At 39.3% G+C, this 72,089-nt stretch overlaps 3 protein-coding genes across 3 annotated transcripts; 1 reads left to right on the forward strand and 2 right to left on the reverse strand.

Annotated features, from left to right (window-relative positions):
* Positions 1-35,691: 35,691 nt before the first annotated feature.
* LOC114821927 (uncharacterized) lies at positions 35,692-38,937 on the forward strand. The gene is made up of 4 exons (XM_029095403.2): positions 35,692-35,858; positions 35,948-36,028; positions 37,091-37,648; positions 37,742-38,937. Exons 1-4 carry the CDS (start codon positions 35,823-35,825, stop codon positions 38,765-38,767), a joined length of 1,701 nt encoding a protein of 566 aa, XP_028951236.1. The 5' UTR covers positions 35,692-35,822; the 3' UTR covers positions 38,768-38,937.
* Positions 38,938-39,564: 627 nt separating this feature from the next.
* On the reverse strand, positions 39,565-42,210 carry LOC114821928 (methyl-CpG-binding domain-containing protein 2-like). The gene is made up of 5 exons (XM_029095404.2): positions 41,964-42,210; positions 41,215-41,895; positions 41,077-41,130; positions 40,801-40,985; positions 39,565-40,128 (listed from the first exon to the last, which is right to left on the reverse strand). The coding sequence occupies exons 2-5, from the start codon at positions 41,862-41,864 to the stop codon at positions 39,917-39,919; spliced, it is 1,101 nt and encodes a 366-aa protein (XP_028951237.1). The 5' UTR covers positions 41,865-41,895; positions 41,964-42,210; the 3' UTR covers positions 39,565-39,916.
* A 10,658-nt stretch (positions 42,211-52,868) lies between these two features.
* Positions 52,869-53,530, reverse strand: LOC103404073 (mitochondrial import receptor subunit TOM7-2-like). The gene has a single exon (XM_008342927.4). The coding sequence runs from the start codon at positions 53,408-53,410 to the stop codon at positions 53,189-53,191; it is 222 nt and encodes a 73-aa protein (XP_008341149.1). The 5' UTR covers positions 53,411-53,530; the 3' UTR covers positions 52,869-53,188.
* Positions 53,531-72,089: the final 18,559 nt, after the last annotated feature.

Consider the following 72,089-nt stretch of genomic DNA (forward strand, 5'->3'; position numbering starts at 1 on the left):
CTGTTCTACGAAGGGTGGCATGAGGTAGGGCATAGGTGTTGGCGCGGTTGAAATTTGGGGGGTTATGGTGTTGTTGGGGTTTTGGAGGTTTGAATTTTTTTTGCAGCGAGTGGCGAGAGTTATGTCTTTGAAGGTCAATCTTTAGAACACAACCCTCAAGCCAACAAAAACAATAAGGGAGCGAGCAAAGTAATTCTCACTGCAAATGTACCAAAGTGTAGCAATGCATTCACATACTTATATTTCTTGCCCATAGTCTGATATTCAATCTTTAATTGGCACTCTGACTTGGTTTTTATGATGATATATATGTACCAGTACATCTTTTGCCATCTTCGTCCTTCTTCGAGCTTGACCCAGAAAAGAGGTGACCATGGACCTTCCATGTCTGCCTTGATGGATTCTTGTTTGTTTGAATTACTGTGTCCCATGATTGGTTTTTTTTCTTGAGATAAATATATTTACATGTATATATACGTATATAGATTTATATATACATATTACAGAAAATAAAATTTAAAGAACTTGAAGATATTTAATAGGTTATAATTGGAATAATGGTGGGTGGGAAAAGAGTGCGATGTGAGCTTTTACACGCGACGTCAGAGCATAAGTAAAGTACAGTAGTGTGGGTAAGGATCATACCCTTAGAGGTAGTCACCTATATTGAGATTCGCCAAGAATCCTCGTCGATACGAACTTTCAGTAGCTAAAACCTGGAGGGGTGAAAAACAAAAAACGTGAGTGGGCAAAAACAAAGCTTTTTTGAAATAAATATATAAGCCAGGTGAAATAAAACAATATAAATGATATGTCAGTCGGAGTCACCTAACGTGACCTGTACGGCTGAATCTATAGCTCATCAAATATGCCTGCACATGAGTCGGAACCACATATTATGGTCTGTACGACAAGGCTGGGTGTAAATAAGTACGCTCAAGTGCTACGATCACGTGAAGGCTGTGCGATAAATCACGGGTCACCTACGAGTCGGAACCACCTATTGTGGTCTATATGATAGGGTTGTGCACCAAACTTGGATCCAAGGTGAGTGTGCAATGTGGGAGGTGAATTTCACGTGAAGGACTGTACCCTGGCCACGGGTGGGAGCACTAACATCGGGGTGCAGGATAATGAGCTTTAAATGCATCTACGTATAATCATAAACAATGCATCCACTATCATCAATATATACTCAACTAAAGCTTACCTAGGTGTCTGCAACATCAAGCAACAATATACATATCTATAATTATGCATACTCTAAAACATAATGCAATTGACATGGCATTTAAAACGTAAATCCATTTAAAACAATTTCTGGAAAAATGTAAAGTATATATACGAGGTTCTTGTTGTTCCTAGCGAGTTTCTCTTGGCCGTTGTCGTTGGTATACAGATTGCCATGAGCTAATGTGCCAAGGAAAATTTAGGAGTAGCTTGCTGCAAATTGTTTTCGCCTAGTTATGTTTGTACTCGGCGAGCAACTCCATTGAATCATGCCATCTTGATCTTTATAATTGTTTGTGATTTGCTTCTCTTGGTGGGATCTTTGAGCATTTTGCACCAAACGACAAAAATGGAGTGTTTTGCAGTTATAACAAGTTAGTCGAGAGTGCATTGCTTCGAATGTAGGTCGTGATCGAATGCAGTTGTTTGGTCTACCAGTTTTCGACATGTGTTCCTCAAAAGTTTTTGGGTTTAGACTTCAAAGAGTATCAGGGGTATTAAATTTTTGACCATGACTGTATTTCGGCCATTAACACATCCTAAAAGGTCGAGGTTAATGTCTCTCGGTTTCATGAATGCTTGGATACGGTGGATCTGTGGAGTGTTCAAAAAGTATAATTTCCTTAACCATTCGGCTTTCGGGCCGAAGCTCAAGGAAACTGGGGGGCTATATTTAGACCCAAATTTACATCATCGGCCTATGCAATCAAGGCCGTTGCGTGAGCATAACACACAATCGTCGGATGGATGGTGAAGATAATTTTGTTATTGTTAAAAGATAATATTATGGTTTTATCATAATAATTATCTTTTAATATGAATTATCTTGACATATTCTTAAGCGGGATGGATGCAGATTATATCCCCAAGCAAGCGGCACAGTTCAAATTGATTTGGGGTGTTTGGCGTGTGGTGGTGGTGACAGATTTACAAGTAATCAGAAATGAATTTAAAATGAATTTGAAATTCATTAAATGGGGATCAGGATGCATGGATATATCATGAAGAAGCCTAGATAAGCCTGGCTCCTGGTGATGATGTGATAAGCCTAGGTTTTTATTCTGAAAAGTCATGAATAATCATGAAAGACAAATGGCACATGCTCCTATCTTGTCATGAGGTCTGTTAGATGGTTTTTTGATAAAAAAAAATGGTCTCTTAAGTGATCAGGTTATGTTGCAAATAAAATGCAATTTATTATGCATGCATGGTTGCACCTGGACCAACATGGTGGAGAAATAGAAGTTTCAGTTGGAATAGGATGCATTCATTTGGTCAGGTCACGCATGTGGAAAGATATATTTATCTTTTCAAGGAGAATTTCTTGGAGATATTGGACAGCTAAGGTGATTGGACACAAGTTTTGAGTCAACGTAGCAAGTGATGTTCTACAAAGTTAGAGTGGCAATTGGACTCTACAAAGCTATTAGGCCATGCCAAGCGAAAGACAGCCACTATAAATATAGAGTCACATGTAACATTTCAAAGGCCCATCCAATTCAACACACAAACTGCCCTGCGCAAACTCTCGCTCTACGTGAAACCTCTGAACAACCTTGAGATTTTTATTTTCTTTTTCCCGCCGACACATCTTCAGTTTGGATAAACAACACTATGAAGGCAACCGGCGATATCTTTAGTTTGGATAAACAGCACTGGAGCCGTAGAATCAGTCGATCAAGGAGCACCTTCAGTTTAGATAAATAGCACTGGAGCCGTAGAATCAGTCGATCAAGGAGCACCTTTAGTTTAGATAAATAGCACTGCTTCTCGGCTGACTGATTACCTATCCAAGTCTCAGTCGACAAGGATTTTCGAGTCCTTGTTGGTAGAGGTCATCTCATCAGCCTTCTCGGCGAAGTGAGACGTTACCAGGTTACTACATTGGGCACATTGAAAGCTGAATTTGAAATTAAACTTCATAAAATTAGCAATCTTGTCTTCAGGCTCTAGAACCCGAAGGCCGAGACGTGTTTCTTCCTCAGCCGTAGTCGCAAGATTAAGAAGTCAGTAGCACGCTTAACGCAACATCAACACATTTTACTCCCCGACCGAGCTCGGCGGACGAGTTGGCACGCCCGGTACATAACCGAAGGACGTAGTTAGCTTATTAATTACTAGGCATGCGCGCCACATAGGTTTGGTAGATTTTAGGGTCAACAAGTAGCTTCCCAATCAATCATCCATTCTCTGCCACTAGCCCTAGCTTAGGCCAGGGACGGTGGCTATCATTTTTCCCTTGCTTTCTTTTCCTTTTCCGGTTGTTAATTTTTGTGTGTTTTTTTTCGCTGATCGTCTTCGATTTGTCCACTCTTCCATCTTCCTCCTCCATGGTTTTCTTCCTTCATCTTCCTGCCTTCCCAATATGGCTCCAGATTACCTCAACCCCATATATTTTTGGATCTGTAGCCATAATCTATGATCGCGTTTTGATGAGACTTTCCCAGGAAGTGCGTAGAGCTTTGGCTTGAGTGTTCATACCACCACCTTCCATGGATTTCTGTTCGGTGGCTTTGTTGCTACTGGGTCAGCTCTCACTAGCTTCCTTTGGTTTGTGGTTGTGGCTTCGAATTGTGTGGTGCTTTGTGAAGGATGTTGGAGTCAAGTTTTCCATCAATTATGCGAAGTTGGGCGGTTGGATCTACGGAGTCTGTTTGGAGATCTGGTTTCCGGTGAGATCTCGGTGATGCTTCAACAGCTGCGGTTCATGCAGGACTGGGGTTTGTTGCTTGGTTTATTTGTTTCTGAGCTCAAAATCTTTGTTTGAGATTTGTTTTGGGGGTCCATATCTTATTTTGGTGCTTTAATTGTAATTAGGCTTTTCCTTTGTAATTATGATGTGATGTTGGCAACAAAATTACCTTTCTACCAAAAAAAGAAAAAAAAGAAAAAAAAAGGTCTAATGTTATCATATTATCACATATATAAAAAAGCTAAAATGAAGAAAGAAGAATTTCTAAATTTAGTTTAAAAATTTATTCTCCGTAGCATTATCCTTTAAACAAATCTTGTATCTCGTTTAGCAATTTTCCTACTAAAATCATATACCTCGGTTGAATACTTTTTGGCTTGATTAATTTAAGGATCCACAAAAGAGAATCGTCAATGTTACAATGTATGCTATTTTTTTAATTGCTAAAAAAAAAATATGACCATATTTATATATGATTTTGAGCTGAATTTACAAGCTGTTAAAAAAAATTAAAATTTTAATCCGATCACATTTTTCATACTGTATTCGTACTATTTCTCTAGTAGAGATAAGATCCACATGTGTTAGTGGGTCTTACTTATATTAGGGAAATGATGCAAATATAGTATAAAAAATGTAATAAGTGTAGCATTACTCTAGAAATATTGTTTTTCTAAGTACGGTTAATTATGCTTCATGTGTATGTCAACCTAGCCAATCCATCTTTCTTTTGTTTACACCGGGTAATTTTTTGCAATGCATCTGAAAATATTAAAATAGCTAGCTAGAGAATCTGGGAAATGAGATGTCTTGGCCAAAGAAAGAAAGAAAAAGGAGATGTGTGGATCGATATCAATGAAATTTGGAAAGTTTCCGTTTACACGGGGTAATTTTTTGTATGACTTGACAATTTTTTACATAATTCATTAATTTGATAAATACGACACAAAAATAACGGATTCCGGATCAATATGTTAACTAATTAGGTCGTTATCGGGTCACTTGTTAAGAACTCGTTAATAATGAGTATTTAACAGATTTACTTGTGGGTAACTCATTTCAATCCATTAAGAAAAATATTAGTTGGTTATTTTCAACCACTAACAAAACCTTACAACAATAGCCATATGATTTAATCTCACTTATGGGATATTAAATCATTACTGTTGGTTAACGACGGTCAAGGTCAACACCGGACCGCCAATCAATAATAGTCAACGGTGTTCAACGCTAAAGGGTGGTCAACTTTGATTTTTCTTACAAAATACCCAAGCACATTAAAATATTCATACTAGTGAAATTACAAGTGTGAAAAATATGAAAAAAAAAAAATATGCAAACGTTCGTGATCGCATCCTCTAGGAAAAATCGTTTGGATTTTTAAAATCCTCAAAATCCTTGTGAACAGTGTTTTTAGGTGAAGTTAAAAACGTGCAATAATTCAAAGTAATTAATTTACAAGTGTATAAAATTATGTCAATACTTGTGGTCACATCCTCTACGCTTTGACGATGGTTGCATCGCCGTTTTAATTTTTACAGTTTAGAGTTTAGGGTATATAGATAATAATGTAGTCAAAATGTGGTATGTAGATACAAATTTAGTATAATGTTTTTCATTTGGTTATTTATTGAAGTAAAATATATTTTCTCTAACGGGTAGTGAGTCAGGTCATATTACCAGTTAATTTTAACGGGTCGAGTTCGAATCCAGTCTTATTACCCGTTCATTCTAATAGATTTGATACGATATGATTCGTTAAGATATTGAATTATTACGAAAATGATAGAAAACAATAAGATCGCTACAACTTTCACTCATTGTCGTTGAGCTTTGTGTTTATTCCATTGCGACTTCAAATGATTCATAAATGTGTTTCGATTCTGCACTAATCTTATTTTTCGCTTGACTTTTAGACTATATCTCCTTAGATTTGTTTATTTTTGAATTTTGTTAGTAAACGCTGAGGAGAATCTTCTGAAAGTGGAGGAAAAACAAGACGAGTACCCAATCAATTTTCTTCACAAATATTACACATAAAATAACCATACCCGACGGTAACAATTTCCTCATTGATTAATGGATTACATATTTCATCAATAATAAAATTATATTTTCTCATGATTAATGAAAAAAACGTTAATCACATAATGTCAAAAACATACAAACATATGACTAGATAAACTATCAACTCAAGAACCCAACCATATGACATCGATCCACATCTAAGAACTATTAATTTTAGAGAAAAAGATATGATTAATTGTGTGTGTATATATAATGTAGAATCCTAGAAATATAAAAAGGTGGAGATTCAAAGACGGCTACGCAATGACAAAGTTAGAAAATTTTCTCCGGGTGGGCTAGCTTAAAGATTTAAATATTTATAAACAAAGAAACTTGATACTATATTTTTTACAATATCAACTAGCTTAAGAAAATTTTCACAAGGTGAGTATAAAACTTTTGTTACTCAAACAAATTCAAACTTGTACATGTACAAGAAGCGATGAGAAAAAAGATGTGAGAAAAAAAAAAATGGTTTGTAAACTATATTATATAATTACACCGAAAGAATTCGAATCAGTGACTAAATATATGGTGTGCTACATTCAAAAATCACTAAAAATTACATGTAAAATTTTATTTTCTATCAAAAGCTACCTAGGCTATAGCCCAGGGTAGCCCTTAATATGGCTCCGCCGGTGCGGCTACGGATAAGTACACCTTTTTCATAACCATATTTAAAACCACTTCAAAAAGTTTCGATTTCACACATTTGTCTCTGTACCTGATTAAAAATAACAGGAAAACTAATGAAAAGTACTTGAAAACTTTGAGTTTTAATGATAAGGACAAAATAAAAGGTAAAGTGAATAGTACCAATGACACACCCCGACCTAAATTGAGGCATGCTGGCCGTCACGTGAGGGTGACGTAGCCATGTGCACAGTGCGGAAGCAATAATGATATAAGAAATGTGAATAAATAAAAACCAACTGACTAAAACACTAGATGAGATAAGGTGAAAGTGTGATATTAAAAGTGACTACACATACTCAGAGCGTAGGTAGCCTAAGTGCAGTCCAGCAGGACGAATATGATGTGAAAATTAACTAGCACACAAATTAAACCCTCTTTTTGTCAAATTGTAGCAAAGATGTAAGTAGGGATCGTTCTAGACCGGGGATTAGGAGGGATTGCTAAACGCTTGGAAACTGACTTAAACACTAAAAAACAAAGTTAAAAACACTAAACTAGACTCAAAGAATGCAAAACTAAAAGTTAAAACACTTAAACAAACCTAAAAACCAAAACAGCAACTAGAAGACTCAAAACTGCCTAAAAACCACTTTCTGGGCAGTTTTGAGCACTTACACTAATCTGGACGAAATTGGTTGAAAACTTGAATCAAAACACCTAGAAACACAAATCAAAACACTTTCTAACTAATCTAAGACTTCAAATTAAAGGGGGAATAGTTTTGGACAGAAATTGAAAACAAAACAGAAACTTTAATTAACACAGATTGTAAAAACGATTTTGGTGAAAGAATGGATAAAAGGCTAGTTAGGAGGTTCTTCTCCACACATGTCACACTTGCAAACAAAACGATTTTCAGTTGTTCTTCCGATAAACTATGAATACTCAACGCCCCAAGTTAACCGTGAATTGCACTAATTAACCCTCAGTTTTTCCAGAATTTATCAAGTTGGATGATTGCATACGACAACTCAAAACATTCCCTACAAGTTCCCTACATGAATTGCATAATAGAGATACAAGCAAGAATCATTACGTTTTATGAAAAACATAAGCATTGACGAAGCATTTGTTACTATGAATTGCATGAAACTTATGCTAAGAATTCATTCAACGCGATCGTTTTCAAGCGATCTTCACTACTTGTGATTATAAGATTATAACTATTAGGTGAAACTCCCTCATAATCTAGCATCATATTCATGCATGAAAACTAAGCGTGCACTCTCAATCAACATACATAAATAAGTATCAATCAAATAGATGAACGAATTGAATCCACAACTTATGAAATAACAACTGAATGTAATCGAATCAAATTGCAAGCATGTACATGGTTTCGAATCACCCCCCAACTAAGGGGGTTTAGTTCCTCATACTCACAACACAAAGTTTATTGAATTGAAACATCGAAGACATAAGAAAGATTACACCTAAAATGCCAAAGAAGTCCACTTTGAATTCTGCACAGAAAGCTCCTCTTTCTTCTTCTCCTTGTTGCGGCAGAGTTGGTTTAGGGGGTTTTTGGATGGGTTTGGATGACTTTGGATGAGGGAGAATGGTGGAAAACTATCTAGGATAGGTGTAGGGCACGGCTAGGAAGGTTTGGGGTCAGAGAATATGGATTTGGGTGTAGGTTGGGCTCGGCAAAGGTGAGGGACAGGTTCTGGCGTGAATGGAGTTTCTGGATGTGTTTTTGGTTTTTTAGAAGGGAGTTAGGATGGTAGGGTGGTGCGGCAAGGTGTGGGAAAGAGTTATGGAGGTGTGGAATGGTGTCTAAAGGTGGAGGATGGTGGCTGGAATGGATGAATGGCTGCGGCAAGGAAGGGATTTGGGTGATGGTGGCTGCGGCAAGGTGGGGAAAGGGATATGGTTTTCTGATTTTTATGGAGAGGGAAGAAGATGTGCGGCTAGGGTGTAGAAATATATATATATAGGCACTTAAAAACCCTAGCAATTCAGATTAGAACAATGGGCTAGGGTTAAGGTTTGTAAAATAGGTCCAAGAGTTAAGGATGGGTCATCCAAAAGCCCAAAACCGAGAATAGAAACTCACGAAAATGGAAACCTCCAAGAATAGAAACTTCCAACTTTAGAAACTTTGGTTGCCAATTCCGATTTAGGAAAGATCAACCCAAAATGGAAACTTTTAGGCTTAGCTTTCCTACTTCAAGTAGGAAACCTCAAATCTTCAACTCTTCAATTTCATCCCAACCTTGCGTTCCAAGCATGTCCTTTTTACTTCAAGCTCACTTTCTGCTCCAAAAGCTCCAAACTGCATCATTTCATGTAATACGTCCACTAAACCTGAAAACACAAGAAAGTAGCTTAAAAGACTACTTTAACGAAGAAAACATAACAAAGATGCATAAGAACTAGCTAACTAAGGCGCATAAATATGCTCCTATCAAATTCCCCCACACTTAGCTTTTGCTAGTCCTCGAGCAAAACAAACAAAAGAAAGAAAACAAAATGAAACAAACTAACCAAAACAAAACCTAAACCTTCCAACAATTGCCTCAGGGATTTCCAATGCACATGACATGTTAAAGATTGTTATCCCCACAAATTTGAGTCATCTTTACACAAGCACATACTTAATTAAAGCCACCACTTACTAATTCACAAGTAATCAATCAAAACAATGCTTTGAATGTAGTAACATGCCTTAGAGAATTCCCTCAATTCCTTACAAGATATACACTCTATTTTCACTCAGATTTTCTAACTCCACACCCTACACTAGTCATATGTGAGAAGATTGATGTAGAAATGAAAACGAATGCTCACATAAATGTATCACAAAGAACGCAATTTCTAGAGTTATGAAGCATGTTTAGATATGATCTCATGAATGGAATGCTACTACTTAGATGCGAGAACCAGTGACACCATATGCTCATACCAAATTCAAACTCCACAAATTGAAACACATAACACTCAAGATATAAGTTAAGGGTTGTAATGGGGCTTGGGGTGTTGGTTAACAAGGAAAGGATAAGGAAAACAAACGTTCTTCAAGCGATAGTAAACAAAGTAATGAAATTGAGACTTAGAATTCACTTAGATTGCAGAAATTAACTTTAAAACACAAGGGGAAGACTTAAACAACTCCTTAGGGCCGAATTCAATGTTTTGGACCCTTACTTCAACAAACAATACTTTGGAACTCTTTTTCACACTTTTCATATTTTTTTCTTCATTTTCTTCTTTTTCCACGAATTTTTTCTTTTCTTTTTTTTTTCTTTTCTTTCCACACGTGCCTATGGCACACAAAATCACAAAAGAAATACTTCCCCCACACTAGTTTTCTGCCAACATAAATCAAAAGGAATTCAATTTGAATCATGCTTTACTATGCTTTAAGAGCAAGGGTTTGGATGGTCCTAAACTAGGCTAGGTGAGGAAAACATGGGTTAACAAATAACGAAGGCTAACAAGGCTCAATGGGGTTAAAACCTACAAATCACAATGACATAGGGCACACGGCTTTTTGGCTAAGGTGGTGGTCACTACACAACTTCCTCTTGAATATGTGTTATGCAAATCAATAACATGCTTTGAATGAAATGGGCATGAGTTCTAGCATTTGGAACTAAATGATGAAACGCCTTCTAAGTAGCAACCAAGCAAAGAATAATGAGATCATGCAACGACTTTAGAAAACAAAGAATGCACAGATTTTAACTCTCCAAATAAACGTTTAGGCTCAAGTCTTACAAGGTTGTAGCGTTAGTTTGAGTTTCTTCCTTCAAGCATGTTACAAAAACTAATTTTTTTTTTCTTTTATGATTGCATGTGAATTCATAAGTTATAACCACAACTAAGCATAACAAAGAGTAAATCAAACTTTCATCCATGTTAATCACTCTCTTTAACAGCCACGTAATTACAAACCGAATCCTCATCATTGTGTTGGAAGGTACCCTAAGACACAAACAAACACACAAAAACAACTCTTTTTGGGTTTTTAAAACAAATTTTTCAAATTTTTATGTAATTTTCGGATTTTTACTTCAAAACACACTAAAACACCTCAAAACTTCTCAAAAACACTTAAAAACAGCAAGGAACAAGTCTTCAAGTTTAGGGTGATAAAATCCCACGAATTTGCATCTAAAACACTTAGTTACCCCCCCACACTTAAATCAAACATTGTCCTCAATGTTTCAAGCATAAAATCGCACTAAACAACAAGAAACACACAAACAGCAACTAAAACAACTAAATAGGCAGATTAGAAATAAACAACAAAGGGAAGGGTTTAGGAACGCAAATCTGGAATTGAAGTAATTCCTTGGTCTTCCTTTGTTGAATTGCATGGGTTGCCTCCCAAGTAGCGCTTTCTTTAACGTCGTACAGCCGGACGAAAAACCCATTCATTCTCCATTTGTGCCCACGGCACCCAAAGAAATATCATCCACGGTTTGTTCGACAAAGTTCTCAAAATATGGCTTCAAACGATGTCCGTTCACTTGGAATTCATGACCTGTTTTGAGACTTTGAATCTGGATGGCACCATAAGAAGATATGTTAGTAATAACAAACGGTCCAATCCACTTAGAACGTAACTTACCGGGAAACAACCGTAAACGGGAATTGAACAATAGCACTTTCTGCCCAATTGAGAATGATTTCCCACGGATCATGTTGTCATGGAAAGCTTTGGTCTTTTGCTTGTAAATGCTTGCATTATCGTACGCCTCAAGCCGTATCTCATCAAGCTCATTCAATTGCAATCTCCTTTGACTTCCTGCTTCCTCGAGGTTCATGTTAAACTTCTTAATGGCCCAAAGTGCTTTGTGCTCCAATTCAACAGGAAGATGGCACGCCTTGCCATAGACAAGTCGGAAGGGGGACATCCCAATGGGGGTTTTGTACGCCGTACGATACGCCCAAAGTGCATCATCTAACCGTAAGCTCCAATCCTTCCTTGTTGGCCCCACGGTCTTCTCTAGGATTTGCTTGATCTCACGGTTAGAAACCTCGGCTTGCCCATTAGTTTGAGGATGGTAAGGTGTAGAAACCTTATGGGTGACACTGTATTTCCTCAATAACGCTTCAATAGTCCGATTGCAAAAGTGTGACCCTCCGTCACTAATGATCACTCGTGGCATTCCGAACCTTGCAAAAATGTTAGTTCTAATAAAATCTGCAACCACCTTAGAATCATTAGTCCGGGTGGCCTTGGCTTCCACCCACTTTGACACATAATCAACCGCAAGCAAAATATATGTAAAGCCATACGAAGAAGGAAAAGGACCCATAAAATCAATACCCCAAACATCAAAAATTTCAACATTTAGGATAGAAACCTGCGGCATTTGGTCCTTTGCACTAATACCACCCATTCGTTGGCATTTATCACATGTTAAGCAAAAAGTTTTAGCATCTTTAAAAATACTCGGCCAATAAAATCCACATTGTAACACCTTAAGGGCTGTGCGTTGTGTACCAAAGTGCCCTCCACATGCATATGTGTGACAAAAACTCAAAATTGAATGACATTCAGAATCGTGCACACAACGACGTATAATCTGATCGGGGCAAAATTTCCATAAGTACGGATCATCCCACACATAAAACCGTGCATCATGCCTAAGTTTATCACGTTGGTGCCTAGTGAACTCACTTGGAATACGTTTTGACACCAAAAAATTAACAATATCGGCATACCAAGGTGCACTAACCTTAATGGACAACAATTGTTCATCGGGGAATGTCTCCAAAATCGGCACCAACTCCTCATTATGCACCATTCGGCTTAGGTGGTCAGCCACCACGTTCTCACTTCCCTTCTTGTCCCGAATCTCTATGTCGAACTCTTGAAGTAATAATATCCATCGAATTAGCCGTGGCTTGGCTTCCTTTTTGGTGAGCAAGTACTTCAGAGCTGCATGATCAGTGAAAACAATTACTTTAGTTCCGATTAAATATGATCGAAATTTATCTAAAGCAAAGACAACGGCAAGAAGTTCTTTTTCCGTAGTGGAGTAGTTCAATTGTGCATCGTTCAACGTCCGAGAGGCGTAGTAAATGACATGCGGCCTCTTGTCCTTTCTTTGTCCTAAAACAGCTCCTAAAGCATAGTCGGACGCATCACACATGAGCTCGAAAGGTAGACTCCAATCCGGTGGAACAATGATGGGTGCCGTGGTCAACAATTCCTTGAGTTGGTTGAATGATGCCATGCACTCTTTGGTGAATTCAAACGCCACTTCTTTTTGTAGGAGTCGGCAAAGAGGTTGTGCTATCTTCGAGAAATCTTTGATAAACCTACGATAAAATCCTGCATGGCCAAGAAACGAACGAACCTCTCTAACCGAAGTCGGAGAGGGTAAGTGACGTACAAGATCTATTTTCGCCTTATCAACCTCAATACCCTTTTCAGAGATTATATGACCTAAAACGATACCTTGTTTAACCATAAAATGACACTTTTCCCAATTAAGTACAAGGTTCGTTTCAACACAACGTTTTAGGATCACACTTAGATTATGCAAGCAACTATCAAACGAATCACCAAATACGCTAAAATCATCCATAAACACTTCAATTATCTTTTCTACATGATCAGAAAATATGCTCATCATACATCTTTGAAATGTAGCAGGTGCATTACATAAACCAAAAGGCATGCGACGATATGCAAAGGTACCAAACGGGCATGTAAAAGTGGTTTTTTCTTGGTCCTCGGGTGAAATGACAATTTGATTATAACCAGAATAACCATCAAGAAAACAATAAAAAGCATACCCCGCTAACCTCTCAAGCATTTGGTCAATGAACGGCAATGGGAAGTGGTCCTTCCTCGTTGTGGTGTTTAGCTTCCTATAGTCAATGCACACCCTCCAACCGGTTTGAATCCGTTGAGGGACAAGCTCATTCTCAGCATTAGCTACCACCGTCACTCCTGATTTCTTTGGTACGCACTGAACCGGCGAAACCCACCTACTATCCGAGATTGGATAGATAACCCCACAATCTAGAAGCTTTATGATCTCCTTTTTCACTACTTCCATCATCGGAGGGTTGAGACGGCGTTGAGCCTCTCTAGTTGGTTTGGCCCCCTCCTCAAGAAATATGTGATGCATACAAGTCGTAGGGCTTATACCTTTGATGTCGGCCAATGTCCAACCTAGAGCAGATTTGAACTCCTTCAAAACGCGACGCAACTTCTCCTCCTCTTGTGCCGTGAGGGAAGAGGAAATGATGGCAGGTAGTGTTTCCTTTTCTCCCAAGAAAATGTACTTCAGATGGCTTGGCAAAGGCTTGAGTTCAAGTATAGGTGCCTGAATTATAGATGGAAGCAATTTGTTAGTCGAAATGGGAATGGACTCACGGTTAGTATACTTACCATCAAGCTTAGGTAAGGACTCAAGGGCAGCCACAACTTCAAGTAATTCCTCACTAGAGGGCACGGCATGGGATGAACCATGTATGCCGTGAGCATGCATGCAATCAGCCCCCTTTGTTTTGAGTTCCATGCCTCGTGTAATGACTTTTTCAAGCACATCGTCATTTAAATCGTCGAGATATCCCTGCGCCAAAGAGTCAATTATATCAATAGAAAAGCATGAATGGTCCTCACTAGGGTATTTAATGGAATCAGAAAGATTAAAATTAACAACTTCCCCATCGAATTCCATGGACAAAGTTCCACTATACACGTCAATCTTTGTCCGGGCCGTCTTCATGAATGGCCTTCCAAGTAGAATGGGCAACGAAGGAGCATGGTCCGACTCATCCATTTCGAGGACATAGAAATCCGCTGGGAAGACTAAATGATTAACCTGCACAAGAACATCTTCCAAAACTCCCTTTGGATAGGCGTTAGATCTATCGGCCAATTGTATTATTACCCCATCATTTTTCAACGCTCCTAAGTTCATAGATGCATAAATGGAATATGGCATAACATTTATAGAAGCACCTAAATCAAGCATGGCAGATTCAAACCTATTGTTCCCAATAACACAAGGAATGGTAAAGCTACCTGGATCTTTACATTTGGGAGGTAATTTGCGTTGCAAGATGGCGGACACATTCTCACCTACCTTGACCACTTCCTTGGTCGCCATCCTCTTCCTCGTGGTACACAACTCCTTCAAGAACTTAGCATACCTCGGAACTTGCTTGATTGCATCTAACAAAGGTATGTTAACTTGAACTTTCCTAAAGGTTTCAAGGATATCCTTTTCTGCCTCTTCTTTCTTCGTTTGCATGAACCTACTAGGAAAAGGCACATTTGAAGGGAAAACATTAGTATGAACTGAATTGGACACATTCTTACCTTTGTGGGACGAATTGGGCAGATTTGGGACATTAGGGATTTGCGGCAAAGGTGGAACCACCTTTGCCGTGGGCTGCTTTGATGCCTCCTCTTCCAATTCCAAAAGTTCATCCTCATTATGACCTGTTTTTGGTGTAGAACCTGCCCCAACTTCCTTACCACTTCTTAGGGTGATAGCTTTGGCACTTTCGAAACCTCCCTTCGGATTTGGAATGGTGGAACTAGGGAGTTGTCCGGGATCTCGAAACTTACCTACAAACTCGGCAATCTGCCCAATTTGTTTCTCAAGTTGATCCACCCTTTTATCTTGGTTTTGCATAGCCTTAGCTTGATCTTCCTGCCCATTAGACAACTTAGTTAGTATCTTAAGAAGTGCATCATTGTCAAGAGACGTACCTGAGGCACTTGGGCCGGATTGGGCTTGATTTTGGGGTGGGCCGTAGGTTTTGGGAAAGAACCCAGGGGGTTGTTGCCTAAAGCCTCCTTGGTTCTGAGGTTGCTGGGGATCCCTCCACTTGAAGTTTGGATGGTCTCGCCACCCCGGATTATATGTGTTGGAGTATGGATCGTGTCTTGACTGATTTTGGCTTTGAAACCCAATGGCATTCGCACTCTCCCATCCGCCATTCTCAATCAACTGTGGACATTTTTCAGAGACATGTCCTTGGATGGAACATACGCCACATACAGTTGTTCCTTGCATCTTCATGCCCTCGGCCATCTGAGACACAAGAGAAGTAAGATTAGCCAATTGTGAATGAAGATCGGAAGTCGAACTTACCTCATGTACTTGGTGCCGTGGGGGTCCTCTTTGGCCTACACCTTCGTACTGTTGAGCGTTCAACGCTCTATTAGCAATCAAGACCTTGGCAGCCATGGGTGTCTTGTCCACCAATGCTCCCCCCGCCGAAGCATCAAGCATTTGACGTTCTAGAGGTAGGAGACCCTCGTAGAAGTATTGCAACAGTAACTCCTCCTTCATCTGATGCTGTGGACAAGAAGCAACAAGTGATTTAAACCGTTCATAATATGTAGGAAAAGACTCACCTTCTTCTTGCTGAATTCCGCTTATCTTTTTGCGGAGGAGGATGATGCGAGAAGTTGGAAAGAACTTCTCCAAGAACGCTCTCTTCATACTTTCCCACGATGTGACAGTTCCGGGAGCTAACTCATATAACCAATCCTTGGCTTTATCCATCAAAGAGAATGGAAAAGCCTTCATCTTCAAGATATTTCCGTCAACATTGACGGGAGTCATACTAGAGCAAACTACTTCAAATTCTTTCAAATGTTTGTTAGGATCTTCCATGGACAAGCCATGGTATTTAGGAATATGATGAAGTAAACTTGACTTTAATTCAAACTCATCTGTCTTACCTTGGGCAGCCATGGGGTATTGAATGCACAAGGGCGCGGCATTATCCAAACCCGAGGCGGAAAGCTCCTTGAGTGTACGATTGTCCATGGCCATGCCTTGGACTTCTTCAAATATCCCTGCCGTGGCTTCCTCCTCCTCTTGTTGTACGTTTTCTTCAAGGTCAGATTCGGAACTGGTTGGATGATGCTCTTGCTGGTTCCTAGCTCTCCTTAACTTCCTCTCAAAATCGTCGTCAAAATCCAAGATGTTTGTACGAATCGGTTGAGAGCTTCTAGTCATACATTAGTACCTAAGAAACAAGAAACAAAAATTAGGTCAGAAACTTAAATTAAGTCAGAAACAAAGTGAAATAAAAGAAACGAAAACAATCCAAGGGATTAGCAAAATTGCTAATCCCCGGCAACGGCGCCAAAAATTTGATGTGAAAATTAACTAGCACACAAATTAAACCCTCTTTTTGTCAAATTGTAGCAAAGATGTAAGTAGGGATCGTTCTAGACCGGGGATTAGGAGGGATTGCTAAACGCTTGGAAACTGACTTAAACACTAAAAAACAAAGTTAAAAACACTAAACTAGACTCAAAGAATGCAAAACTAAAAGTTAAAACACTTAAACAAACCTAAAAACCAAAACAGCAACTAGAAGACTCAAAACTGCCTAAAAACCACTTTCTGGGCAGTTTTGAGCACTTACACTAATCTGGACGAAATTGGTTGAAAACTTGAATCAAAACACCTAGAAACACAAATCAAAACACTTTCTAACTAATCTAAGACTTCAAATTAAAGGGGGAATAGTTTTGGACAGAAATTGAAAACAAAACAGAAACTTTAATTAACACAGATTGTAAAAACGATTTTGGTGAAAGAATGGATAAAAGGCTAGTTAGGAGGTTCTTCTCCACACATGTCACACTTGCAAACAAAACGATTTTCAGTTGTTCTTCCGATAAACTATGAATACTCAACGCCCCAAGTTAACCGTGAATTGCACTAATTAACCCTCAGTTTTTCCAGAATTTATCAAGTTGGATGATTGCATACGACAACTCAAAACATTCCCTACAAGTTCCCTACATGAATTGCATAATAGAGATACAAGCAAGAATCATTACGTTTTATGAAAAACATAAGCATTGACGAAGCATTTGTTACTATGAATTGCATGAAACTTATGCTAAGAATTCATTCAACGCGATCGTTTTCAAGCGATCTTCACTACTTGTGATTATAAGATTATAACTATTAGGTGAAACTCCCTCATAATCTAGCATCATATTCATGCATGAAAACTAAGCGTGCACTCTCAATCAACATACATAAATAAGTATCAATCAAATAGATGAACGAATTGAATCCACAACTTATGAAATAACAACTGAATGTAATCGAATCAAATTGCAAGCATGTACATGGTTTCGAATCACCCCCCAACTAAGGGGGTTTAGTTCCTCATACTCACAACACAAAGTTTATTGAATTGAAACATCGAAGACATAAGAAAGATTACACCTAAAATGCCAAAGAAGTCCACTTTGAATTCTGCACAGAAAGCTCCTCTTTCTTCTTCTCCTTGTTGCGGCAGAGTTGGTTTAGGGGGTTTTTGGATGGGTTTGGATGACTTTGGATGAGGGAGAATGGTGGAAAACTATCTAGGATAGGTGTAGGGCACGGCTAGGAAGGTTTGGGGTCAGAGAATATGGATTTGGGTGTAGGTTGGGCTCGGCAAAGGTGAGGGACAGGTTCTGGCGTGAATGGAGTTTCTGGATGTGTTTTTGGTTTTTTAGAAGGGAGTTAGGATGGTAGGGTGGTGCGGCAAGGTGTGGGAAAGAGTTATGGAGGTGTGGAATGGTGTCTAAAGGTGGAGGATGGTGGCTGGAATGGATGAATGGCTGCGGCAAGGAAGGGATTTGGGTGATGGTGGCTGCGGCAAGGTGGGGAAAGGGATATGGTTTTCTGATTTTTATGGAGAGGGAAGAAGATGTGCGGCTAGGGTGTAGAAATATATATATATAGGCACTTAAAAACCCTAGCAATTCAGATTAGAACAATGGGCTAGGGTTAAGGCTTGTAAAATAGGTCCAAGAGTTAAGGATGGGTCATCCAAAAGCCCAAAACCGAGAATAGAAACTCACGAAAATGGAAACCTCCAAGAATAGAAACTTCCAACTTTAGAAACTTTGGTTGCCAATTCCGATTTAGGAAAGATCAACCCAAAATGGAAACTTTTAGGCTTAGCTTTCCTACTTCAAGTAGGAAACCTCAAATCTTCAACTCTTCAATTTCATCCCAACCTTGCGTTCCAAGCATGTCCTTTTTACTTCAAGCTCACTTTCTGCTCCAAAAGCTCCAAACTGCATCATTTCATGTAATACGTCCACTAAACCTGAAAACACAAGAAAGTAGCTTAAAAGACTACTTTAACGAAGAAAACATAACAAAGATGCATAAGAACTAGCTAACTAAGGCGCATAAATATGCTCCTATCAGAATACTAATTATACAATACCAAAGATGGTCCTACATTTGTGATAATCTGTCAGTGCTGCCATGAATTCCTTGTAAGACACCAACAAGCACTCCTAACTAGAACCTGGAGGGGTGCAAAACAGAAAGTGTGAATGGGCAAAAACAAAGCTTTTCAAAACCATTTCACTACGAAGTAGTAACTCCTCGCCGTAAAACCTGTATAATTCCAAAAAAATAGCATATACGATTATATCTCAAAATCATATTCAAAATAACAAATCCACCGAAACTACCATGTCAAATCTCAGAAAGAAATAAGTAAGCTAGGTGCAATAAATCAATATGAAATAGTATGCCAGTCGGAGCACCTAAAGTGACCTGTATGGCTGGGTCCACAACTCATCAATCAAATTCTGCACACGAGTTGGAACCACCTAATGTGGTCTGTACGACAAGCTAGGTGTAAATAAATATGCTCAAGTGCTACGGTCACGTGAAGGCTATGCGAAGTATCACAAGTCACCTACGAGTCGGAACCACCTAATGTAGTCTTTACGACAGGCTGGCACCTGCGTTGGATCTAAGGTGAGCATATGGTGCGGAAGGTGAACGATCACATGAAGGCTAGACTGTGGGAATCGACATTTGGCGCCGTATGTGGGAATCGACACAAAAAACTATGTCGGTTCTCTTTCATTTTTTCACCTCCACCGTGAATCTGCAGAAACCAAGAACCAAACACCTGCATAGTCACTGCAAAACTCACGAAATCTCTCTCTCTCTTCTCCTCTTCCTTTCCGACCTTCTTTCTCTCTTTCTCTCTATCTGAGATTCTGAGTACAAAAACAAAACAAAAGAAAAGTGATTAATTAAGATTAATCCAAGAAGAAAATCTAGTAAAAAGAGATCAGATGAGAGAGAGAGCGGAAGAGTAAGTTGTCAAATGCGTCCGGAGTCGAGCTCATCAGGCGGAGGCAGAGAAAAAGGAGGAAGTGGTGGCGGCCCAGAGATAGAATCTTTATCATCTGTAAATGCATCCGCTGCATCAACTTCATCGTCTTCTTCACCATCTCCATCTGGGAAGCGGAGCAGAAATCTTGAAGATGAGGTCTAAATCCTCAAACGTGGCGAAGAAATCCCCAAAAATAACACACATCATAGAGTCGCAGCCACCACAAATGAAGTTGAAGCTCTGGAAATGGTATTAGAACTGCCTTTCCTTCCATCCACTCAAAACCCAGGTCATCAGCTCCGGCGTCCTCTGGGACATCGGTGACGTTGCTGCCCATTTTAGTCTCCGTCAAAACGCCGCCCAACTTTGCCCCGATCCGGATAGATCCGAACCCCGAAGAGAAGCCATTTTGCAGTACCTCCACTCTACCTCCCCCGTCGTCATCGACCAATCGGTTCGTGAGCTATGCAGCCTCGTGACAGACTCCAAAATTGATATTTCCCACAGGTTTCTAAAGCTTCAGTCTGCGCTCGAAGGGTCTGCCCTGAAATTCGTCGACCTTTTTGTCAAAGGTTTGGGCTTTTTGGTTCGGTTAGGGTTTTAGAGGAGCAATGGCAAGCAGTCGTTTAGTACAAAAGAGACTCATCCGTTTATTAAGATTCTGTCCTGTTGATCAGATGCCGAGTCGGAACTTGTGCAGCAAGTTTTGCTGTTTGTGGCAAAGAATAAGCAGTTGGGAATTTGTTCCACACAATAATTCAGAAGATTTTAGGAATTTCATATATTTTGTGGAATGTATGATCGATTGCTATGTTCAGACCCTGGCTAAAGTTGTTGGGAGGGCATCCGTATGAAAATTCACATCTGTCTCTACCGATTCAGGAGGGTACGGCAACATGGCGTCAAAGCTTATACATGCGGTACAGTACGACAGCTATGGCGGAGGAGCTTCTGCTTTAAAGCATGTGGAGGCTTACCTGTTGTTGAAGGTGCATGCTTACCTGTTGCTGAAGGTGCAGGCTTACTTGTTGCTGGCCTCACAGCTCACCAGTGTCTCACGGAATCTGCTGGGATCAAGCTGGACGGAAGCGGCCAACAGAAGAACATATTGATTACTGCTGCCTCTGGGGGTGTGGGTCAGTATGCAGTCCTTTTACAGCTGGAGTATACTGACCTCTACAACCAACAAGCAGAAAAGCAAAAGCAAAAAAAGAAAGCAGAAAGAAAAGTAATCAAGGGAGCTGCGACACAAAAGTAAAAGAGAGAGGCGCAATGAAAAACAAAAGCGAAAGCAAAGCAGAAAAAACCGAAAAAAAGCAAAAAGAAAAAGGGAGGCTTTCCTCTGGGAGAGCACATGAAGACATTGTAAAAGTAAGGAATAAACACCCACACTGCAAAAGCAAGGAATAAACACCTCACCAGAATGATGTGATTTACTTTTCTTATTTTTGAGTGATGTGATTTTTTTTTTTTTTTTATCTTTTGGAGACATATGTATAAACCCCATCAGAGGGTAATAAAAAATAAAAAAATGGCAAGCCCAAAATAATGGGCTGGAATGTTATGTGGAGAGCCAGGCCCTATGGCTCCAAAATTATTCGGCAGCCTACCGCTATTATCACTAACCAGGTGATCAAAAGTACGTCCAGTACTCCAAAATTATTCAGCACCCTGCTGCTATTATCACCAACCAGGTGATCAAAAGTACGTCTAATACTCCAAAATCATTCGGCACCCTGCCACTATTATCACCAACCAGGTGTTCAAAAGTACGCCCAATACTTCAAAATTATTCGGCACCCTACTACTATTATCACCAACCAGGTGATCAAAAGTACGTTCAGTACTCCAAAATTATACATGAGCATCACTCATGTCAATCATACATAAACATTCATGAGCATCGCTCATGTCAATCATACATAAACATTCATGACCATCATTCATGAGCATCACTCATGTTAACATCCATAAGCATCACTCATGTCAACATCCATGAGCATCACTCATGTCAATTAGCTTCGAAAGCTTCATTTATAGAGTTCCAGCTTCGAGAGCTCCAGCTTCAAAAGCTTTATTTACAGAAGCTCCAGCTTCAAAAGCTTCACTTGCAAAGCTTCACCTATAAAGCTTCAGTGCAGGGTATACAAATACCACATTCGAACAACCGCCACTTCGGCCCATACTTGGATTGAATTTGAAGTTTCCAGCCAACAATCTCTATTAACTGAAGACTTGGGGGACTACATTATGTACCATATATTGGGCCTCATGAAAAATACTTGGGAGACTTAGCCCATTATTTATGTTCTGAAGAGCGAGCCCTTATTCTATAAAAGGGACTCCCTCACCTTCAACGCCACAAGCCGAGCCAACCAAGGCAACATAAGCCACAAACCGAGCAGCCTCGCAACATGTGCTACTTCTAGTTGATCATCATTTCACTTTGAGTATCGCCTCATATCAAGTATCAGTTCAAGACGACATCTAGTTACTTCGGCCCACACATGGACTGAATTTCAAGTCTCCAGCAAAAGACTTTCTTGATTGAAGACTTGTGGGACTACTGTTTGTACCATACTGAGGGCCTCCGTATTTAGATCTCGTATAAATACATGGGGGACTCAAATGTAATTATTTAATAAAGGAATGGGCAAATATGTAATAAGTGAGGAGCCCTTATTATATAAAAGGGACTCCTGACCCTCACAATGAGGAGACCAATTCTTAGGCCTGAGATCCCTAAAGCCTCACTCTCATGTTCAGAGCTTTCATCCACACAGAGAAGCTATCTCTCCCTCACAATCCTTTCAGAGAAATACAATATCAGTGTGGACGTAGCCCAAACATTGGGGTGAACCACGATACATCTTGTGTTATTTACATTTCTTGCAGATTCACGGTCGGATTTACGTTGTTCCAAGACCTCTGGTTTTGTGCATCAACACATTGCTCAATTGGGGTATTTGAATATACCACCGTGACCTACTCAACCTGAGGAACGTCCCCATATTTTTAGAAAAAATTTCCAACGTCCCACGCGTAGGCCAAGGTACGGCTAGACGTGCCACCCACGCGCAGGCATGTGCCTGACACATGGACGGATTCCCTAACAACGTTAGGGAATATTCCGTTAAATAAAAGCATATGCCGTTAAATATACCTGATGCCGTTAGAATATTCTGTCAACTTTGACGGAATATTCATTTTCTTCTCCGGCGAGTCACCGGATGTCATCGCCGTCTGTGTCACAAAAAACTGGAAAATTTTCAAATCTTCATATCTTCTTCATTTCTTAACCAAAATTCACGAAATTTGAACCAAATTGAAGCTTGAGATGAGAGGAACAAAACCTTACCACTTGGAGGTCCTAAATCCACCTGAAACTCGTCGGAAAAACCCACGATAATCTGGCCACCTCTGCAACTCACTAACTCGAGCTTCCTGACGTCCAAAACATTTCAAATTTCTTCCCTAAGCTTCGTAAAGATGTTCTAAGGCTCCCTAGAACCTTAAAAATTGATGAAACCTCCACGATCACAGCGGGGTCATTGTGTAACTCATCGGGGTTTTTGGTTTCTTAGGTTTTCTGCCACTAAACAAGGAACTAAAGGTATAGACGAGTTTGTGAGGTTATGAGGAAGATGATGATGATGTCTACTAGCTTGATTTGCGAATGAAGAGGTTGGTTGGTAATTGACCGTACGGGTTGTACGGAAATGGAAGAGAATCGAGAAGGAGAGGGAGAGAGGTCAACGCACGTGTGAGTGTGTGTGACTATGCCCGGATTGGGCCCACCTATAACCCAACTCAACCTCCAATTGGGCTACTGAAATTAAACCTAACAACCCTACTAATTTCCTATTGGTTCCAAAGAAATAAAACCAAAGATAATAGGTCCAATTCCTTAGCCCAATTTACAGATTTACATCTCAACGCCCAAGGGCAAAATTGTCATTCCATGCTATTGAGCACAAAATATTCCATATTTTGGACGGGCTGTCACAACCAAGGTTGACTTTTTAGTGTAAAAATATGATTTTTTTGTTAAAGTGAATAGGATCAGAAACATTTCGTTTAAGTTCCTTTAAATAACCCCATCTAAATCTTTCCAAAACAGGTGGGTGATCATGGGGAACAAATTTTATGGGTAAAATTGGAATCTCCAGCCTCATTGAGCATGCAGATTGATTACATTTATGAAAATTCACATTGTTTGTTAGCTATAAATTGCCTATTCATTGTGTGGCACTTACCTGCAATATTCACATTGTTTTTTAGGTAAGGAGACGGAAGCTGACGATTATAAGTTTATAACGTTTGATTTCTCCATCGTTATTCATTGTGTGGCACTTACCTGCAATATTTTCTTTTTTCTCTTTCTCTCTTTATGTGACATAAAATACATGTATTGAAATAAAAGATAAAAAGAGGGAGTTATGGACCTTATCGAAAGTGAGTGAGTTCATCTATCTGGTAAGAAAAACGTAGTAGATTCACCATGATATTATTGACATGAAAATGTATGTGACATGGGCACACAGCCACATAAGTATGGGGATGTATAACATAACAATATATTTTTTTATATTAATAAGGGTAAATTACATAGTAGCCTCTCAGGTTTGAGCTCTATTGCAATCTCATACAACATCTTTAAAACATTTCACTTTCATACCTCAAGTACTATTTTATTTCAATTTCATACAACCGTTAGATTTTCCATCCATGGATCTATTAAATGCTGACGTGGCTGCCACATATATGACACGTGGCTGCCAAATGTCTGCCACGTGGCAAATAAAATAATTTTTTATTTTTATTTTTTCTCTTTCTTCTTCTTCTTCTCTCTCTTTCTTCTTCTTCTGGGTTCAGACCTTTTTTTTTTTTTTCTTCTTCTTCTTCTTCTTCTCCCTCCTCCTCCTCCTTCTTCTTCTCTTCTTCTTCTTCCTCCTTCTTCTGGGTTCGGCCCCTTTCAAAATTATTTTATTTGCCACGTGGCAGACATTTGGCAGCCACGTGTCATATATGTGGCATCCACGTCAGCATTTAACAGATCCATGGATGGAAAATCTAACGGTTATATGAAATTGAAATAAAATAGTACTTGAGGTATGAAAGTGAAATGTTTTAAAGATGTTGTATGAGATTGCAATAAAACTCAAACCTGAGGGGCTACTATGTAATTTACCCTATTAATAATTATAAAGAGAGGGAAAAAGTTCGAAACTATTATAATAATTTAGGGGGGAGGGAGTTCTGAACTCGGAACACATGGATAGAAACTCAACATTTTATCCACTAGGATATTGGATCACATTCAAAAACTCAAATTAGATAAAAAAAAATTATATAGGTAAGGGGGGAAGAGTATGAAACAATTAAATAATCTAGGGCATATGAGAGTTTCAAATCCATAACGTATGGGTAGGAACCCAACACCATATCTACTAGAATATTAATCCTTGCAATATTATCATGTATACAATAATATAAACAGAAATATCCAATTAGTAAGGGATATGAACCAAAAAAACATTAAGGGCAAAACAAACTCCATGTCATCATTGGTGTTGTTTCATGCTCGATGGATCCCACATGCCAACTGATGACAATAAACTCATCCCATAATGCAAAGTGCAAGTGATGAAAGGTGGTGCAGAAACTCATGGCTTTCTTCTCTCGTGGCTCATGTTAAACTTTGGACTTTCAAGAGGGACTCATGCATGTCACATATCAATATAAAATATGCATTCGACTATACTTCAACTACATGTATTCGTAATGGTTGTCAGACACCACATGAAACACTGTCTTTTTTTCTAGGGATATTTTGGATGCAGTCTCAAATCCTTAACATTCTTTGATTAAAACCTTAATAGTATTCAAAGTTTGATCAAGGTTCCTTGACTTTGTACACCTCATCATATTACTATTAATATTTATATTTTTATAGTTTTGACTTTAATTGTTTGATATTTTATGAGATTTATAATCCTATAAATTTAAAATAACTCATTATAATACTATTAGAAACGGTTACAATAAAAAAAATTCAAATATTTTGATTGAATAAATGGATAAAAACTATGTAAAAATTAGAAATAATAAATAGTAAAAGAATGTATTCATAGTGTTAAAAAAAATTGGTACATTTTACAAAAAAAATTGGTACATTTCATATATAACAAAGTGGTACATTAATAAAGAAGAATGGGTACATTAGAAATAAATTAGGGTACATATAAAAGATTAAAAATTATGAATTTTTTAAAATATAGGCGCTAAAAGAAATTAATACATGGGTACAAAATAAAACTAAAAAGAAAATACTACAAATTTAAAAAAAAAATGTTGCAAATTAAAAGTGGGTACAAACTAAAAATATAAATATATGATACAAAGTTTAGGCATAAAACATAAATATTCCATATGTAATTTTTCTATCATTGATTAAATATACAATGTCACGTGACAATATACACATAGGTATAAACACAAATAAAACTTTAAAAAATATGGGCACAAAAAGAAACTAATATATGGGTACAAATTAAAAATGAAAAGAAAATTGGTACATATTAAAAAATATTTGCAAATTAAAAATAGGTACAAACTAAAAATAAAAATATATGATAAAAAATTTAGCCATAAATATAAATATACTAATTGTAACATTTTTAACATTAAAGGAATATATTTAAAAATAAAAATATTTTATTATTCAAATAATTAATGATGTTATTAATACCCAAAAACCTTGATAAAAAATTGTAAATCAATAGGATTTTAATCAATGGAGTAACAAAAAGAAGGATGTGAACCTAATTTTCTTTTCTTTTTTTCTATTTATTCAAACGTTTAGTCTCTACATATATATTAATGTTGCAACTTGAAAAGAGAGAGAGAGAGAGAAACAGAGCATGATGGATCTGTGTAGGGTTTACTGATTTTTAACTTTAAGGTTAAATTATGATTGTGGTCGGAGTTTCACCTTGAAGAGAGAGAGAGAGAGAGAGAGAGAGAGAGAGAAACAGAGCATGATGTATCTGTGTAGGGTTTACTGATTTTTAACTTTAAGGTTAAATTATGATTGTGGTAAGAGTTTCACCTTGAAGAGAGAGAGAGAGAGAGAGAGAGAGAGAGAGAGAGAGAAATAGAACATGATGTATCTGTGTAGGGTTTACTGATTTTTAACTTTAAGGTTAAATTATGATTGTGGTCGGAGTTTCACCTTAATCTTGTTGTCTTAGTTTTCGCGATTTTATTCATGTAAATTGATGATAGGAGCATATTTATGCGCCTTAGTTAGCTAGTTCTTATGCATTTTCATTATGTTTTCTGAGTTTAAAGTAGTCTTTTAAGCTAGTTTCATGTGTTTTCAGGTTTTAAGGGCATATTACATAAAATGATGCAAATTGGAGCATTTTAGAGCAAAATTGAGCTGGAATGGAGTGTATGTATATGGAGCACAAGGAATGGACGAGTTTGAAGGTCAAAGGAGCCTAAGAGATGAAGAAATGAAAGTGAAGAACAAAGAATGCAGAAGTGGAAACCAAAGTTTATAAAGTTGGAAGTTTCTATTCTTGGAGGTTTCCATTTTTTAGAGTTTCTATTCTTGGCTTTGGGCTTTTAGATGACCTATCCTCATCCTCTTAGACTTGGGCCGCACCTTTCCCCTTTCTAGAAACCCTTTGCCTTGCCTTGCAAGGCATTCTAGAAGGCCCATCCTTTACCCTATCCATCCAGCCGCACCCTAGGCCTTTTCCCATTAAAAATCTGATTGTTTTAACCTAGTTTCTGATGGATTTGGGCTTCTAAAAACCCTAATCTGATTTGCTAGGGTTTTTAAGTGCCTATATATACTCATTAAACCTTTTGGCCAAAAGAACCACCTCCCATATTCATCATTCATCACAGAAATTCGTCCATACACACCCTAGGCAGCAAAACACCCCAAAAACACCATTCTAGCGCCCAGAAAATACAAGCAGCCGCTCCACCTTCTTCCACCCTCTTTGCCGAGTTCTCCACCACCTTCCAACCATCAAACACTCTTCCACACTCACCCTACACCCCTTGCCGTGCCTCTACACCCCCCAAAATCCATTCTACATCATCAAAACAGCCCAGAAACCTTCAACAACCAATCTGCCCCAAGCAAGGAAAAGGGACAGTTTCACTCAATTGTTTAGCTCTTCATTCTGAGTTGTTGAACAATTTTAGGTGTATTCTATCTTATATTTCAATGTCTAATTCATGTAATCTTTGTTTTGCTTTAAGTATGATTGGCTAAATTTGTTTTGGCTAAGGGTGTATTCAAAACCATGATTATATATGTGAAATAAGTTGATTACTTCCAGTTATTGTTGCATAAGTCGTGAATACAATTTGCTTAACCGTTTGATTTAGAACTTATTCTTGTATGTTGATTGAGAGTGCACGCTTAATTTGCATGCTTGAATTTGGTGCTAGGATATAAGTTTGTTTCACCTAATCGTTATGAATTTATATTCGCAAGTAGTGAAGGTCACTAGTCACGATCGTGTTAAGTAGATTCCTGGCAAGAGTATCATGCTTTTCATAGTTACAAATGTCTTGTCGATGCTTATGATTTCCAAAGAATGTAATGATTCTAACTTGTGTCTTTATCATGCTGTTCATATAGAGAACTTGTTAGGAATAATTTGTTTGCGATGCATATTCATCCAATTCAATGATTCTAGGGAAATCTGAAGGTTAATTTAAGCGGACCTAATTAACTTAGAGTGTCGAGGTTCATAACTTATTAAATTGATAACTGGAAATTGATTTATGTTGCATATATTTCATGTGTGGAGAAGAACCCCTTAGCTATTCCATCATCCATTGATTCATCACAATTTTGTCTTACAATCTGTTTTCTTTACAATCTGCCCATTTAATTTAATTTCGTCCAAACACAATCCCCCCATATTTTGTTGAGTCTTGGTCATTCAAATCTGTTTTATTTTGTGTTTGTAAGCATTTGGAGTCATAAACACTTTCAAATTCGTCCAAATCAAGTTCTAGTTTCTTTTTGAGTCAATTTGATTGTTTTAGGCAGTTTTGAGTGTTTCAAATCTGTTTTGAGTCATAGTAGTCTTGTTAGAGTCTTTAAGTTTAGTTTTTGTGTGTTTTAAATCAATTTATATTAGATTAGCACCCCTAGTTAATCCCCGGTTAGAACGATCCCTACTTACATCATTACTACAATTGTCACAAATAGGGTTTAATTTGTGTGTCAACATAATTTTCACACCAATTGAAAGTGCATTGATCAAAGTAAAATTTCACTTGGACCGCAAGCAACTTGGTTCACAAAGTTCGAATCATGTAGTTTTCTCTCTAAAAAACAAACTGAGTTTTTACAATTACGACCTAATAGTATTTCGTCTAGGTTCGACTGTCATAGATAATGAGTCAAATTCTTAATTATGGCTGACTCATTGTGCCTGAGTTATTTCAAAGTGGAGAATACTTGCATTCTCCTATGGGAAATAAACATATCCCACCCCTTACGAATAACGTATCGTCAGTGTATAAATTTGATAATAAAAAACAATTCAATTTCCTTATCTTCATTTGTGAAGATCATCCATACAAAACATCATTTGAATCGAAGATTGTTTAGTCATCCAAATGTATTAAGAAATAAATGATTTATCATGAATATGTCATATGGTACTCACACCAAAAATTTGTTCCATACATTTGAGTGTATATATACTTCACTGGCGGAGGCGATGGCAGCCAGGGATGACGTAATTGTGGTGACGCAAAGGGGACTTCAAAACTTTATTTTAGAAAGCAATTTGTTCCAGATTGTTGCCGTGCTTCGTGATCCTTCTCCTAAATGTCAATGATTGGGCATATTATCGAAGACACCAAAGCTTTGTTGGTTTCAGCCATTGGGGTTTCTTCTACCCATGTTCGTTGCCAAGCCAATGGCGTCGCTCATCACCCAATGCGCGCTGCTCTACTTTGTGGAATTAATTGTACCTAGGATGGGGCTCCACCGGACCTCATCCCAAACCTTTTATTTGAGAAGGCTAATATGTAACTTTGATGTTGTCCATTGAACTTTTAATGAAATCTATCGATCTTTTCACAAAAAAATATATACTTCACTGGTAGATCAAGAAGACTCGGAATATAGAAAGAGGACAATAATATATTTGATACTATATAAGTATGTATAATTCAGTGGCAGATCAACATGGTATTAGGTGCAAAGTACAATTATTTAGGATAATCTTCCCACTCAAACCTTTTTAAAAGAAGCTATATCTCTCAAATGTCAGAAAATTTTACCATGAGAGAACAACTTTCTTGGTTGTAAGGATTCCTCTAGCTATCTATTTATTTAATTTTGTTTTTTTGTCTAAATTATTGTATGTTGTACATGTGCAACTGCATTCTATACATTAAATGTGAATACGATTCACCAACTCTTGGAAACTTAGAGAACATACAAAAAAACAGAAAGGGGTCCGTCACCACGTGTGACATTATATTACTACCTGACCAAAAAAAATAGGGTAAATTACACAGTAGCCCCTCAGGTATTGAGGTTTATTACAACCTCATACAACAACTTTAAAACATTTTACTTTCATACCTCATGTACTATTTTATTTCAAAACAACACCTCTGTTAGATTTTCCATCCAATGGTCTGTTAAATGCTGACGTGGCTGCCACATTTGTATTGATGTGACTGCCACATGGCAAAAATAATAATTTTTTATACATTAACAATATTATAATATTAACCCTATTAAAAAAAAAAAAAAAAAAAAAAACCCAAACCCAATCCCTTTCATTTCCCCCACCTATCTGCAACTCCCCTGGAAGAAGAAGAAACCAAACCCCTCCCCCCCTTCTGTCGAAGATCCACTTGCCTTTCCCCCCTCGCGACGACCCACTTGCTGTGAAACCACCCCCGCGCGACGACCCATCTGCCGTGACCCACCCCTCCCGGCGCAACGACCCACCTGTCGTGACCCCCCCCCCCGCGATGACCCACCTGCTGTGAACACCCCCCCTCGGCGCGACGACCCACTTGCTGTGAAACCCCCTCGCGCAACGACCCATCTGCTGTGACCCACCCCCCGGCGCAACGACCCACCTGCCGTGACCCCCCTCCCCCCACGACGACCCACCTAGGCACCTCTGCCTTTCCCGTCGATGATAAGCTCGCGACCCCCCCAAGGCGACGGTTGCAGGTATTTGGGTTATGGGTTGTGGGTTGTGGTTTTGCAGGTAGTGGGTTGCGAGTTGTGGTTTTGCAGGTAGTGGGTTGCAGGTATTTGGGTTGCAGGGGTTTCTAAGAAAACTTGTGAAAAAAAACAGATAAGTGATTAAAGGTGGGGGCTTTGAGGTGGGAGAGGTGGAGAGGGATATGGGTTTTGGGGGAAGGAGACGCGTGGAGGCAGAGGGTGGCGGGGGAAGAGGCGGGAGATGGGTGGAATTCGAAGTTCAAACCCTAGAGAAGGAGAGGGAATGAAGGAATTGAAAAAAGGGTGTCAGGGAGTGTGTTGGGGTTGGTGTGGAGGAAGAAGAAGAGTGGGAGAGATAGGTAAGGGGGTGGGGACGGACGGACGGGAAGGAAGAGATGGGTAAGGGGGTGGGGGTGAGATGTGGGGTTGGGGAAGGGGATCTGGGTTAGGGTTTTTTGGTTTTTTTTATTTTATTTATTTATTTTATTTTTTTTATTTTTTTAGGGTTAATATTATAATATTGTTAATGTATAATTTTTTTTTTTTGCCATGTGGCAGCCACGTCAGCATTTAATAGACCATTGGATGGAAAATCTAATGGAGGTGTTGTTTTGAAATAAAATAGTACGTGAGGTATGAAAGTGAAATGTTTTAAAGATATTGTATGAGGTTGTAATAGACCTCAAACCTGAAGGGTTTCTATGTAATTTACTCAAAAAAAAAAATATATATATATTGGTTTATCAAATTATATAGAGTAAATTACATTTTACCACCTCAACTTTAGGTCACATAACAAACTCATATCTTATCTTTTAAATATTGCAATATCATACTTCATTTTAGAAATTCATTGCAATGTCACACCTCCGTTAAATTTTTTGTAAATTTATTTGTTAAATAATGATGTAGCAAATGTGAAACCCATATTTTTGTTGATATAGATGTCAAGTTTAAGCCACGTGGACAAAAAAACTAATTAAAAATTGTTATTATTTATAAATATGTGAAAATAATAAAAAGTATTATAAAATTAAAAAAAATATATTTACAATTTGGGCCCTAAATTAATGAAATTCGCTCCATAGCCTATTGACTTAAGCCGTAGGGTGAGCCACTTCATTATAAATGGGACTTGGAATAGAGAATTGTTGAGTGAGTTGGTGGATGAGGAGATCACCAGTAAGATATGGAGCATTCCTTTACCACTTTATGACAAGAATAATTCGTTATGTTGGGGTTTGAATGCTAATGGAAATTTTAGTGTAAAATCTGCAACTTGGATTCAAAATACCATGATTTGGGAAGCCTTGAAGGATAAGTTGCTAAAAAGAATGCGGAAGCTAAATATTCCTAATAAAGTAAAAAAAAAAAAAAAAAAAGATTAGTTGGCTCTTGATCCTAAATAAGCTTCAAAGTAGAAGTAAAATCCATAAGTTTATTAATACGATTAGTGATATATGCTTATTATGTAATGTGGATCCTGAAGACCAAAATCACCTATTTATTCACCGTGAATGTGCCCGGCAAGTTTGGACATTTAGTACAAAAGTGAAACCGCCTGCTAATCAGAGCAGTTGTAGTCTGTTGGCAGATTTGGAAGATGAGAAACCAAATTGTTTTTAATAATGCAAAAGCTTACCCTTCTAGAGTGGCTTTCTTGGCATTTAATATGGCGAATGAATACAATAATGCCAATAAGGAAAATTATGTAGCTTGCATGAAGCAAGAGGGGCTGATTAGATGGCACCGCTGGGTGATGATTTCTACAAATTGGAAATTTTATGGACTCACAAATTGAACTTTGATTTCTACAAATTGTATGTTCCTTGGAGGGCGAGGAATATTGTTGAGGACATCAAACTCCATGTCGGGCCTTTTGAGCACATCTCATGGACTCACGTGTTCCATGAAGCAAATTTTATGGTTGATGCCATAACGGATGTGGTGGACGAGGAGTCACCCGCTCCAGACGATCCGACTACTGCGATCAGTGCCAAGTCGTTGGTGAGTCCACTCACCCATTCTCATTTCCTCCCTCTGCTGCCAAACCTCGCCGTTCTCCACCTCCTTTCTCATCGCCAAAACCCCAAAAATTGAGGAGTAATGTAATTGCGGTGTGGATGATTCGGTGGGGGGGGGGGGGGTGTTTTGGCTGGATGATTCTCGTGGATTGCGCAGCGGAGGGTCGAGAGGGTTGGGGTTGGTCGGGGATGATGGGTGCTGGGAAGGTCAGCAACTTTTTCTTTTAAAATGATTAAACTTTTTTATATTTTAAATATATTTTCTTGTTTTTGGCATTATTAGATTATTTTAAACTTTATTAAAAATATTTTTTTACCACGTGACACAAATTTGATGATATATCATTAATTTATTACTATGTTAGCATTTAACAAATAAATTGACTTCATTTTTAACGGTGTATGACATTGCAATGGATTCGTAAATTGAAGTATGATATTTTAAGTTTAAAACATGAGGTATCTTGGGTTCAAGTGTATCTTGCCTAGTCGATTTAAACCCAGAAGAAAAGCCAGAACTACAGGCCCAATATTATCCAAATTATGCAGAGAGTTGAGGTAATTTAGGCCCATATTAGAGTGATCCACTACATTCAAACTAGAATGAAAGTGATCCAATCTACAAAAGAAATTGGCGTTCAGAAAATTATGTCTTTTTATTTATTTTTTATTTTTTTTTTCTTTTTTAATGAAAATCGATATTACTAATCTAAGTTAGAATAGGAGGTGGTTGAAGAAGAAGACATTTCTCCAAAAAATAGGGAAAAGAAGAAGGCCTTATTCTTCAAGGCAATTTGTTTACAAAAATGATAAGCACACACCTTTTTCCACCTTAATCACACCTTTGTTTAATCATGTTGTGAACATGGAAAATTCCTGAAACGAAAGAGACAAGAACAACGTGCACAAAATAATATTTGTATTTGATGATTTTGGTGTTACAATCTCTCTCTATTTTGATCATCTGATTCGATCTCCGTAAGGTGTTGATTTATGGATATTTTGTTGATCCAAGGGCCGTGGAGGCTTGATTTTGGATGAACTATTGGAAGTTTCTTCAAGGGTCGTGGGCTTGATCTTTGAAGGTGGATTTGAGCGAATCTTCAAGGAGCCGTTGGGGCTTGATCTTGAGGATGAGTGTTTCTTCAAGGGCCGTTGAGGCTTGATCTTGAATAATGGTGATGAGCGGATCTTCAAGGGCTTTTGGGCTTGATCTTGAAGAACAGTGATGAACGGATCTTCAAGGGCTTTTGGGCTTGATCTTGAAGAATGGTGGCTTGTTGATCCAAGGGCCGTCGGGGTTTAATCTTGAATTGGTGGATGATTGTTGGTGTAAAGGGTCGTTGGGGCTTGATCTTGGAAGAACGAAGAACGAAGAACGAAGAACGAAGAACACTTTCTTCGAGGGCCGTTGGGGCTTGATCTTGAATTGGTGGATGATTGTTGATCTAAAGGGCCGTTGGGGCTTGATCTTGGAAGAATGATGAACGAAGAACGACTTTCTTCAAGGGCCGTCGGGGCTTGATCTTGAATCGGTGGATTGTTCTTCAAGGGCCGTTAGGGCTTGTTCTTGGAAGAATGATGAACGAAGAACGAAGAACGACTTTCTTCAAGGGCCGTCGGGGCTTGATCTTGAATCGGTGGATTGTTCTTCAAGGGCCGTTGGGGCTTGATCTTGAAGGAGGATTTGATGAAGAATGAAAAGGGCTTTCTTGATCCTTCGGGATTTGCTTGAGAGCTTCGGAGTTTCAGAGCTTCAGAGCTTCAAAGTGTAATATGAATTCCTCCTCAAATGAATGAAATTGGCTTCTATTTATAGAATTTTCCAAGGCCTAATTTTGAATATAATATTCCAGATGAAATAAGTCGTTTCTGCCAGGTGTTGACACGTGTCCTGTTTGATGACTTTTCCGATGATTCTCGATTTTTTGTTTAGACACACGTTACGTGTAAAATTTATGTAATACATGAGCGCTGAAACTTTGATTTATCGGTCAACATTTATTTACCGAAATTTCGATGTCTACACATGTATGTTGTTCTTTTCGGTGGAAAAAAAAAGCATTTTGTGCAGGACTTTGACCTCCCTATTGATTAATGGAAAATGATAAATGCATTCTTTTTTACTTTTCACATACATTTATTTAATATTGTCATTTGTTTTCGTTTGATATATTCAATTTGGCGGCCAAAATTTTAAAAGAATGTGTGAAAATCACTTTCATGAATAATTCATCAGTAGAGTCTACTTCAAATAGGCCTGGCAAGCGGGTCGTGGTTTGTCATGTTCGTTTTGTTTTCATGTTATACCCATTATTTTAACAAATCGTATCGTGTCAAACCCGTTATTTTAACCAATACTTAAATAATTGACCCGATAACGACCTAACTCATTAAGTCTCGACCTAAAACCTACTAATTTCATATAAAGTCATGTCTAGTTAATAAGATATTGTCGTCACTTAATATTACGGTCTAGTGATATTCCTTTTCACTAATAAGTAAGAGGTCTTATATTCGATTCTCGCCAAAGATGAATTTAAACCATATTATTGTTAAGTGTAGATAATATCGTTTGTTCAAATAAAAAAAAAAATTGTAACCTCAAAGGACGGCTGAAAAAATGTTGTGTCTCTGCCCCATGGGTACGTGTGAGAAATGAGGAATCTCACAAATCGGATCATTTTCCTTTGTTCCCAAAAAAAAAAAAAAAAAAAGAAAAAAAAAAAAAGGATGTTACGAAAAACATCCACTCTGGGGGTGTCTCCGCCACCACTGAACCATGTTTTCAACTTCCTCAGCATCGTCCTTAAACTTTGTAAGCTATCTCTCTCTCTCTCTCTCTCTCTCTCTCGATCTGGATCTGTTGGTTCTCATTGTTATTAATTGACTGAGTTGTTTTTGCAGAGTAGTTTTCATTTGGGTCTTGGAAATAACTGGAATTTCAGGACTTGTGCAAGACCAACCGCTTGTCTTTCCCAGTCCCAGGTATCTATACATTCTGCTCTGTCAACGCAACTACCTCGTTCATCTTTCCTTCTTTTGGCAAGAACCCAGTTCGAAATTTCCAACTCTCGTGTACTCTTCGTTGTCCTGTTTTTTCTTTTCCTCCTCGTCTGCGGATAATGTTATCCATTTTGTTTCCTAGTTTGCTATGAAAAATGAATAGTTTTTGTTTTGTTTCGTATGTTGAAGATTATCGATATTTCTGTCAGGATGAATCAGAATAGTGAATATTAGAGTGGTTAAGAATCCATGTTGTAGATTATTACTTGTATCAGGGATGGAGTAAAAAATTTCTTCTAGTGGGGGGCAACCGAAAGCAACTAAGAAAACTTTATTAAGGATGGTTTCAATTGATGATGTATCACAATTCCAATGTTACAAAAATTTCAATGTAGTAGTGGAAAGTGGCAAAGTGATGAGAAAAATATAAGTACATGATAGGTGGGAGAGGGCTTTTTTTCGGTTTGAATAACAGAACAAGAGCACTATTGCTTAAATAATATTTGATATGGAGTATAAGTAGAATGAATGTATATTGGATATTAGATACATATATTTTCTTCAAAGATAATCCGTGTATATTATATAATTGTAGTCTGCAACTAAACAAACAAATTACTTGAGTGGGGGCATCTGCCCCCAGTGAGCCTTCATTGGCTCCGTCCATGACTTGTATAAAATGCTGGTCTTGAAGAGTGTGAAACCATTGTCTAGACTCGAGGGATAATCTCTGAGTCTGAAGAACACTACTGTGGAGAAAAACGTTGAAAACAATCTTTGGAAACTTCTGGTGAATTTGTTAGCAGCTCAGTTTAAGTTTGGATTGTATGCTTTAGAGCCGGAAAATGATTTCTCACTATGGTTTGTTTAACGCCGGAAATTGCTCTCTATAAGCTTATGAAACAACTGTGTGCTCCGGTTCACAAGTTTGTTTATCATGAATAGAGTAAACATGAGGACATCAATGGAGGTCACAGATGGCCTGGAGGAGATTCTAATGGGTAGTAACGTCTGCATCCGTTTATTCTTCGAATCTTCTTGCAGGAAAGTGGGAATCTAGAGCCAATCAAGAAGCAAGATAAAACTAGTGGGATAGGAAAAACCAGGTCTGCCACGAAGGATCAGGTCGTCATTTCCAACTCTCAGGTTTCTCAGCAGGAGAGCTCCCCTCCACTGATTACTGCATTGAAGGCTTCAGCTGAACAAAGTGCTGCTACATTTCACTTCCCTGGGCACAACAGAGGTCGAGCTGCACCATCTTCTTTAACTAAGCTTATTGGCTTAAAGCCATTTGTTCATGATTTGCCTGAGCTTCCTGATCTTGACGACCTCTTTTCCCCGAAAGGGCCCATTTTAGAAGCACAACAACAGGCGGCCAGTCTCTTTGGGTCAACCGAGACATGGTTCCTTGTAGGAGGAACCACATGTGGAATTCAGGCAGCAATTATGGCTACATGTTCCCCTGGAGAAATTTTAATTCTCCCTCGCAATTCGCATATATCAGCCATATCTGCTATGATATTGTCGGGTGCAGTACCTAAGTACATCATCCCGCATTATAATTTTCACTGGGACATTGCTGGTGGGGTCACTCCATCACAGGTAAGTCTACGTTGGTACCTTTCAAAGCATTTCTTCGCTTGTAGAAAGATTTTCTGTTAGTCTGTATATGACCCAATTTGCTCGTTATAACAGGTAGAGGCTGCAATCAAGGAAGTGGAGAAAGAAGGCCGAAAAGCAGCTGCAGTTTTGGTCACTTCCCCCACTTATCATGGTATATGCAGCAACGTGAGGGAGATAACCCAGTTGTGCCATTCTCATGGAATTCCTGTGATTGTTGATGAGGCTCATGGCGCACATCTAGGATTTCATCCTGAGATGCCATATTCGGCCATGCAGCAAGGTGCTGACCTAGCCGTTCAATCCACTCACAAGGTTCTCTGCTCTCTCACACAATCATCAATGTTGCATATGTCTGGGAGTATTGTAGATAGAGAGAGAATTTCAAGATGTCTTCAAACGCTTCAAAGTAGTAGTCCTAGTTATCTGCTTCTGGCATCATTAGATGCTGCTAGAGCTCAAATTAGTGAAAATCCAGAAAATATTTTTGATAAAGCGTTACAGTTGGCCATTGAAGTGAAGAATACGATAAGAAAAATTTCAGGTATTTCAGTTCTCGACCATCAAAGCTTCCCTAATTTCCCTTCAACTGATCCCCTGCGGCTTACCATAGGATTCCAACAGCTTGGCTTGTCCGGTTATGAAGCCGATGAAATCTTGTACAAGGATCATGAAATCATTTGTGAACTTGTTGAAACCCAATCCATTACTTTTGCACTTAACCTTGGAACCTGTAGAGAGCATGTCCAGAGGTTATTATCGGGAATAAAGCACCTGGTGGCCGCTTCTGCATCAACTCAGGCTGCTAAAAGGAAAGTGGAAGGAGTTGGTGAGTCTGCAATCTTTGCAGAAATTGAAACAAGCTTAGTTCCTAGAGATGCCTTTTTTAGTGGTAAAAGAAGAGTGAGGGTTGAAAACAGCCTTGGGGAAATTTGTGGGGAGCTTATATGTTCATATCCGCCTGGGATTCCGGTAATAATCCCGGGGGAGACTATCACAAAGAAAGCTTTGGATTATCTGCTACATGTTAGAAGCAAAGGTGCTGTAATCAGTGGAGCTTCTGATCCCGAACTCGCTTCCATAGTTGTCTGCAGCAAGTAATGCATTGTTTGGTTTGGGAGGGAGAAGGTGTAGGTACATTCCAAATTTTGTTCTGCTTCAAAAGATAGCAGCATATTGCACGACATGAATAGAATGTTGATGTAAACTAATACCGGCATTTGGATTTTGTGTTTTCTGTGTGTTTTTTTATTTATTTTTTATTATTTTAATTTTATATATTTATATTAGCAATATTGGGGGAAGAAGAATTTCCGTACAGGATCTCGAATGCAAGGGTAAATGTTCTTGAATATCTATAACTTCAATTAACTGAAAAACTCAAAAGATATCGTAAGATAGGATTCTAGAAGGAATAAGTTAAAATTTATTAAGTTAAAAAGTCCAAACTCAATTTGGGTTGATTGCTTCTGAATGAAAACACTTTTATTCATAAATGTTTTGCAAGTGTTTCCTACTTGGAATTACTTTTCCTAAAAAACACTTGGAAATGCTTCTTAGTATCCAACATTTGTTTCTCTAGAACTTGCTTTTGCAACCCAAATGCAGTCATAAGCACACCTTTAACCATTTCAAAAGCAAATATCAAACAAGTTCTTAGCCTGGCTTACTAATAACATGTCCAATGAAATATACAAATTAAATAGACAAAAATGTCTTATACAAACTTAGTGGGACCCAATAACCAATCCAGTTTGAAATATTGCCTACTTGGCGAGAGTAGGTATAACGTGACTCGTCAAAATCTTGAACAGAAAAATACGTTCCCTCCCAAAGGACCAATTGACTGCTCACACCAGAGATGCTACTTTGCACTCCAAAAATCTCTTCCTCAAAAGTTCAAAACTCACAAACCACTTTTGGAGTGCATCAATAAATACTGCCATATCCATATACATGTGAAATTGTTCTTTGGATCTGACATGGCTTAATACAAAGTGGATCTCCTTTCTATGATGTCCCCTTTTTCTTTACATATCAAAGGAAATCAACCCTACAAAACTCCTACACACCAAAATGTTTTCATTCCCTTTTCTTCCTCACACGAGCTCGAAACCTTTCCTTTTCTTCTCCGGATATACTGTGTATACGACTGTGTACTAATAGGCATACCAAGGCCGAAAACACAAAATGAACATTCAGTCACCAAATAATGACTATTTGGTGGCAGCTCTGTAGATGAGTACTGTTTCAAGATTGATCAGGTCTTTCTGGACTTGACTCCGTGCTAATGCTCGGATCTGCCTTGTAAGTCTTTGATGATGGAGTTCTTGTTGCTCGCTTCTTTGTCGGTCGAACAGAGGGATCAAACAGAGGTTCCCTTGCTTCTGGAGGAGGGAGTGCTAGCCGACGAGGTTGCAATTCTGGACCGTCAGCTAGACCAACCCATGCCACTGGATTTACTGCAGTAGAGAGACAAAACTATTAGTTTTGTGTTATTAATTCTTCTTCTGGAAGCAATGAAAGATACCATCCCTGAAGAAATAGGACGTCTAAAATCAAAAGGTCTCTATGTCAACGTCTTCATTCCCTCCCTGAATTTCATATATTACCTTATACTAATTGTCATTATATCGTTCATGTCCAAGAAGCAAGAAAGTTCTGTTAAACCAAATAGATGTGCCGAAATAGGATGAACAGAATATGGCAATGACATCACACTTTGCAGCATTCCTATCGAGTGTACATTTCCAAACGCATTACTGACCAACCTTTCTATCAAGGTGCCTTGTAGCTATTAAGTAAAATACCAGAAAGCAAAAACCAAATATTTTACAAGATACACAAGGCATTCCAACAAATGTCTTCCCCTATTTTTCTTGACAGATACTGTAGACTTCAGCAAGCAGGCATCAGTGGAAGCGTTTTCACTCATTAGGACAATAATTTGGCTTTAAACATCAGGAAAGAATGCCATTATATATAAACTCATCGGGATAGCACGCACTATGTACAGACTCATCAGGAAAGAATGCCATTCTCTATCGACTCACAAGAAAACAAAAGCCACAACTTAGAAAAATGCATTTAAAAGCACAGAAGTACACATTGCATAAGAAATCATAAGGTCATACTTTCTTCACCAGGTGCAAGAAGTCTAGGTGTTTCAGCAGAGTCTGTCAAATGAGCAGGATGCTTCTTCGAGTAATTGTCAGAACGCTTTCTCACATAATTTTCCTGCAAAGGCTTCGGAGTTACAAATGAGAACTGTGACATGTTAACTCCTGCATCCATATACTCAGGATGTTGAAGCAAATACCTGAAAATTCAAAACCAGCATAATAAATTAACTATCAACCAAATGAGTGAAGAAAATCAAGCTGAACTAAACAAGAATCACAGAAACACACTTCTGGATCTCCACCGAGGAACGAAGCTTCTTGCCTGTCGGCGATTCATAGTACCTGAACACACAAAAATGGGAGTGTCACAAAACTAAGTTGCATGTTGGCAATGCTGATGCTAATGTTGCACGACAGATTACATACACGTCTGCGAATCGGGTGCCTCCTTCACCTCTGATCCTGAGCAATCGCTGCCAACCAGGCGGGGGCTGAGCAATGTTGGGCTTATCAATGGCCCAGAGCCTGCTCCCATCCTGAGTAATGTCTTCCGGGTCATCACAAGACACCAAATCCCGCCATTCGCGTGCAGTTTCACAGTAAAAGGGCTCTTCCAGAATGTGCTCACGAATTTCCTCATACTTCTCCTTCGATGGAATGAGCCTCCATTTGAAGCAATTAGCACACTGCACAGTGAAAGCCCCAACCGACGGCAAAACCCTAGGTGGCTGATTAAACGGATATGTCCATGGAAACGACATTGGATTGTTCGGGCGATCAAACGGAGACGAAATGAGGGTTTTGGCATTGTCATGCACTGTGTCTGCGGCATTGGCATTAGCGGCTGCAGTTGCAGGGTCATACAGCACCAGCTCGTTCGATTGGAGATGGGTTCGAAGGGTTTCATCATCCGAACCCGAATCCGAATCTGACGAAGTGGAAGAAGAAGATGGAGGGACGTCAATGGCGTCTTGGGGAGGCGTATTTTGTTCTTCTTCCCTCCGGAGCTTCTTGAACGTTATCTTACAGGGATTTCGAGAATCCATGGAAACAGCACAGAAATTTCTTGAATCCATGGATAACGAAACAGCAGATCTCAAACACCTCCTGCACACAACATACCCATGAGAAAAAATGGAAGATTTCGAAAGACCCAGATCTAGTTTAACGCTTACAAGGATGATGAGAGATCTGCGAGGATGATGATGAAGGTGGAGGGGTAGAATCGATCAGGGACGTTGGTTACAAGGAAATGCGCAGATCAGAGGTGAGAGCAGGTACTCTGCATCGTCATCCAGTGACTGGAGCCTGGAGGTTCAACTGGGTGAGATGATGGAATAATGAAGAGGGAGTCCAGAAGGAAGGAGATTATGGCTGGTGGGTGGATCATTTGTCACAAATATGATTTGTGCACAATTTTCTACCTTTTTTTTTTTTTTTTTGTGGTTTTATGTTACTTTAATTACTGCAGTTTTTAGTTTATTAAACTTTGTTCCATTCATGGTAATTTGGATTTATTTGGAAAGTGAATTTTTATGGAGAAACACCTTTATGTGCTTGTATATAAAGTCTTAAAGTGATTTTATCGAGTCACTTAGTGCTACGGATTAGTAGTATTTCTCTTCATTTGTAAGTGAGATGTTCGATTCTCGCCAAAGATGAATTTGAACCACATTATAGCTAGCCCATTATGAGACTTAGCTTACTTCTTTGCCCCTTAGGCTAACTCCAACCCATGGCCTAAAACCTAGAATTCCCCTTCTATTCTCCCTCCCCACCCCAAAATCCATTCCAACCCAAGTTCTAATTTGGACTTAAAACCTAAAAAAAAAGCCAGAAGTCGATCCAAGTTTAGCCTAGAAATTGATGTGGGCCCTACTAGCGTGACTAGGAATTGGCGCTTGAGCGCCAGACTCCACTTTTCCACGTGAGCACGCTTCAGAAGCGCCAACAGACGGACATACATGGTAATAGCCCCACCCATGTGGGCATGTCGGCCACTTGCACCAGCCGAGCCAACAGCTCCAAACCTATAATTCCCCTTCTATTCCCCCCCCCCCCCCACAATCCATTCTAACCCAAGTTCTAATTTGGACCTAAAACCTAAAACCTACAAAAAAAGCCAGAAACTGGCCTAAGTTTCGCCAAGAAATTGGTGTGGGCCCCACCAGTGGGACTGGGAATCGGCGCTTGAGCACCAAACTTTACCTTTCCACGAGCGTACGCTTTACATGCACCAATGGACAGACCGACATGGCCCCACCGACATTTGCATGTCGGCCACTTGCACTAGCCGAGCCAACGACTCTTTTTAATCTAACGATTCCAATAATAGGCCATTTGACACGCCCCGATCTCGATATTCCCCGAACACCAGGATAGGCACGTGTTGGCCGACACCTGAGCGTGACGAAAGCCATTTATTGAATGCAAATGCTGAGAACAAGGAATAAATAAGACTTATAAATTTAAATATAATGAATATGCATTTAAGCAATGTGTTCAGAGAACACATCTAATCTAGAACACTAAAAGAATTAATAGAAAAATTAAATAAACAAAGGAGTGGGTCCTCCACCTAGAGATGACTCGAAGAAGCCGATGCAGAAGTGCCTTGATGCCAGGATCGTACGCCTTGATTCTAAGTCCTGAGGGGTCGCAAAACAAACATGAGTGGACCAAGTTGATATATATATATATAATAAAACAATTATCAACATACTAACCACCAAAGCTTTATGAAAACTAATAGCATAATAAGTGGTAGGTTTTTCGAAAACCCTAGCATGCCATAAAACATCTCAGAAAGCATATCTTGTATATAATGTGCTAAATAGTGGTATCAGTATCAGTAATTCTTCCTTCAGAAACTTCCTTCATAAGTATTAATCACATGCAGGCTCTTACAGCACCCAACCTGAAGGTCAATATAAGTATCAATCGCCCGAAGGCTCCTACAGCACCCAACCCGAAAGTCAATATATGTATCATCGCCTAAAGGCTCCTACAACACCCAACCCGAAGGTCAATAATAAGGACCACTATATACGCACAAAACTATTGAAAATAATCTTTCCAAACATAGGTACATATATCTCAAAAGTATTTTCATAGTATAAAGTCATCCATCATCTATACTATAAAGAAGTGTGTAAAAACATCTTCTAAATAGTATATCGTCATCCATCAAATATCCTACAAAGAACATGGGTTCAATAGAAAATATGATATTCCAAAATAAGCTCAATATAGCATGATAGTCAATTTCTCATAAAACGTTCACGAAACGTATCTAGTAAATCATGCTTTTCATGTATGCATTTTTACTAATAAAACATGCATTTTTAGAAGGGGGTTAACTCACAGATACTTCACTGCCGAAGAGCCAAGAAAACTAGCGAAGATGGAAACATCACAATATATGCGCCTAAGCACATAAAGGGTCTAATTAATAAAACTATATTATAACAATTGAATTTGGGAAAACAGGCGTCAGAAACTGATTTCAGGACGTCGAATTACCCTAAGAAAGGTCTCGGGTAAATTTCCTAAAAGTCAACATGATAATATTCCAGGAATATTCCTCAAAAGAATATTCCAACCGGATATGGGCTAGTGAGTTTGGGTGGAAAGATCTTAAGCCCAAGGCCTAAATTTCCAAAAGGGTTTTGGTTTAGGCTTTAAAGGGTTCGGGTAATTGGGTTGGGTTTTAGTCTAAATGGGTTTGGGTTTCAGGGCAAAGAGTCTTCTACGAGTGTGAATTTATTCTCTCAATGAAAGCACCAATTTGTGGATGCAAATTTCTTCCTCCTTGATCTTGTACAAAAATGCACCTACAAAACAACTAACACCTTTGGTTAAAGTCAAAAGCCTCAAGCGCCCACGATGAATGGGGGGGCTTTGGCCGAAGAACCTCCGATGCTGAAGTTAGAATTTAAAGAGAAAAATGTTTAGAGAGCTTTTTGGGAGTTTTGCAAGAGTGTTGGAACTGTCTTTTTAGAGAAAATGGAGTCCTATTTATAGAGCATGACCGGCCCTCTTTGGAAGAAAGAGTGGCCGACCCTAGGGTATTTTTGGGGGTGTAATGGGTGATTTAATTGGTGATTAATGGACTAATTAGGAATTAATACATTAATTAGCCAATTAACCTCCACTTAAATGGAATGTTATGTAGGTTATAAAATAATTACCTAAGATGAGGATGGATGAGAATATCTTTGAATTGGTTACCTATTTTGCACACTTTTGACTTGATTGACGGATGATTGTCCGCTGCTCGCGTGTAGGAATCTTGGTATGCCTCAAGGGTATTTTGTCATTTTTTACCCAAAAATCCACGTGTCGTATTGTGATTATTTTTGTCTCCACAACTACGAATGGCTTGATCCCTTCATTTAGGGTACGTAAGCAGTCTAACCAGGATGTTAGATGCAACCATAAATTAAACAAAATGATTATTTTTTTTCTGTGTGGTTAGTTAGAATTATAATTAACCATTATTTTATTGTGGCCTACCTGTGTGTTTGGCTTCCGAATTAGAAATTTCGGGTCGTTATAGAATGGTTCAACCTAGTTCGGTCAAAGCTTACCAAATGGTGATGCCCTACTTTGGCAAGGATGCATCGAAAGGCATGCTCTGCTTCAGCAGAGATGCACCAAACAATATTGCTATGCTTCTACAAAGGCTTACCGAACAGACCCCTCTAACTTCGACTGGAGCATACCGAACCTAAGTCTGGTTCTGTCTCTCTCATGATCCAATTTCAAGTTTGTTTTTACAACATATGGTAGAATCAGGGTCTGCCAAGGTGTGAGCATCATGCCCGAAGCATGACCCTTGGCACGTAAGACGTAAGACTTTAAGAATAAGGGATAATATTCCTAAACCTCAACCATGCAGAATCTACTTCCGTCTCAATGGATTAGATCATTGGTTATGCACATGTTCGTGCCCTTACCATTGTCATTGAGTAGTACCATTTTCGTAGTCAATATGTGAGACTAATTTTTCTCCACCAAACATCATTGGAAGAGCAGAATTTTGACATGGATGGCCTTGTTGGCCGAATCTCCTTAGTAAACCATTTACTTTGTGAACATTTTTTTTATGTTCTTGGATTCACATTTGGTGTTTGTTTTAGTTATAGATAATCTTATCAATCTTGTCCTCGAAAATGAGTTAATTGAATCATGTTTCTTGTATACATGTGACCGAATTCAATTAAACACGTGACTAGGTATGAATGAGGGAAAGTTAGTCGTCTGGATGAATGTGATACTACGCATACTAACTTTACAGCTAAATCACATCTCTAGCAACGACTTTAGGTCTATCCAACCTGATTAAGAGGTTTGGTACACTCCTCATTGTATGAATAGTACTAAATTACCATGTCAGAGACCTTATATTCTCACTGTTCTAGAAGAACGTCATTGGATTTATAAGGATATTCGAGATGACAACGATCATAAATGAAACCACTAATGAAAAATAGAATTGAATGTCTTCTCACCACCTCCAAAAATGTGCATGAAGCTTTACTTTAGGGCCAATGGGCTATCTCCCAATTGAGAACATGCCACATGTGGCCGGCTTAGAGTCGGGTGATTTGACCAGTTTACTTGTTTTGGCATGACCATTTAGGACACTTAGGTAAAACAATGATGCTTCGACGCATCTCCTTACCCAAAGTAAGGATCTTGGGCTTACCAGCACACTTTGCCAAGCCTGCTCGTTGTGGGAAATTGATTTTCTAAATCATCCCTAGCAAAGATACGAAATGATCTTTTTTTTCACAGTGGATTCAAAGGAATATACGTGGACTAATCTAACCAAAATGCGGACCATATAAATACTTATGGTTTTGGTTGATAAATCGATAAACTGGTCACATGTTTCTCCACACACATTACTAGTAAACCTCATGGCCGATTTTAAGGGTTCACCACCATACTTATCCCATAAAGTCTGGGAAACTGGATAATGTCGGAGAGTTTATATTGACAGTTTTCGATAAAGTATTGAATGTCATCTTGGGTTTCTAATTGAACATTGAATTCCCATGTTCACCCCATAACAACCTCGCATAATGATCATAAAGCACAATTTAATTGATCGCCCGGACCTTGGGTGAACGCACCAAGTTTTTTATTTCTGCCAAGGGTTATGCAATCTTGTATGCAACTATGTTGGTCTATCTTGAGGCCCATTGCCATCTAACCATTTCGATGTTACAGTTGGTTACTGGGTACGAACCTGACGCTTTTTTTATTTACACATTGGGGTGTGCATTCCTTGTGCTACATTGCGTTGCTGCAACATACCAACATGGGTCCTTAAAAAAGGATGTGATTTTTTGTCGATTATGATTCTCCTTCTCACTAGCTCTCTTAGAGCCCTTGCATGCGATCTCTTTACCGCTATTTGTGGATTGTCACTTCAATGAGACAGTTTTCTCGCCGTTAGGGGGAGATAAGAATGTCAACGTTCTTGTAGAATGACACAAATTTGCGTGGACGTTGCCCACTATGTCTCATCTCGATCCCCATACTGTACAAGTGTGATAAGCAAGTGCGATGAATTCTAGCTTTCAAAATGTTGCTCCAGATGCATTCCTATGATCTAGCTAAAGTGAAGCGATCATATACCAGTTGCAAACATGCCTGCACAGATAAACGTACTTAACGGACGTCAAGTCAACATCCCCGAAGGATGTGCCATCCATGTTGGATGGTCTAGTACACCGGCGAATAGCCAATAAATCGTCTTGGCTTGGAGCACAACAAATCACTTGGTTCATACGATTCATTTCCCTAAAAGATGAAGATCACGACACAACAATGAATACATACTTGATTGCGGTCTCAAATCATTTCCATCTCATGAGATTAATCCGGATTACTCCTGAGACTTGAAGTTCTTGGTCCAGTATACTAGTTTGGATAAAAAAATGGAATTGAAATGAGATTACCATTGATGATATTTTCACTTATATAGTAGTTATCAACATAAATGAAAAGCGACAATATCGAACCGTATTTCGTTGAATAGTGACAACGTAGAACTGATTGGACAACCGAAATTACAATCCAAGTTAAAATTCCTTACCAAAGTGTGTTTCGATCCTATCGTTCCTACACTGCCCAAGGTAAGTGGGAAATGAAGTGTAATGAGATCGATAATATAGTACGATATGATGCATGCCCTACGGTGTAAGGTTTCTCTCAAACGCCCTGTAATTGATAGCAGCACTATGAAATATGGTTAGTGTTTCTACATGGAGATATAGATATGGAGGTTTACATGTAAGTTCCCCAAGAATTATATGGACTAGTTCAAATAGTTTCAAACCACGGAACACTCTATTAACTTGTTTGAGGTGTTCACTTACTGATTGAAACAATCCGACGGATGTGGTATACCCGTCTAAGTGATTATTTGATCAGTCAGGGATATGAATGAATGCCCTTGCGTGTTAAACTATGAAGTCTTATTCCGATTTGCTAGTTACAGTTTATGTCGTTGACAAGAACCTCACTAAGACTCTAGAAGAGCTTAAGAAAACTGCCTCGCACCTGAAGATGGATTTTGAGATGAAGGATCTTGGGAAAACTCGTTTATCCCTTGACTTAAAGTTCAAGTGTTGTTTTGACGGTACTTTGGTCTACTAGTCGAACTGCACCCTGAATGTGTTACCTTTGAGAATACATATGATCTTCCAATGCTATATGCAAATGAGACCCTTGAAGAGGTTATGGAATCCGTAATTCCATATCTAAGTTCAACTTTGCGCTTCGTTATACTTAGCTCATTGCGTTAGATAAGACATATCCTTCGTTGTTGATCTATTGGTAAAGATACAACACCGCATCTATATGCAACCATTGAATTGGTATTCAAGACGTTTTTCCGTTACCCTGAAAGGTACTATGGATTTGGGCAAATCTTAACGTATCTCGAGCGGATCTGACCCCCCTGATCTTCCAAATGATGCTTGCCTTGTTGTTATGCTGACGTTGGTTACTTATCAAACCAGTATAAGGCAAAATCCCCAAATGGTTATGTCTTTACCATTAAGGAACAACGCAATATCTTGGAGGTCCACGATATGACCTTAGTTGCGAAATCTTCGAATCATTCCAAGACTCACCTCATTTCACTACGCCACATGTAAGACATGGTTGAGAGCTCTTGTTGAGCATATTCTAAGTACTTGTTGTTTTCATCCATCGTTGAGTCCCAAATACGATCCATGAAGATTATGCCGCATGTATCAACCCGACCAAGACATGATACATCAACGAAGTCAACACCAAGACATATTGCATTTACATCAGCAAAGCATTAGGAGATTGAAGTCATGTAAGCCAATCCCTGACAACCTTGCCGACCTCTACATGATGTCACTACCGAAGTCAACCTTCCAGAAGCCTGTTCGAGGAATTGGTATGCCTAACTATTCATATAGAATGCTTGTAGTTCTCATTTGGTCTTCAAACTCAGGGGGAGTATGTAGAAGTATACTCACTTGATCATAATGTACTCTTTTTCCCTACAATTATAAGCATTTTCCCACTAGGTTTTTGCTACCTAACTAGGTTTTGACGAGGCACCTATCTTGGGATGATCATACCCTTGTGAGCTCTTCTACTTACGTCCAGAAGACGTATAATTTTGACTTAATGCAACTTTTCACTTTTCTCCTTAGTTTATGAGTTTTTCTCCCACCTTGGGTTTTACCATAATGAGGTTTTGTGAGTTTTACCTTTTATGCATTCTTCCGTTGTTTTGAGACTCGTATTCGCTCATTATGTCGGCGACTTCATCAATTGTACTTACTTCATCATTGAAGACTGGATGTACCATTTGTTTGAGTATTTACACACTCAAGGGGGAGTGTTGCAGTCATATTTGATTAGGAATGTGATTGTGTAAATCCTAACATATCTAGGATATCCTTATGGGATTCTACCATATCTCTTAGACTTGATATTATCCATTTAAGAGTTGTAATCCTATTAGGGTAATGAATTTACCTTCCCTACTACTATAAATAAAGGCACAATGGGGTGGAATAGAACACACCTCATAATTACACGTCTCTCTCTTCTCTCTCTATGCCACGCCCGCTCTCCCTCTTTGACCTCCATATTTGTTCAGTAATTATGCCTACAACAAAAACCTAAATTTTATGGGCTAAAATTTTTAGATTTTAAGGTAAGGGTTCAAGATGATCTTAGTGTAGATAATATTAATTGTTAAAAAAAAAGAAGTGATTTTATAAAAAATATCTCATGTCATCGCCTTATGTGCTTTCAAATTCACCGAAAAATTTAAATTCAAATGTTATGATTTGAATTAAAAATGAGTCCAAATTTCTGTAATGGATTGGAAAAATAAAACTCATACGTATGTGCATTCAAATTATGAAATTTGAGTTCGAGGTGGTACTCATGTTAACAAAGAAATTCAACAAAAATTAAGATTTGCTTTTTGACTCGGATTCTCTAATGCATATATGCGAATTTTCAAAAGTCGTTTTCTCCTCAAATGCAGACTCAAAATAAAAAAAAAAAAATTGAAACTCAACACCTTTTTTTGTAACTAATTATGGCCCTCTCAAATTCACTTCCACACAATGGGGGATCATAAATTTTGAGTGGCGAAGATTAATAGCTTAGAACTAATTCACCATCAAAACTTTAAAAACTAATAAGTAATAATCAAAATGAAAACACTCATATTGAACAAGTTATAAAAAATAGAATCTTTTTTTTTTATTGGGACTTTGACATTTGGGAATTAGGTTAAATGATTCATACTTGGTGTAGTGTTCTTGACTAAAGTTAATGGGTCTTAGCGATGGTTGCCCCAGAGAGATTGAGAAAAGAAGTTAGAAATAAGAAATTTGAGTCAAGTGGGTGAATTTGAACAAATTGACTTTCAAATGGAGGAAAGAATTAAAAAATTGTTATCGCTTTTAGAGAAAAAAAAAAAGAGAGGATGTGCAACCCAAAAAATAGTTTGATGTAAAGAAATCAATGGAGAGTGCACTACAAAATACAAATAGACAAGGGTGAAAAAACCGTCGTGGTATTGTCAAAAAAAAAAAACGTTTCGTTTAAGTGTGTCGTCTTTTAATGCTAAGCCACGATGATACGTCGTAAATATTCATGTTCGCCATGGTTATTACAAGCCATTTTCGTATATAGTAGCAAAGTCATGAATTGTTGAAGACATGGGTGGTGAAGAAATCAATGGGAAACTAAGAAGAAGGAATTGATGAGACCAAAGGAGATGAGACGAAAAGGGGGTAGTGAGAGAGTCCAGGAGATCCAATATACGAAAGCGAAAGCGGAGAGAGAGGGAAGATAAAGAGGGAGACCTACAAAAACAAAGGAGATGAGACGAGAAGGGGGTAGTGAGAGAGTCCAGGGGTGTGCCTTCCACACCATTTTTTACTTCTTACACACCTCAATTTTCAGCCGTTGGATCGAATAAATTAAAAAATATCAATGAATAAAAATCAACAACAGGTGTGTGAGAAGTAAAATAAGTGTAGGGATATCACACCCCATACAAAAACTGGGGGCTGAGACGAAACATGGGATGGGATTGACACGGTGGATTCATGCCAGTGCCACCTCGTACTTTAATTAACAGAAAAATTATGTTTAGACTAAATTTGGCAATGAACTACACCACAAGGGTGTAAGTCCTATTTTTTTTTACACCAGAAACTATCGTCTGAATACCGTATGACCAAATGGACTATATTTATCCGATTTGGCCTTAATTCTATGATATTAAGAAACCAATAAAAGAGACAAAAAATAAAAGTTACATACCCTTTTTCTATCTACAATCCTATTAATCCATGTGTAAACGATAAGCATAAGACAACAAAACTTGATGTATTGTGTTCCCCAACATATGTTAATTCACCCAACATGAAGGGGGTGTAGGAGCATGTACATAGCACGGGTCCACGCCACAATAATAGCATCCCGTGCCAATAAAATAAAAACAATACAAAGCGAGATAGTAAAACCAAATTCATCACTTAGCAGATAAGGAACCGATCCATCAGTGAGGCGAACGAATAAACGTAGTTGCACAGGGAAGCTGGATATCAAACGAAACCCCATACGCTATCAGCCAAAAAACGGTTACTAAACATAAACCCCATAAGCTACAGAGAATCACATCATTATAAACAAGGGAACTTTAACGAAAAGCACCCGGTACTGTTCACTTTAACGAAAAACCACATTTTTACACTAAAAAGTCAATCCTGGTACTATTCACTTTACCTTTTATTTTGTTCTTATCATTAAAACTCAAAGTTTTCAAGCCATTTTCATTAGTTTTCCTTATAAACAAAGCACAAGTTAGACCTTTAAGATCGAATTCCATTTCATTTTCTAGGTGGTCTACAATAGACATAATTCTTCTCACGCAGCATAAGTATATGTCTGATGAGAGACTGAAAGTAAAAAAGACTCTTGGACTCTAAACATACCTTGACAAAACAAAATTTAATACAAATAATCCATCATTACGGAGCAGAATACAATCTCATGAACCTTCTTTGATTTCTGAAAGAAGAGAGAGAATCTAACCAATGTTGTTGACCACCTCGGTTTGGCCTGACTGCAGCACTAGGGAAGGATAACGCAATCAATCCAAAATACGGTCTTTGCCTTGGTCCACAAATATGTAACAAATCAAACACTTCAAATGATTTTTGTACTATGATCGAATTCTCGATGCCTCATAATCATAAAGCAAAAGGGAAATTAAAATCGATACAAAACACTTGTGTTTTCAACCCGATGCAAGTGACCATTGCTATCCCTAAACAAGCATAGGCAAAATACTCAATCAAGGTACTTATGATTTCTCAGAAAATAGCTTGGAAGAATCACACGCCAATGCTAGGTCTCAAATCGTTTACGTCATGAACCTGGACACAAATTACTCAAAGCACTACCAAACAGAAAAGGCAGACAACCAAATTGTACACGAGATTAGCAAAAGCAAGAAATAACATTACACAAAACTAAGAAACGAGCCCAAATTGAAATCATAGATTTAAAATTGCAATCAAATAGGATTATTACGAAGCACAACCCCAAATTTTATACATTCCATAAATCCAACAACAAAAGGCAAAATCCTCAGTGAAAAGTGCCCATTCGTCAGTTTAAGCAAAGCATACATGAAATTCCTCAAATCCAATTACTAAACCCTGCTACCTCCCTAACATATAGAACAAAACCCTAAACAGTACCCAGAACCATAAGATGTAGATTCAACGAATAGGCACCGACCCATTAACCCATTAGAGACAATACCGAAAACCCAGCACGGAAATTGGATGATCCGACCCGGATCAGATCAGACGGGGCTGAGAAGTTGGGAAAGTTGCGGCTTGGGTTCCGAGTTCATGCCGATGATGATGACCAGCGGAATGAAGCCGTAGTGGGTGACGACCTTGGCCTTCTTCAGGGCCCACGTGCTCCACTCCTTGAAGGATTGAGCCACCGAGCGCTCCTCCGAGCCCTTAGAGGGCTTCGCCGGAGTCTTGCCCTTGCTCTTCAGAGATATTCTCGACGCCATTGAAATTTGCTTCTAGGGTTTGTGCGAGTCTGCGCGCCTCTCTCTAAAACCCTAATTATATTGATCTGACTGCTTTGTGGTTGGGGATATAAATTGTCGTTTTTTTTCCTTTTCGTTTCTTCCACAAAATTCTAACATTTATCTCTCAGAAAAGAAAAAAAAAAAAATCTAATTCATGCTATTAGTAGGTTGGTGGAAGAAAAGATGGGTGTTTTGATTTTTTTTTCTTTCAAAAAAAGATGCTTTATTCAAACACCAATAAAAAAAAAACAATTGGATTTTGATTTTTTAGAATCAAATCATATTTGTTAATAAAAACTTGGGTGTTTTGATTTTTTTTTCAAAATTTTTTATTCAAACACCAATAAAGAATACAAACGATTGCGTAAAAATTAAACGTGACCATCAAAAATAAAAGTTGCGTCTTAAAATGACATTCTGCCTAAATAAGCTATCACGGGGCAAAAGAAAACAAAAATACAAACAAATTTCATCAGCCTAACGACATATCCAATGCAATACAAAATAATGAGCCAAATAGACAAACAGTGTACTCTAAAGATGTGGATCTCAGTAAAATCATGAAGAAAATCACTTGGGAGAAAACTTCAAGATATGAAAAAAAAGTGCCACACATACAACAATCAGATAGTCAAACGATAGACCTAAGAGTGTGTTGATCCTAAAAACTATCAAGCCTAGGTGGCGCGCAGGCCGAGTAATTAATAAGCTAACTACGTTCTTTGGTTGTGTGTGGGGCGTGCCAACTCGTCGGCCGAGCTTGGTTGGGGAGTAAAATGTGTTGATGTTGCGTTGAACGCGTTGCTAATCTCGATCTTGCGACTGTGGCAAAGGAAGAAACACGTTTCGGCCTTCGAGTTCTAGAGCCTGAAGACAAGGCTGCTAGTCTTGGGAAGTTCACAGATTGTTGGCGCCGGGTTCGGTCACAATGATTATATTCGTAAAAGTATAAGCACGCCGAATTGGCACCAAACTATACGGACACAAGTACTCAAAAGAGATGTATGTCTTGATGGTGAATGTGGTTCGGCCGTCAGAGTGCCGAACTCTAAAACTTACTTGTGAATATCCAATCATAAAGCAACTCGGCGTTCTATGCACCTAGCCTAGTAATCTGTAACACCTCACTTCGTCGAGAAGGCTAGTGAGATGATCTCTGCCAATAAGGATTCGAAAACCCTTCTCGACTTAGACTTAGATAGATAACCAGTCGGCCTCGACGCAGTGCTATTTATCCAAACTTAAGGTGCTCCGCAATCGATTGATTATATGGCAACAGTGTTGTTTATCCAAACTGAAGATGTTCGCCGATTACCTTCGCAGTGCTGTTTATCTAAACTGAAGATGTGTTGGCGAAAAAAGAAAATAAAAATCTCAAGGTTGTTGAGAGGTTTCGCGTAAAGCGAGAGTTTGCATAGGGTAGTTTGTGTGTTGAATTAGAGAAGCCTTGAATGATGCACTCCCTTATATATATATAGTTGCGAACCTACTCCTGGCCGAACCAAAGATATACCCGGACTAAAACTCCCAAATCTAACCTGATCAGGATTTGGCCAATCCTAGTTCTAATATGTTTCTGAACCAAGCTCTATAATGAATCATATTCACTCCTGAATTCCAAACACCTTTAATTCTGAAATCCCTTTGTTGTACCAAGACTCGACTTCCTCACTCTTATCCAAATCAATCCTCCCTGCAACAGGACTCAACCGACATGATTGGTGGCTTATGACAGTTTGGACGGCCTATAGTATTTTCGGAAAAGCATTGGAACGAACACAAACCTAAGCTTGGCCCAATAATATTATTTTGGGCCCAAACATTGCTCCCTCGCTTCTGAGGTCTTCATCCTAAAACTGCTTAGCCGAGTTTCGAAGAAGTGAAATCAAACCCTTAAGGTATCTTTAAAAGACGATGAAAAGTCTCGAATATTCCATCCATGATGTGCATTTATGAAGCACGATTGCACGATCTTAATTTTGTCAGACACCCGGCCACGTGGCATCTCCTTGGCATGTTTGTCCTTACTTGACATTGAAATGCCTCCTCAAAATTAAACTCTCCACCACACACCATCATTATAACCTTGATCCGCTAATTTTTGGTCTTTTTGAGACATTCAGATACTCAAACGTCTCTTCACCATTAAGCTTGCCATCACATTCCATCGTGCAGTCTCGATCTGTGAGTTTTTTGGTCCCTTCACCTGGATCCTTTGAATATTCATCATGATTACCAAATCCCCCAATCAATCTTATCCTTCATTTTAAACATTAAACTGTTGGATCTTCCCCCAAAAAGCCTATAAATACTCATATCTCTTCAGTCAACCTTTTACGCTTTCAGAAACCTCAAATCCCTTTGCCATTTTCTCTCGAATCTCTTGGCTATTTTCTCTCGAAAACCAGAAAACCAACCTTCAAAACCCAGAAAACCTTCTTCTCCAATGGTTGCCAATGTTTTCATCAACAAGTTGATCAAGGAGTGCAACAAGTGTCAAAACATTACCGACCAAAACACGATCAAAACCATCCGGTTTGAAGATGAGCTAAACACCTCCCACCACACCCTAGGCCCATTGTTCAATGACAATGTTCCAGAAACAATCATCGAAATGTTCAAGGAGCACTGCCTAAAACCCTTATTCCAAGGGTACGATTGGTCGAAATAGGAATCGGGCAGACCCCAAGGCATTTGGCCCTTGACCACTAGGGCCTGGGACACCTGGGTTACCGAATGGAGCCATATTTCGGCGGCGAGTGGAGGGCTCTCGGCATTTTTTATGCCATCAAACTCTCGACCATCGAGATGAGCTTCGATCGAGAGCTTGTGCTGGCTTTGTTAAGCCTTTGGTGCTCAGCCAGTAACACGATGGTTTTCCCCCTCGGCCCTCTTGGCCCAACGGATCTAGACATGATCGCCATACTCAGCACTTTTCCAATTGGCCTCTCGATCGACACTTCCCTCGCAGGGTATAAATTCGACTCGAACCTGAAGACGATTTTTGAGGAACGCGTCGTCGAAGTTCTGACGAATGGAGATAAAAGGCTGTCAAAAGAGGAAGTATAGAAATTGTACAAAAACTTTTTCAATTACAACACCTTAATCACCCACTTCATTGACTTAGAAGGCAAAACCTCAAGAAATGAGAACATGGGGCTTTCTTATTCTATTGGTACAACAAATATTTCTTTTGTGCCAAGTCGAATAAGTGCTTGGCCGAGAACATGCTTATCGTCGATGCCCTGGCTTGAGGTCACATCCTGGCTCTCAGCACAACTGTCTTTGCCAACCTTACTTGGTGTTTAGCCGAAGCAACTTTGGGGAAAATCAACCCCCATCAAAACGGCTTGTTTTGGGTTTTCCAGTTCTGGCTGCAAGTCTACTTCTCGACCCTGCGACCTGAAATCCCGAGCTTTAGTTCCTCCATAGCTATGGGTTTGGAGTTAGCTTCACACCCCATCCCTACTCACTCGGCCGAAGAGATTTTCAAATATTTCTTTGGCATAGAAGATTTGTTTGATGACAAATTCCAAATTTGCGATCGCTGGACATATCCATTTTCCATCATTCTTCCACAATCGGCACGGGAAACGGCCGAGGATGCTGATCTTCAGGAGTCTTAGGGGTCATTCATCGTGACTTATGACCTACCTTATGGCTGTGAAACTCGGCGAGGTTGTTGGGAGGTCTACCACACCAATTTCCTGGCTTACCAACTGGGCTATCTCCAAGGGTGCCCCTGCCATTCCTTTCATCTCGCTCCCTTTTAAGTCGAGAATGCTTTTCTAGCTCCTTGGAAAAGGCATGCGAGACAGCCGAGAAGGAGTTTGCCAATTGGCGCACCAAATTCTACCTTCGGCCGAGAAACCTAGAATCCTGGTGTGCCAGCACCTTCGCCAAGTGGTGGGATGCTTACACCAAGGACTTCTTTCACACGCCGGCTGAAGAAATCTTAAAAAACTTTTTGACGGTCGCCCGAAGAAAGTCCTTGCTCCAAAATCCAAATAAATGGCCTAAAGTATATACCTTCTACTTTCCTCGTTCATTTATTTTCCTTCGAGCTTTAATTTAACTCGAGTTTAATGTTTCTAGGTAATTGTGCTATTAAGAGGGTCGAGGTGGTAGCAATGGCCACAACTAAGAAGAAACTTGCCCCTCCTCCAAAAAGGGTGGCAGCTGTTGTGCCGACTCTGCCGAGCAAACGTTCTTGCCAAGAAGCTAAAACTGCAGGAGACGCTCCCCGACCCAAAAAACGAGTCAAGAAATTGGCTAAGAAAAAGGAGTAGGAAATTCATGTTATCTCTAGTCAAACTACGGGGGCAATTGCTCATAGCGTTTCTCTTCCTCCTATCATCGAGGCTTCGACCGCAGTACAACTAGACCCATCAACTGAGCCGGCTATCAATCTAATTGTCGAGCGGCTTGCAACTTCAGCATCGGCAGCTGCTCATGCCGAAGCTGGCCTGGTGGCTACCACCCCAGAGGAGGCGACTCATTCTACCTAAAAGAACTGTCCCAAAGAAAACTACGGCGGTCATCCTGGAAAAAGAGATATAAAATTTATAATGTTCTTCTATCTAAACCTCCTTGTTTAATGATTGACCTTTTTTTTTTTTAATCTTTATCTAGGATGATGAGAGTGAAAATCCCCAGCTAGTGATGAGGCCTCAGCTGGCTAAGAAAACCACTATTAATCATCAGCAGGTGGCCGAAGCGACTAGTCGAGTCAAGCCACCCTCAGTTGAAGCTAGTCTCGATCATATAGGGGCACCGTTGGTTGAATCAGAAGTAACAGTAGAGACTCCAGTTCATCCTCAGGATCAAAATCTTGGCATTCATCCTCAAGAAGTTATTTCGGCTTTTTAAGGCTTGATCACTTTCTCTTGTTAATTTTACTATAACAAATCTAAACCGAGAAACACATTAAATGTTAGGTGCCCGATTATTCATTTCACCGAAAATTCTACGCGCCAAAGGGTGTTATCTATATTTCTTAGCCGCCTTAGTGGCCATCGAATGTGGATAGCCTCCATCGACCATGTGAATTAAGAGGCTCCCTTAAACACTGGGCTTGGCCACTAAGTTTTCTAGGTTCGAGCAATGAACCGGCAGACACGGCCGAAGTGTCCTCTTGGCAGGTCTTAAAGCAAACTTTCCCTTTTTTGCCATTTCTCTAGCTTGATTTTTCTAACCATACATATATCCTTAATGCAGCCTTCGTGGGAAGTTGAACTCAACGCTCTCATTGCCAGCTCCTCAAGGACAGCCGATCCCTCCACCGCTACAACAGGTTTGGCCGAGACAAACGTCATTGCCAAGCTATAGGAGCTCTTATCCTTCTCGGCCTCTCAAATCCTTAAACGCAAAGGCCTCGATTTCGTAGGAGAATGTTTGAACGACCTTGCAGCCGACAGTCGTATAAGTAATGAAGCTGTCACCCGAGTGTCTTCTATCTTATAACGAACCAGAGAATATTTTGGTAACTTCGAGAGAGCTCTTCGGGCTGAAGATGACTTGAAGGTTGCAACGGTCGTTCAAGAAGCTCTTCGTCCAAAAGTCGAGGTACTAAAGATGAAGAAAGAGCAATTGGCCGACCTTGATCATTAAATTGCCGAACTTCAAATCGAAGGTTGGCAGTTGCCTTTGAGCTTGCATAGGATTTCGAGTCGAGCAAATCTTGCTTAACCGAATACACGACTAGCGTGAAGTAGATCGAGCAGTTGAAAATAGATAAGAGAAATTGGCAAGCTGAGGTCACAATGGGCGAAGTGAGGTGGTTGGAGTTAAAGGCTACCTTTAAAGCCTTTCTTCCTTCATCACCCTAGAACTGTTTAGTTGTAAACTGGTCGGCTAGCTCTATTTGTACACCTTTTTGGTGAACTTAATGAAATGAACTTTTTATTCTCGCATTTCCTAAGTGACTGGGTAATATTTTTTTTTAAATTTCCCATTGATTGGCAGGTTATGAATTAGACCGGCACAATCTTTAAGGTGGTATGCCCTTTTGCCAAGGACTTTATGGATGATCAACGGTCGTTCCCAATTTGGCAACCATTTTCCAAGTCTAGGATCTTTGATTCCTATGGGCAACACGGTTTGCCAAACCAATTCTCCATCGCCAAACGTTTTTTGTCTGACTCGTTGATTATAGGCTCGCTCGGCAATCTTTTTTTGCGACACCAATAAGTTATAAGCATCAAGTTGAGCTTCCTCCAAGTCTTCTAACTCTTGTGTTATGGACTGGTTATATTCGGCACTGAACATACTACTTTGTTCAATTACTCGCAATGAATTTATACTTAACTCGATTGGTAACATCGCGTCTTGTCTACAAGTTAACGGATACGGGGTCGTCCCTGTTGCCAATCAGAGCGAAGTCCAATATGCCCATAAAACCTCGTTTAACTTTAAATGCCACATACCAAGCCTCTCTTTTATCGTTTTTTCAAGAATGCCGATCAACACTTTATTACTGATAGGAGCATATTTATGCGACTTAGTTAGCTTGTTTTCTTGCATTTTCATAGCTAGTTTCTACTTATTATAGTGTTTTAAGTTATTTTTGTGTGTTTGTAGGTCCAAATGACAAAGTTGGCAAGAAAATGCATTTTTGAGCATTTTAGAGCAGTTTTGGGCATCAAATGGATAGTTTATGAGTGGAGCAAGATGGATGGACGAATTTGAAGACCAAAGATGTCAAGGAAAGTGCTAAAGAGTTGAAGAAATAAATCCAAGACAAAGAAGATAAGGAATCAGCTTAAAAGAAGGAACATTATCCAAAACCGTATCCAACCTTATCTTATCCAAACTAACCTTATCTTATCTTATCCTTTCCTAATATAGCCTTATCTTATCATACCTTATTCAAATCAGTTTGGGCCTTAATTCTAGCCATTTATAAGGGATAATTATGCATTTAAAATACATATTTCAGATTCTAGAACCCTTATCCCTTATGTGCCGCATATATGCCCTCTCCTTGGTGATTTAGGAACTGTAATCATTCTCTGAACCCATGTCGTGTATCCTTGTCCCTTTAAGTTTAGGAATTTGTGCTAAACATCCTTTCTATAAGCTTTAAAACCTGCCGCACCTTTCTAGCCTAATTCCCTTTGGTTTCTGATTGTTTTAACCCATTCCACTTGGGTTTTGGTTACACAATCCTATTCCTACTCAGCCTTATGACGTGCCTAGCCTATAAATACATCATTCTGCAGCACAAATCAGACCACCACCCTCTACCATATATTTCTACACCACGGACCCTTATATTCAAATACAATTGAGAGAGTTTCAAATGTGTGCTTGCAAGGAAAGAAGGAAGGAGCTTTGTGCCGTGGCTTGCAATCCAAGGGGGTTCGAATCTGCCATTGGAGTTGCTAAGATGTTCCTGGTTCTTTCTATCCCTAGATTTGTTTCAATGTTTGTTTTAATTTGGTTTTATGTTTTCAAAGACACGAGGAACTAATTTCTTTATAGTTGGAGGTGAATTGAAGTCATGATTATATGTTTTATATGAATTGATTACATCCAATTATTGTTTCTTGAGTCTTGAATGTGATTTGCTTATCTGAGTTATCAAAACTTGTTTATGTATGTTGATTGAGGATGCATACTTAGTTTGCATGCATGAACTTGATGCTAGAGTATAAAGGGAGTTTCACCTAATCGTTATGAACTTATATTCACAAGTAGTGGAAGTCACTAGTCATAATTGTGTTAAGTAAATCCTAGGCAGGAGTATCATGCTTTTCATAGTTACGAATGCCTCGTCAATGCTTATGGTTTTCAAAGAACTTAATGACCTTTGATATGTCTTCCTATCATGCTTTTCATAGTTAGGGAACTTGACAAGGATAATTTGGTTGTGATGCGTATTCCATCCAATTCAATGAATTAAGAAAAATCTGATGGTTAATTTGTGCTATCATGGTTAACTTGGGGTGTTGTCATTCATAGTTTAAAGAAACAATACTGGAAATTGGTTTGTATGCATATATCATGTGTGGAGAAGGACCCTCTAACTAGCCTTTCACCATTTTCAATTCACCAAATTCGTTTTTATAAAGTGTTTTATGCAAAGTTTCTGTTTTAAGTTTTAAATTCCTAAAAAACAATCCCCCATTCATTAAGTCTTGTTAGTTGAGTCATAGTCTGTTTTCTTTTAATCTTTTAAGTCAAGTTAAGTCTTATTTTCGTCAAAATCACTTGTTAGGTCTAGAATTGAGTCTCTTTTATTGTTTGTTGTTGTTTTGAGTGTTTCGAGTCAATTTTGAGTCTATAGAGTCTAGTTTAGTGTTTTTGAGTCTTATTTGTGGTGATTAGCAGCCCTAGTTAATCCCTAGTCTAGAACGATCCCTACTTGCTTAATACTACAATTACATGTTTAATAGGGTTTAATTTGTATGTCAAGTTAATTTTCACATCAATTACTTGCTTTAGCCTGTCCATTTGCTTGTGGGTAATACGGCGTGGACAGTTCGAGCCGGATTTTTAGACTCACCGTGTACTCTTTGAATCTATCGAATGTAAAGATTGTACCATTGTCTGTTATGATTGTTTCTGGTACGCCGAATCTGGTTACGATATTTTCTTCCATTACAAACTTCTTTAAATGTTAACTCAGTGCATGACTTTGCTTCGACCCATTTGGTGAAGTAGTCTGGTGCAACAAGTATCCATGCATGCTTAGTTGATCCGGAAGACGGCATAATATTGCCGATTACTTCAATGGCCTATCTTCTGAACGACCAAGGTTTGGTGACTGAGTGAAGTAATTTGGCCGGAACTCTTTGTATAGGCCCATGAATTTGACATTCTACACATCGTTGTGTGTACTCAATACAATCATTCAATACTCGGCCAAAAATAGCCATGTCGTTGAAGTAGCCAACGCATCTTGTGTCCAAATTAATGAGCCCCACAAATTCCTTCATGTACTTCTGTGATTGCTTGGGCAGCACCCCATGGGTCGAGGCATAATAACAATAAACCATCCTTACCTTTCCGGTATAACTCGTTTTGATACAACACATAATTTGTGGCATGGACCCTTGTCCTGCGGTTGTGTTTGTCACTAGGGTTATCGAGATATCGCATGATTGACCTTCTCCAGTTGTCTGGTAATGTCTCAATAGTGCGCACGTCTATAGGATCTCTTAGTTCTAACAACTAAGGTAAGGACATCACTCGTGTACGGATCACGTGGTTGTGTTGGAGAACTTGTTGATTAACCAAGGCCGGGTGCGATTGTCGTATTACAGGTATCGCTTGGCCTAGCGTGCCCCCTAGGAGTTGTGCTCCGAAGGCTATTTGAGCCAATTCGTCTACGTCGATGTTTTGACCACGAAAGATGTGTTTGAACGTGATACCAGCGAACGACTCGGCCAAATAGCTGGCAACCATGTGACAAGTACGTAGGAAGTACGTGGGCTGCCCTCAAATCGTTAATTAATCACAAGTTCCATTGAGTTGATTAATCATAAATTTCAATCGCCGAAGACAAGTACGTGGGCTACCCTCAAATCGTTAAGGACATTGAGGCCGATAATAAGGGCTTCGTATTTAGCCTGATTATTTGTATAATTTAAATCGAGCTTAAGAGAGAAATACCAGCGGTGTTTATCTGGGGATTGAATGACGATCCCAACGTCTGCTGAGGTCGAAGTACTGGAGCCCTCAAAATACATCGTCCAATAATTATCACGTGTTTCTACCAAGCCAATTTCGACGTCAGTGCCCCCGAAACCATATGGAGAATGATGTTAAGCCAAGAAATCGGCTAGTGCTTGCCCTTTGACGGCTTTCTACAACACATATTGCAAACTGAATTCGGACAGTGCCATTGTCCATTTTCCAATTCAGGCTTTGACCATTGGTCGAGTGAGCATATACCGAATAACATTGATTTGGGCAATGACCCTAGTGACAAAAGAGAGCATGTAATGCCGGAGTTTAGACGCGACAAAGAACAAAGCCAAACAGAGGTTTATACGACTGAATAATTGATTTAAGGTGAGTGAAGATTCCGACTATGATAAAAAATGGCCTGCTCACACCCGACATCATTGTCTTGTGCAAAGATGCAACCGATGACTCCTCGGCCGCTGAAATGTACAGCTTAAGAGGTTTACCACATCGGGTCGGTACGAGGACTGGTGAAGTTGTAAGGGAAACCTTGATTTGTGTAAAAGCCACTTTATGGTCTTCCTACCACTCGAACTTGTCCGAATCCTTGAGTTCAAAAGCGTAGAAAATGCCTTCATTTTCCCTGCTGAATTAGCTATGAAACATCAGAGAAAATTTATCTTGCCGAGTAAAGACTGGAGTTGATTCTTGGTTGCTGGAGGTAAAGCGTCAATGATCCCGTGAGCTTTATTTTCATCCACCTCGATGCCACGATGGTGTACCAGAAAACCCAAGAAATTGCCAGCCTTTACGTCAAAAGTGCATTTAGCTGGGTTCATTCGGAGATTATGTCGACGCATACAAGGAAAAGCTTGCCGAAGATCATCTAGATACGTTCAGCGGCATTTTGATTTAACTACCACATCATCGATATACACTTCTATGACCGTGCCAATCAAGTTATAAAAGATGGCATTCATAGCATGTTGGTATGTGGCACAAGCATTTTTCAAGCCAAATGGCATAACTACTCATTCATAGGTTCCGAGTCCCCCGGGCAATGAAAAGTAATTTTGTGAACATCAGCTTCAACGATAAAAATTTGGTTGTAACCAGCATGGCCGTCCATAAAGGACAACATTTCATGATTAACTGTAGCATCAATTAATAAATCTGAAATTGGCATTGGGTATTCATAGTTGGGAGTTGCCAAATTCAGATTACGAAAATCGATGCAAATGTGCAGAGTGCCGTTTTTCTTTAACATTGGTACGATATTCGCCAAACATTTGACGGATCAAGCGGTCATAATAACCCGGCTTTTAAAAGTCAAACTAGTTCGTCTTTTTTGCCGAGTTGTACTTTGGTCGAGAATCGCCTAAAGGGTTGGCGAAAAGGCTTACAGCCAGCTTTGATACGTAATTCATGCTTGACGAAAGTTCAATCTAGACCAGGCATCTCATGGTAACTCCAAGCAAAACAATCTACAAATTCGTTTAGTAACTTACAAAGGTCGGTTTTCATGGGTTAGGGTAACAAAGCACTAATAAATAATGGCTGAGGGTCATCGAACGTTCCAACATTTATTTCCTCTAGTGGGTTTTTGACTTGGGGTCGATTGTCTTCAAGATCAGTTAGGGTAGCTTGGACTTTGTTAAAAGAAATGATGAGAACATTATCTCATTCGACGAGAAACTCCACAAGGTTTACGCCTAAGTTCAATTGTTTAGAAATAATATACTAGTGGGCCAGCAGTCGTTCCATGGTAGATGAAACTGCGGCCCATTGCTCGGCCTGTTTAGTGCTAAACATTGGGCTTAGTGATGAGGTCAGCCAACCCGAGTCTCTCCAAATCCTTTTGCACAGTCTCTGCGCCAACCTCGATAGCTTTCTAAACTGAAATCTGCGTCGGCCGTCCTTCATCATTCAAACTATGCAAGGTGATGTAGCCTACGTGGTCATCATAGTAACGTGCCTGGATCATGTTAGCTTCGAACAACTAATTGTCGGCCAAATGAACCACGACTAATTTGCCATCCCAAAAAATGAGGACTTGATATAAAGATGATGGAATATAACTTGTTTGATGTATCCAATCCCGACTGAGTAATGTGTTATGTTCAGTCTTTAACTCGACTATGAAGAATACAGTCATGTGATTGCGACCTGCAATATTTACTTCTAACAGAAGTACCCCTTTGGTTTGGGATTTGTCACCGATGAAACTACTCACGATGATCCTTGATGGAATAAGTTCGTCATTAGAGTGACGTAACACCTTCATGATAGAGACGAGCATGATATTGACCATCACGCCGCAATCGACGAAGATTTTGGAAACTGGATACCCCTCAATGTGAGTTGTAACATACAACAACTTCAAATGATGGAGATTAACCAATGACGAGCGAGGAAATAATTCGACAAGAGCTGCTTTGAGCTTATCTTCCTTTGGAGCTTGATTTCCTCAACAGCCACAAAGTCAACTTGCGTGGCTTCCTCGACAACTACGTCGCCATTCAAGGAATTCGGTTGGGACGCGGTGCACTAAAAATTGGCAAATAAGACATGAACCATACTAATTTCCATGTTTTTAAGGATGGAATGGCCCATCGAGTCGTGATTTTCTTCTTCTTCTGGATTTGCATGAGAAGCATTAGTTTCTCATTCCTCAGTTGTCACCGGAGTATGTTCCTATGATATGTCTACAAGAGTTTTCTCGTTCCGTTCATCGGTCTCGGGTTCTTCTGAAATCAGAATCAGGTTCGGGATTTGTGTCATGACATGAGCTTGCAACTGATACATGATTCGGGCATCTCTGGTGTCAAGGTAAGCATTTAATCGGGCGACACATTCTATTTCATTGGTCGTAAGGTCGAAAAGAGAGACGACTGAAAAAACTTTGAAATGGTACCGTAAATATCCAAGGTCCTCGAGAGAGAAGGGAAACTCGGCTACGTTAATATCAGTATATGGATCGACATCAAAGTCAAGGACTCGGGCCTCGCGTATATGTTGGAACCTAGCTTTTAACCCCGGGTCTGAAGTTTTTTGGATGATTCATTCAGCATCTAGACAAGTTAAAACGAGATCGATAATATCTTGGCACACTTTCGGCAAACCATATAAGTCATTAGCCGAATGCTTTCTATGAAACTCTCGCATGTACTTTAGAGCCTCCCCAAGGAACGGTGGATGTAGATTTCGTCTGACTTTGATCAATGGTTCCAATATGGGTGGCGGAAAAAAGTTTGTTCTCAGCTTCCTTCCGGAAGTACTTAAGGCGAGCTTTCATCTCCCCAGGCTGAAGAAGGAGTTTGATCCGTTTTTTGGATTCCTCAATTGTGGTTTCAATATCATGATTGATCACCTATTTTCCTTGAAGCAACTCTGTCATAATAGTCGGCGGTTGTCGTTCATCGTCATTGCTGGCTTATTCCTTCGGCTGCCACTTGAGAGCTAAAGTTTCCTGGGTTGCTTGTCGGTGGTCCATGCAATCTATTCTTTGACGCCGATGTTTCTGCGACTTAGATAGTGCTGTGTATACACCATTAGGGGAATGATAGGTATACTAATGTTGTTCATGTGGCTCAGGGAGCCTAAAGGTGCGTTGGTTAACGGGTGAATTTGAACTACCAGAGCTGCACGTATAATAATCTTCGTTATAGAACGGCGCATCGAAATCAAGGCGTTGTCTAGCTGAAGATGGCTTGGTATCTTGTGTTTGAGGACCAAGCCTATTAAAGATCTTATGACGTTGGCCTGCTTCAAGCGTTTTTTGGGATGTCATCATGGTTGTGGGCATTTGCGATACTGCCATCCGACGTGGCTCTTTTTTTGGCTCAGCTAAAACGACGTCTACTTTGTAACGACTACACAAAATTGTCGACTCGTTAGCTTCCTCGGTACTGGAGCTTGACATTGATTCGACAACGGCCGATCTGATTAAATCTTGAGGTGGCTCATTTGAGAACAAATCAATTTTTAATCGTGGCCAACAGTTCTGTTTTGGGACGTGTCACATTGGAACGAACTCGGCATTCCCTTTTCCTTTATCCTTAGGTATACGAGTGTCTACCATGCTCACCGTCACTGTAGGAAATGGATTAGTGTCGACACCCATTTTCTTTTCTGGAAACTTGAGATTATTGTTGTCAATCCAGCTTTGGATGGCTTCTCAAAATACGACGTAATTATTTGTCGTGTGTTTGTTTGAGTTATGGTACTTGCAATATAGTTTCCCTTCAATTCTTTGGCCTTGGGGATATCATGCCCTGGCCGAAGTTTGATAACTTTGGCAAGCAGCAATTGATCAAAAATGGCGTCAACCTTAGTAATGTCGAAAGTATAACTTTTGATGTTTTGACAGTAAACTCTTCAGGGGCCGAGCGAGTTTTGGCATCTTTGGGATTGGCGTGAACTAACGCCTTGCATATGTATGGTTTGTTGATTACTATCTCGGTCGCGTCTATACTGGCATATTCTTCAGCTTCGGTCGACGCATAACTGACAGTGGGGTTCTTGTAAATTGTTCCTCGAGGATGAGAACTTCGAGATCTTTTCTTCTTGGAGCAGATAATCATATTGTTCGACATGTTGAGCCAACTCATACATATCTCGAAATTTACCCCCAGGAATTTCTTTTTGTATTCCATGTCTAGCCCATTCAAGACGAGCCTGACAAATTCGACTTCAATGAGAGGTACTCGGCACCAATTTCTGGCCAATTTAAACCTTGTAAGATAATCCATTGGTGACTCATCAGATGCTTGAGCCATCATGGCCAATGAAGAAACTGACATTTCCATTCCCGGCTGATAGAATTGCTCATGGAACTTTTCGACTAGTTTCTCCTAACTCTGGATTGAGTTGGGTGCGAGGTTGATGTATCATGCGAATGCTGAACCCGTCAGCGAGAAGTTAAACAGTCGCAATTTATGAAAGTCACTATTAACATCTCCGCATTACACAATGAAATGAGCTACATGTTCTAACGAAAATAGGGACGATTCTCTAGTAAAAAGGTTGAAGTCTAGAATTTTAAAGCCCTTAGGATATTCAAACTTTCTACATAAGCTGGGTATGGATGGATGAATTTTGGGAACTTCGGCCCCTTTTTTAAGGCCAAATCGATCATTCTTTGGACCTCGATTATATTTATGGATGTTGTTTCAGTGTTCTGGTTAGATCCATCCAGTTTACTGCTTTATCCCCCTTTTTTCTCCAAGTCGATCCTTTTTGGCTTAGCAGATCCTGGCTCGGCCTGTACTATTGGTAAAGGGTTATTCCTCTATGGAAATTGTCGGGAATGATCGGCGGGTCCACCTTCGTAGGCTTTACTAACCAATAGTTCGAGCAATTTGGTGTGTGTATCACCATTACTGCGTATCACCTTAAGTAAACTAGCTACTTCTCGGCTGACTGTCTGTTTAACTTGTCAAGACTGCTCGTCAAGTCGTCTCCGATGAAATGACCTAATCGGTGGATCAGAGCCTTCACCACCATCTTTATCACAATCTTCCATTATCCCTTCAATGAAAACGCATGTGGTTTCGCTAGGGATTTTTGCATCATGAGGCTGACCGCCGAGACGAACTTCCTTTTTCCCGGCGCGTTGCACTTGTAGCCTCAGGTGTCATGGTAGCAAGAGGATTTTGTGCCTGCGGCAAATTTTGTTCTGGATTTTAGACCGGCAGGTCGGTCGTTGATTTTCCAATGACTGTTTTCTTCTTTACTGACCATGTCTCAATTGGCATGAACTTCGTAGTTTTAGCACTGGTCCCATTAGGCGTGCCAAAATATTGATCCTAAAAACTACCAAGCCTACGTGGCGTGCATGCCGAGTAATTAATAAGCGAACTACGTCATTCGATTGTGTGTGAGGCATGCCAACTCGTCAGTCGAGCTCGGCCGGGGAGCAAAATGTGTTGATGTTGCGTTGGGAGCGCTGCTTACTTCTCAATCTTACCACTGTGACCAAGGAATGAACACGTCTCGACCTTCGGGTTCTAAAGCCTGAAGACAAGGCTGCTAGTCTTGCGAAGTTCATGGATCGTCGGGGCTGGGTTCGGTCACGGTGATTATATTCGTAAGAGTATAAGCACGCCTAATTGGCACCAAACTATACGAACACAATTACTCAAAAGAGATGTATGTCTTAATGGTAAATATGGTTCAGCTGTCAGAATGCCGAACTCTAAAACTTACTTGTGGATATCCAATCATAAAGCAACTAGGCGTTCAATGAGCCGAGCCCAGTAATTTGTAACACCTCACTTCACCGAGAAGGCTAGTGAGATGACCTCTGCCAATAAGGATTTGAAAACCCTTCTCGACTGAGACTTGGATAGATAACTAGTTGGCATCGACGCAATGCTGTTTATCCAAACTGAAGGTGCTCCGCGGTCGGCTGATTCTACGATAACAATGTTATTTATCCAAACTGAAGATGTTCGCCGATTGCCTTCACAATGCTATTTATCCAAACTGAAAATGTGTTGGCGAAAAATAAAAATAAAAATCTCAAGGTTGTTGAGAGGTTTTGCGTAAAGCGAGAGTTTGCATAGGGTAGTTTGTGTGTTGAATTGGAGAGGTCTTGAATGATGAACTCCCCTATATATATATAGCAGCCAACCTACTCCTGGCCGAACTAGAGATATACCCGGACTAAAACTCCCAAATCTAATCTGATCAGGATTCGGCCAATCCTAGTTCTAATAGGTTTCTGAACCAAGCTCTATACTGAATCAAATTCACTCCTAAATTCCAAATGCCTTCAATTCTGAAACCCCCTTGTTGTACAAAGACTCGACTTCCTCGCTCTTATCCAAATCAATCCTTCCTGCAATAGGACTCGGACGACCTGATTGGCGGCTTATGACAGCTTGGACGGCCCCATAGTATTTTCGGAAGAGCATTGGACCGAACACAAACCTAAGCTCGATCCAATAATATTATTTTGGGCCCAAACAGAGTGCTAAAAACTCTAGCATAGAAATTGTCAATCTCCAATAAATCCATAATAATTGATTTAAGAACTGAGTAACTGCAACATGTTAGGTTTTGAACTTACACATATCATGATAAGGATACCTAAACGTGGGTTTAAACCAATTAGGAGTCATGGCCATGTCAATAACTGATCTCCTAGAATTAAGGGATATGGGACGTGATAAGGATGCCTGCATTGCTCCATGTCAAAGGAAACTGATGGCTGCAGTTCATAGCAGTTGCTATCCAATTATCATGATAGATGGAAGTTGGAGAAGTTCAGTTCAATATAATAAAGGATTCCCTGCTCACAAAGAACACTTTCTATAATCAGGGTTCGATCACCATTGGAACATAAGGTCTTGAGTGAGTAGAAGAGTTCTTATGCGTTACCAGTAAACACAGCCTGCACCAGATCTTTCAGTTGGTGTTGCTGCTGTCTTTGTTGCTGGACAGATGGGTTCTCAGCATACCATGAAGCAAAGGTTGACACCAGAAAGCGGAATTTAATTGGATATGCTCTCTTTTTCCTCGCTATCTTGATGCTTATAATTGTGTATGTAGCCACATCTGCGGGCGGATGAGTTGGACCTTATATCGGTATATGCGCATGTGTTGCTGCATTTGGGGTTGCAGATGCCTATGTTCAAAGTGGAATGGTCGGGGATCTGTCGTTGATGCATCCTGAATTCATCCAGTCCTTCTTTGCTGACTTGGCTGCATCAGGCGCTCTAACCTCCGGCTTGAGGCTGATGACAAAAGCTGCCTTTGAGTAGTCTCATGGTGGTCTTCGCAAGGGGACGATGTTGTTTGTGATCCTTGTTGAAGACTAACCATTTATAGTTCCTACACAACGAACTTGTGTATTTTCCTTTCCAACAGCTAACCACGAACAGATAGTAACATCTTCCTTATGAACTTCTAGACCGAGCATATTATTAAGACCTATATTAAAGAAAACAAAATAATAAGACGTAAATCTAAACATGCAAGATAAACAGAAGATTTGGTCTTAAAAAACTAAAGCCACAGACTTGAACTGACAAAATCAAAATTATACAACAAAACAAGGAAAGGAAAATCAACAAAATTAAAAGAACACTAAATCAAATATAATAAACATGCAACCAGCACAATAGTTTTATGACGTAAAGAACAAATAGACTAAAAGTAAGAAAAATTGTTTAAAATCACTAAACCAACAAACAAAATGAAAAGGAATTGACCCCAAACTCCAGCCAGCATAATTAAAGAAAAAAAACAATAAACTACGACAGCCAACCCCCAAACCTTGTAAACCCAGTCCCAACCCCCAAATAGTCCAAGTCAGCTTCCCAAGTCCCGTTCGAATCCTTTTCAAAACTAAAATAATTACAATAGAAAATTATATTCCTATAATTATGGACAAGATTTCAAATTAACCACATTAATTCTAACACCCCTAAAACTTGACGAGCTTGATCAAACCAGTTTGGAGCAAAAAACACCCTGACGAGGCTAAGGAGAGCTTTGGTAAGCAGGTCAACATGTTGACTAGTAGAAGAAATATAAAAAACCCAATGACTATCAAGTGCCACTTTTTTACGTATAAAATTATAATCAAGTTCAACATGGCGAGTGCAAACATGATGAACAGGATTAGAAGCAAGATAAGTGGCACAAAGGTATTAAACTAAACATGGTAAATACCAAAAAAATATATGACAATATTTGAGAATTTCTTATATATTCATTAATCTCCAAAGTGGAGTATATATAGGAGTTACAATTGGTATTACATATGTACTTGTTTGGGCCCAAAATATCAGTTTGGGCCGAGTATAGAATTATTCTTGGCCCGGAAGGCCTTACGACAAAGTTACCATGGATCGTTTGGATCATGGGCTTCCAAACCTAGGTCGGTAAAGTTATGCTGCAAGACAAGTCGAATCCTGGCGCAATAAGGAGTCTCGGCGAGTTTAATAACCCGGAAGTGAATCCGACTCGATGAAAGGATAGGTTCAAGATCCTGATGGGAGTAGGAGTACTCGAGGGGATG

The sequence above is a fragment of the Malus domestica genome, chromosome 16, assembly GCF_042453785.1.
Source record: "Malus domestica chromosome 16, GDT2T_hap1".
NCBI classification, from domain to species: domain Eukaryota; kingdom Viridiplantae; phylum Streptophyta; class Magnoliopsida; order Rosales; family Rosaceae; genus Malus; species Malus domestica.

Coding starts and splice junctions, on each gene's coding strand:
- LOC114821927 (XM_029095403.2), top strand. CDS start 35,823: ATGTTTTCAACTTCCTCAGCATCGTCCTTAAACTTT. Junction 35,859..35,947: donor CAGCATCGTCCTTAAACTTT/GTAAGCTATCTC, acceptor TTGTTTTTGCAG/AGTAGTTTTCATTTGGGTCT. Junction 37,649..37,741: donor GTGGGGTCACTCCATCACAG/GTAAGTCTACGT, acceptor TCGTTATAACAG/GTAGAGGCTGCAATCAAGGA.
- LOC114821928 (XM_029095404.2), bottom strand. CDS start 41,864: ATGGATTCAAGAAATTTCTGTGCTGTTTCCATGGATTCTCGAAATCCC. Junction 41,131..41,214: donor GGCACCCGATTCGCAGACGT/GTATGTAATCTG, acceptor TTGTGTGTTCAG/GTACTATGAATCGCCGACAG. Junction 40,129..40,800: donor TCTTGCACCTGGTGAAGAAA/GTATGACCTTAT, acceptor TCTCTACTGCAG/TAAATCCAGTGGCATGGGTT.
- LOC103404073 (XM_008342927.4), bottom strand. CDS start 53,410: ATGGCGTCGAGAATATCTCTGAAGAGCAAGGGCAAGACTCCGGCGAAG.